Consider the following 59,997-nt stretch of genomic DNA (forward strand, 5'->3'; position numbering starts at 1 on the left):
TGACAAACCAAACTCTTTTTCTGTAATTTCTCTCAAACAGAACTTTATATTTAAGTAGTGACTTAGATTTGATGGCCTGCACATTCACCGTTTAGTGCAAAACGACTGATAGGCCAGGTAACATGTTTCTGTTATTGGATATCCAACAGGGAAATATTGACAGCAGTTGACATAAATAAGCTATCCAAGAGTAAGGAACCAACAATTGAGTTGGTTGAAGAATATTCAAATAAATTATAGCGCCTAAGATGGCTTTACAGCACATCTTACATAATAATAACATATCTTTCTTTTCACAGAAATAGATTTGCCCTTACACCTTTCACAGATGCAACAAAAATAAAGCAAAATACTTGAATATGTGCTTATAATTTGTTGTGCGAACCATAAATAAATAATTATGTAAAAAATATATAAGTAAATGGAATTTTTAGAGGCACTTGAAAAATGCGGTTATTTTTCCAAGAGGTCTGGCAGTTTGTCCTTATGTTTTACAGTAAGGCAGATATGTCTTCAATGTGTGCAGGACAAAGCTTTTCAAAGTAATCTGTTATATTTCATTTTGACCTGTCTGTTCGGTAATTGGGTTTTGTTGATTATTAGTGACAGGATATTATCTTTTTCACTAACTGCCAGTGGAATATTAGCCTAGTGGCAAAAAGATTTAGTTGATTTCAACCCCAAAATGGCTAACAGTATTTTGCCAAAGTCATTACTGCATACATTGGATATTACATTATGCTGGGTAATTATACAGTCATCCACATTTCTGAACGTAGAGCAGGCAAATCATAGGCAGGATGCATACAAATTAACATACTGATTGTGGCATTTTACTAACAATCCCAAACTTAACTGAAGGCCACAATATATTTTGATTACTAATTAAATATATAGCAAAAGAGAGATACAGGATTTGTGTGGCTCACAGCTATTAGTTGTGTACAGGTGCCTGGGACTCCATGGGAGACTGCCCTTATCAGTCTCCCATGGAGTAAGTCATGCAACTTTAGCCTGCTCTCTCCAATGCACTCACATTTACACTATGAAATCCTCAGTAATCTCTCACACTCTCACACACTCTCTCTCTCACACACACACACACTGCTACAGAGCTAAGTATCAAAATAACTGAGTACAAAAAAACGTCATTTTGCTTACTTAGACAAATTAATTAACACAGACCACTGTATCAATGCAGTGCTGCTAGTAGGACTTTTTTGGTCTTTTGCTCATTAGAATATAACTGGAGTTTCCGGAAACAAGTGTACCTGGATAAAGGTTAAATAATTGACCTTAGTTAGTTGTCTTTTCTGGTTATATGTGTGATGATAATGGCAGGAGAGGTTATGTAAAACATGTCACATAATGGCACTGTCTGATACTTCTAGATCAGATGTGACTATCCTGAGACGACAGACGTTACGCAAACAAAAATGCATTGATTCCATTACGCCACTTAATCTCAACCACACTGGAGTTATACAGCTCACCTCACTGAGACATTCCCATAGGGGACATACAGTGGGGAGAACAAGTATTTGATACACTGCTGATTTTGCAGGTTTTCCTACTTACAAAGCATGTAGAGGTCTGTAACGGTGAGAGACGGAATCTAAAACAAAAATCCAGAAAATCACATTGTATGATTTTTAAATAATTAATTAGCATTTTATTGCATGACATAAGTATTTGATCACCTACCAACCAGTAAGAATTCCGGCTCTCACAGACATGTTAGTTTTTCTTTGAGAAGCCCTCCTCTTCTCCACTCATTACCTGTATTAACGGCACCTGTTCGAACTCGTTACCTGTATGAAAGACACCTGTCCACACACTCAATCAAACAGACTCCAACCTCTCCACAATGGCCAAGACCAGAGAGCTGTGTAAGGACATCAGGGATAAAATTGTAGACCTGCACAAGGCTGGGATGGGCTACAGGACAATAGGCAAGCAGCTTGGTGAGAAGGCAACAACTGTTAGCACAATTATTAGAAAATGGAAGAAGTTCAAGATGACGGTCAATCTTCCTCAGTCTGGGGCTCCATGCAAGATCTCACCTCGTGGGGCATCAATGATCATGAGGAAGGTGAGGGATCAGCCCAGAACTACACGCCAGGACCTGGTCAATGACCTGAAGAGAGCTGGGACCACAGTCTCAAAGAAAACCATTAGTAACACACTACGCCGTCATGGATTAAAATCCTGCAGCACACACAAGGTCCCCCTGCTCAAGCCAGCGCATGTCCAGGCCCGTGTGAAGTTTGCCAATGACCATCTGGATGATCCAGAGGACGAATGGGAGAAGGTCATGTGGTCTGATGAGACAAAAATAGAGCTTTTTGGTCTAAACTCCACTTGCCGTGTTTGGAGGGAGAAGAAGGATGAGTACAACCTCAAGAACACCATCCCAACCATGAAGCATGGAGGTGGAAACATCTTTGGGGATGCTTTTCTGCAAAGGGGACAGGACAACTGCACTGTATTGAGGGGAGGATGGATGGGGCCATGTATCGCAAGATCTTGGCCAACAACCTCCTTCCCTCAGTAAGAGCATTGAAGATGGGTCTTGGCTGGGTCTTCCAGCATGACAACGACCCGAAACACACAGCCAGGGCAACTAAGGAATGGCTCCGTAAGAAGCATCTCAAGGTCCTGGAGTGGCCTAGCCAGTCTCCAGACCTGAACCCAATAGAAAATCTTTGGAGGGAGCTGAAAGTCTGTATTGCCCAGCTATAGCCCCGAAACCTGAAGGATCTGGAGAAGGTCTGTATGGAGGAGTGGGCCAAAATCCCTGCTGTAGTGTGTGCAAACCTGGTTAAGAACTACAGAAATGTATGATATCTGTAATTGCAAACAAAGGTTTCTGTACCAAATATTAAGTTCTGCTTTTCTGATGTATCAAATACTTATGTCATGCAATAAAATGCTAATTAATTACTTAAAAATCATACAATGTGATTTTCTGGATTTTTGTTTTAGATTCCGTCCCTCATAGTTGAAGAGTACCTATGATAAAAATGACAGACTTTGTAAGTGGGAAAACCTGCAAAATCAGCAGTGTATCAAATACTTGTTCTCCCCACTGTATGTATATAGATGTGTATTGAAAATATACAGTAAGCCTGTTCATTAGCAAAACCCAACCAACATTTGGGAACAAATACACACTCAAACTTTTGAAGTTTGATGTTTCTCTGCAAACAAGTCCAATGGTCCCATTAGGCGTTTTACTTGTGGGATATATATGTTTTGGTAAGTACCATCTAATGGACCCATTCTGACCACAAGCACAACCCGCTTGAGAAGAACAGAGAGACGCGATATAGAGTAGCAGCATGGAGACTCTAGCCCTGATGGTCTCCCCTGCAGGTGCTCGGCTCTCCAGACTCGGTCAGCTCTTGCAGCCAGTCAGCAATGAGTTGGACAATGCCCTCTGACTGACTGACTCACTGTAGCTCTGTCAAAATCCACACACACACACACAGATGAGAATAAAATGGTAATAAGTCTATATCCCAGTTGTCCAAGGGCTGACAAGGTCTGGTCATGGTGTGGCACTTGGTGTACCTGAGAAGTGACCCATCTGAGTGGCTGACAGAGACAAGGTAAGAGACCGTCTTGAGTATACAGACTCCAGTTTTGTCTCTTGTAGCCTCAGTAAACTCTGAAGAAAACTATTCTTATGGGTATCCATTTTCCTTTAATTCTTCTGCATAAATACACACAGCCCGCACTGATGAACAGCCTCACGTCAATGCATTTTGAATGCCATGGCAACGGGCAGCAACAACACTGGAGTATTGCATGCTAGTAGCAGGACTGCAGCCTGTCTCACTCTTAGTTCCGGGTTTCTTTCAGCCCTTGAGGTCCTTCTGGTCAAAGACGACGCGGTTGGCCAGGTAGATGGCGATGACGCCGAAGATGGCGGAGGAGGCCATGTAGGCGGTAACGGACTTGGTGAACTGAACGATCATGCCCATGAAGAGGGTGGGGAAGACCTGAGAGAGGAGGAATGTGCTGTCCAGGACGGCAAAGTCCAGTCCTACTCCACGCTCCTCATAGCCCTCTGGCTCTTCGTGGTCGGCGTTCATGATGCCGTGGGATGCTCCGTTCTGGCCATGTGGAGGCGGGCAGTCCTTGCTGAAGACAGCGTGCCCGTTGTGGTTCCCCAGTTCTTGGGCCAGTACAGCCTCCTCATCCACTACTGTCAAACAAGGTGTGGAGTCCCGCTTGATCCCGTTCTTCAGCACGTTTTTCTTTTTTGGCATGTAAACCTGAAATGCAAGGAGATATAGGTAAATCTGATACAGCCGGGCTGCGGGTTGTAATAGAGGTTCTAGTTTTTGTTTGTGAATCTGTCCTGAGTGTGTGTAAGGAGGGAGATAAAATATATGACTATGAGCACAGTGTTTGTGTTTTTTGCACTGGAATATGAATACAACACATTGCTAATAGACATGGGTATTAACTGGTTTTGACTGTCAGTTTTGGGGGCAATTGTAATGCAATGTTGAGTTGATCCAGATCCAAGCAGACAAATGACGGAAATAAATATACTGTATATATCTAAGGAAACATGTGTTGATGCAGGAAAGAACAGGTACGTCGTTAAGCATTTTAAATGAATTGCCTGAGTTAACATTGACAGCCACGCCTAGACGGGGCTTAACTGCTTCCGACTAATTTAAAATGTCAAACTGCGTATCGTTTTCGAGCCTCACAACCGTCCACAGTCATCGATGCTTGTTCGTTCCCACCCACGCCCAGCCCCTGATGAATCTGCCTGAGCCTGTTGACGTCCTCGCCGAGACAACGTCTTCAGACCTCCGTAGCCACGGTACCCGAAGGCAAAGAGCAACTGACAACTATGCATTTGCCTATTTTTCAAGTAGTCCACCTTACGGAGTTGATCGTTAATCTCTTGAATTTGGGGATCATTTAATAAGGACACAAGTATTTGGTTGTAATGTTGCATCCATTCAACACGATCAACCTTCCTTTGGGACAGCTACCGTGTTCAGGCCCCCACCTGAACTCCGCTCTAACAACGCTGTAGCCTAAACATCAGTTACAAGACAATACTCCAAAAAAGCGTAGTCGTGATTGAAGGTTGGATCAAATCCCTGCACACCCAGCAGCTCTCCAGACAGAGGGGTTGATATGTGTTTTATACAGTAGACTAACATAGCAGTTATTCTACTTGGTGCCTTGATCCAAAGCTCTATGGTAGGAGGTGGCAGAACCACGGGACCGGAGATCAGCCTTCTATTTATATTTAGATGGGCTAAATATAGATGACGTCAGTTTGTGGTAATTAGAGGGCAGATATTTTCGGGGTCCTGACACACTGGTCTAACGGAACGACTTGGTCAAAGACAACCCGTGCACTCATTTGATTCACGTCAAACACTGTCCATAGTTTACAATAAAACACAGCATCTCTTTAACGGAATACCCTGCTTTTATTTCAAACACTGTCCATAGTTTACAATAAAACACAGCATCTCTTTAACGGAATACCCTGCTTTTATTTCAAACACTGTCCATAGTTTACAATAAAACACAGCATCTCTTTAACGGAATACCCTGCTTTTATTTCAAACACTGTCCATAGTTTACAATAAAACACAGCATCTCTTTAACGGAATACCCTGCTTTTATTTCAAACACCATCTAAAAGTGTGATTAAATGATTAACTATGCAATTATTATGTTTAGCTTCAATTTATTATACAAATGTTATGAATTATTCCAATGTGGACTTTAACTGGCCTTGGGTTCAGTCTGCAAGACTGTTCAAGGTCCAAATGACCATGCACTGTAAATATTGGTTACTTTCTGAAAATATGTATATTTCAGTTACACACAGGAAATACTGTATGTATAAGTCAGTTTGGCTGAGTAATATGGTAACGTCACCAATCTGCATAGCCCCAGTTCGGCCCCCTTAAGTACTTCACTATTTCAAAAACGAGAACCTTCTTATAACTCTGAAGTCATAAATACAGACTATTGGTCAAGCTCCCTCTTACCACTGGGAGAGAAACAATCTTGATGACGTGCCTCTATGGTAATTAGCTATGAACATGTTTACTTCTTTACTGACATTCGTAATCTTTTTTTTTTAAACGTGATATTTATTTTCTAGCACCTTACCTCCATTTCCTTGTGGTAGTGGCAAGTGAGGGTGTAGGGAAGAGTTTGCAGCGTGGCGTAGGCAAAGCCTGTCAGGGCTGACATCAGCGTGACCAGGACCACATTGTCGGACGTACAGATGACCATGGCAGAGATGGTGAAGCTCACCATGCTGCTCACGTAGACCCGACGCGACCCGAACAGCCGGACGAGCCGGCTCATGAGCAGAGAGAAGACGGTGGAGGTGGCACACTGCAGGAAAAGGCCCAGGCTGCCGACCCGGATGCCTGCAGAACGCCACAGGAATCGTGGGAACAAATCCAGACAAAAGATTGTAATGTAAATGACGGGGCTAATATTCATGGTCACAATAATTCTACGTTATGTTGATTTTTAAAGTCGTCAGGCTGTTAGATCGCTAACCGTTTAAAGGTTCATTCACAAACACACACACACACAAAAGAATGAGGCCCAGCATGCTATACTATTAAACCACACACTGTTGTGGCTGTGATTGCAAAACTACTTACTTAAAATAACTGTTTCCCCGCCCCAGTGTCAGAGTAACTACGTCACCAAATACTGTCTTTAAAGATGGAGAACACTTAACGGTCGCTGAACCTATAATGTCACTGACATCCTGGATTTGCTCAAGCCATAAACACACCCAACTGGGTTGGGTCAGCAAACAGCTTGACTCAACTGTCTAGGAAACCTTTAACAGACCAAACGAACCATAAATAAGTCTGTAATAAGAGCTTTACGCTGCAGGTAGCCCGAGGCCTATATTTACTGAGGTGGTGGCCCTCGCTTTGGTCCCTCGGTTCAGCATACTTTTTTCTTCAAGACAATGCTTTGTTTGACTGAAATAAGAAAGGATTTTTTTGCTGAAGCAGCAATTGGCCGGAATCAAGCCCGGAACCGGAGCCGGAGAACATGTGCTCTGGACACAACGTGAGGGACAGCTGGAGCACCCCAGGCATCGGTTGGCACCATTTGAGCTTAACTTTACTTGCCTGGCTTAACGGACCAACAGAATAGTCCTACCATTAAAACCTAGTATATCCTGGCACTCCAGGAAGGCCAGAGAAAGTGTTCGACCTATTTTAAATAGTATATGATCCCAGGTCAGGTTCCAACCAGTGCCAGTGTCTCACAGTCCTCAGAGCAAAAAGTCCAGAAACCCAGTTTACACCCTGCTTGGTCAACATGAAATCACAGGGAGGTTCTCTGTTCCAAACAGTGACCTTAAGGAACCTACAACTGCTATTAAAAAATCAGCTGCCCAGGGCGACTGGTTTAAAGCATTTAAAGCAGTCTGATTCTACAGTTAGCTTAAAGTGCATAGGTCACTTGTCCAGCAACATGTCAGCTATTATCACATCAGGAAGGAAGTGGATTAACTAGCTGCCTGAAAGCAAAGGACCAAGCACATATTACAAACAGTGTGTGAGTGTAAAGCAATAACCAGCTTTTGAAGTTCAGGATATATAAGTAAACCCGGACTTAGGAAATGCCACACTGCAGTAAAAAAAAATGCTTTCCTTCAAGGTAACCAGATTGTTTTTTTAACAATAAATACTGTTATTTTTTAAATCAACATGACATCAGACTTCAGACTTTTGTGCTAGAATGTCCTATACTTGGATGGACATGCTCTTTGTGGACTGATTGTTTGACATTAATGCAGAGTGAGTGTGACATTCCTCCTGGTCCTGCAAACATGGGGGGTGGAGGGGGGAAAGCGGGGGGAGGACAGGAGGCCCTGCAGAACTCCGCTACGCATAGAAGAGGCCCGGAGACATGACATATGAAACAGTTCAGTTTGAGAGAGCAAGGTGCCTTTTTTCTAGGTCTGTCTCTCACAGGTCGCCACAATCTGAGGCCGTGTGCGCCATCAGCCGGATTCAAGACATTCTGAAGGTCAAAGACACTGACCGTGTCCTTTTCACTGTTCCCCTCGATCAAACTGGAAGGCGACCGTGTGCATGTCTCCGCGCGCAAGTAAGCTAATCACGTGCGACCTCAGAGACAACTGCCCTCACAGTGGCCAGATGGTTTGAGCCATAACAAATTACTGAAAATGCAAACTTTGGAAAGGTCATGGCCTTCATCAAATTTCACCCGAACTCAATAACCTACTATGCTCAGGACAATGGGACTGAACCCCCCCCCCCCCAACCCGCCTTGTAACTGGTTGCTTGACTGACAGGCTGCCCCCAGGTGGTGAGGGCAGGAAACAACACATCCATTCTCACCCTCAACACAGGGGCCCTTCAGGGGTGCGTGCTCAGTCCCCTCCTGTACTCCCTGTTCTCCCACGACCGTGCCAACACAACCGCACTAGGCCTGACCACTGATGATGATTAGACATGACAGTGCGGTGACGGAACCGCCATCCCTCCCTCAACGTCAGCAAGACCAAACAGCTGATGGTGGATCCCAGGGAAAAGAGGGGGCCCGTGCCCGGTCGACAGTGAGACGTGCAGACAGCTTAAATGTCCTCTGTGTCCACATCCGTAATAAATGAACAAGGTCCATGACCGCCCAGACAGCTGTGAGGAAAGCACGCCAGCACCTCTTCCCCCTCAGGAGGCTGAAACGATTTGACACGAGCCCCCAGAACCTCTACAGTCTACGGGTCGCTGGGTGCATCTTGACAGGCTGAATCAACACTTGCTACGGTAAATGCATTGCCCTTGGTCGCAGGGCGCTCCAGAGGGAGGTGTGAACAGCCAAATTAATCACCAGGCCAACTTCGCTGCCCCCCAGGACCTCTGATCCTCGTCTCATTATGGTCATCTAATCACCCCCAGCTTCCAACTGGCTCATCAATCTCCTTTCCGTCCCACTGTAACATAAAATAAAGTGCTAAAGGTACTAAATATATATCGACATGACTGTAAATTACTAAAATCTCATTGGCAAACATAATCTCTAACACACACATTCATTACAAACTCTGATGTTACTGTTTTTTATGTTTCCTGTTGTATCGTCACTTTGCCCCAACATAAATGTACACAATCCTCTGTTACCTCATACCCGTTCACCGCCACTTACTGCTGGTACTTCCTGTATATAGCCATGCTAATGAAATTCATCCGTGTTATCATTGCTGTTTTGCTGTTCTCCTTCTATGAACAAATTGTACTCGGCAATACTGGACAAAGCAGTTCCCTGTCACTTTATAGTCATTTAGAAATCATGTGACAAATACAACCTGATTTGATATGTGGCATCTGTGGACAAAGATCGAAGACAGCTAAACCTATAAACATTCATATAGGCAGGGTCTGGCTAATAAATCGTCAGTCGTGTTGCAGACATTGTCAACCCTCAACACAGACATAATACATTCGCTAACAGGCACATGTTTGTATCTCTTGATCTGTTTGACTCGAGGCTGAGGAAATGTGACACACATTCTCAGAAATATGACTGTTTGTAACCCAAAATATAGCAGACATCACTACGTCGACTTTGAAGAAACTTCAAAGTGAATGATGTGGTCGTGCCAGATACTTGTCAGAACATTTTCCTGATTCTAAATGCTCTCAACCACCTGAGCCATTAGAATTTGGACCCACCCGGGCCCCAGCAGTGTGGAGGGAAGTGACTGGCCAGCCGAGCCACCAGGGCAATGGAGTGTCCAGGTGTTGGGGGAGGTGTTGAGGAGGTGCAGACAGGCAAGATGGCTGGGACTGGGACCATCTGCACCCACATCTGTACGGTGGGACTGCATTATGGCTTTCTTTATAAACAAAAGTCACTCAATCCGTTGTGGCCTTTTGAGGACTTTGTCGTCTCCGGCTGACGAACAATCTAACAACAACCTTTTGGGGTCTCCATCAAAGACGACCAATCCCCATTACTGACGAAGCAACGGCCCGCCAAAGAATGTTCTCACGTGACAATTTCTAATAACGCCTGAACGACCCAGGAAGAGACATTCCGATGTTTCCCTGTCAAACGCAACCGGCACAACCACACACACCACATTCCACCAACTCACCATCGTCGTAGCGCTGCCTGGGGGCGGTGCCGGCCGGGGCGCTGGGCACTCCCCCGTACAGCCCCTCCCCAACAAAGTCTGTGTAGAAGAGCATGAACGACATGACGGCCATCCAGCTGCAGAGCTGTGACGCGCACAGCCTCGTCATCACCCGAGGCACGTGGCGGTAGCCGCGGTAGATGGCCGGCGTCATGGCTCGGCACGTCCTCAGCAGGCACAGCGGGGGAGCCCCCTTCAGGAGGCGCGGCCGGCACTTCAGCAGCTGGCAGCAGGAGCGCGGCACTGAGGCGCAGCGGCCGGCCTCCAGGAGAGGACCCGGCTTGAGGGCGGAGCCGACGGCACACGGCACCTCCTCCGACACCTTCATGGTGATCAGCACGCTGGTCACGAAGATGAGGATGAGGACGAAGAAGAGGCACTCCGCCTGGCCGCCCAGGTAGACGGACAGCAGGCCCCGCCTCCAGTCCAGCGCGGGCAGCAGGTATCCCACACAGCCGCCGAGACTGACCATGAAGGAGAACATGGCGAAGGCCTGGTTGCAGTCCTCCTCGTCGCGGTACAAGTCGGAGAGCAGGGCCTCCAGTGGCGTGAAGCACACCTGGCCGCAGAAGTCCAGCAGGCCCACGCCGATGATGAGGAAGGCCACCTGCAGGGTGCGTCCACCCCAGAAGAAGTAGGCCGCGAGCAGGTCGGCGTGGGGGATGATGAGGAGGGCCAGGAGAACTCCCAGGGACAGCAGCCAGATGAAGGGGCGGCGGCGGCCGTAGCTACTGCTGCATTGGTCACTGGCTGAGCCAATCAGAGGGATGAAGACGAGTCCTAACACTGGGCCGATACCTAGGGGGGAGCAGAGAGAGGGCATCAGGGGGCGCTCGGTCACCTGGTTGTCAGTAGCAAAGTTACAGGGGGACCCAAAGGTCTTCTAGGATTCTGTGTAAACCCATTTAGTGTAGTTAGCAGTACCAGATGTGTACACGCGAGACTTGGCCTAGGGTGGCCAGCTGATTGCTTCTGGGTTCACAATGGAAACCGTCGTGGAATGCTTGTTTTGAAAACATGGCTTAAGAAAAATTTCACCAGATTTGGATGAGAGATCCTTCTGACTACAGGCTTATATAGACTGGAGTGTATGCTGAATGGATAGGTGTTCTCCATCATTCCATTCCCACAGAATTACCTTATATGTATATACCCGGATAATAACCACAATACCGTCTTGATGCAAACCTTGATTTCTCATGTAAAAAAAAAAAGAAAAAGGTAATTTAATATTTATTGGGTAAAAATATAAAATAAGATAATGTAGAGTAAAGGGCCGACGGGAGCCTGTGTTCACGTCTGTGCCTGGCTGTCAGCCGCTGCAAAGGCCCATCATCCTCCTAACAACCCTCTGTCTACAGCCAGACTGGTGCAGCCTGAACTCTCACTTACTGCACACACAACCACTAAGTATGAGCTCTCCTCATCTCACCACACACCACATTCAATGCCAACCACAATGTCGTCTCAAATAGACTACACACCACAATATGCTGTCTATCTCATACAGTACACACACAAACACACACACACACACACATACACACACACACGCATAAACAATCGCCATGCACATCTCTAACAGGACACGGGTCCAAGCCCCTGCAGAGAGCTTGCCTCCTACTGACAGAGACATGAGAGTCGATTAAACAATTAAGAGAAGTGGCCATTAGATAAAGTAGTGGGCTGCATCTGAAAATCTGACACTACTGCTGGGAAAATGTCCAGGACACGTTATCCATCTTCATTCACAAAACACTACTAGACTGTTCTATTTAAAGGAGCTAGGGGGGAGGTGAATTAGGTTTTGTGACATTTCCAAACCGTGCTGGGAACGACGCAAATGAAAATTTTTATCCCGTTTGCATGCAGCTGTCTCGAGAATGGGAGGAGTGGATGTTAGCTATGGAGGACCAGAACTGCTGAAATAGAAAATAAATACATAAATGTCTCAATTAATGTCTTTGAACATAAAAATCTAAAAACATGCAATGATAATTGTATATTTAATAAAATAATTATATATATTTATACATTTATTTAATTCTGTGTTTATTTCCATATTTATTTATTTATGTATTTCTTTGTCCTTAAGCTAATGAGGAGATGGAACGTTCACAGTCAGCCATAGCAATCAAGCCCAGAGAGGGAGATAGAATCAGACTGTGAGGAGAGTGCTATTTTGGATCCTTGGCGCCTCCCTATGTTGTGAATGTGTTGAATATCGCCCAGTCACTATTCAGGAGAGGTCTCACGGACTAGTACTGTTTTGATTATGTCAGGCAAGTCTACTAAAACAAACTAAAAGCAAAGCCATGGATATTATTGTTTTAATTTAAATTAAGTAGGCGAATAAGTATGTTAAGGAATCTGATGAGCCCAGAATTAACTACATTACATAAAAGATTTATGCGCTAAACGTGTAATGTTTAGGAAGCCTGAAAGACATCCTCCAGTGCATAATAATTAAATGATCAAAAATGTTGATGAATACATTTATAATTTTTTGTCATTATCTTTATGTATAAATATATTTATTGATACATATATTTATTTAGCTATTTTTGAAATCGGCAGTTCTGGTCCTCCATAGCCAGTGTGTCATTTTGAGGTATCTCTCAATCTGAGCTGTACCTTCCACATTTGCCCCTCGGCAGGCCAGTCGACATCTGTTTGGTTACAGGATTATCTGAAACACGTGGCTTCACAATAAACTATGTGGATGCCACATTCAGGCAACAGTGTAATGCAAAAAGTCACACCACTGAACGACCAAAACCCTGCAGCACAGTGGCAATCTCGTCGTTCTGCTGTTGTTACTGTGCAACAAACCCAAAGCCACATTTAGCCAAATTAGAAACTCAACTATGGGCATCTAAAAATAGCCTGTACCAGTTTCAACAAATGTGGTCCTGCGCCAGCCAGTCACCACCCACAAGAGAAGGCATATTTACTTGGATCCATTACCTAATGGGCTGGGGGGGGGGGGGGGCAGTTTTATGTCCTGCCCCAGCAGGAGGACCCCCTCCGTCTGTCCCTCTGAGTCAACAGACCTTTGGGTTCGATGTGTCATAATTTCTGAAAATAATTACTGTCTCGTCTCATTTAGCCTAAAAATCCCCAGTTTGAAATCCGTCCCTCTTTCTAGAAGCTTCCCACGCCACACTTCTCCTAATTCAGGCCTGCTTTCAGTATGATTTTATGTTTAGAAACGGGCAATAGAAAAAGCAAGTGAGGGAGGAGTTCCCTTCTCAAATTTAACAATAATCTACCGCTCTTGGTCATGTGGTCAACAAGACAGCATAGGCCAGAAGTTTGCATCTTCCAGTTAGGTTTTAATGGAACAGCATTTATTTTTGATGCACAAACAACACAGTCTTTCTCATTAGTACACACGGTTAAGTGTGTCACTTCGGGCCAGACCCCTACTCCAGCAAGACAAGGTCACTCTTACTCCCCTAAAAAATTAAGACTCTGTGTCACGTCTAGTGAATGTCCTGTCAGAGGAAGGGTGTCAGTAACCAGAGCTGGCTCACCTAGCACCATGGTCATGTACTGCTCCTCCACCCCAGCCTCCAGCAGAAGAGGGGGGACGTACGTGATCCCAGCTGCCACGCAGATCTCCAGGCCACAGGTCAGGGAGTTCAGCAAGACGAGACGCCACTGAGACCTCCATCCAGGCATATTTACGGGGTCGCCTTTCCACGCTACACCGCTACCGGGGGATGCTGTTGGAAGAGGGAGAGGCAGATGGTGCCCTGCGGGGTGAGGCTCGGGGACGGTCTGGCCTCTGCCGGGGGAAAGCAGGGAGACCTCAGATAATCTGGATGATCCATCCTGGTCCCAACATTCTGGATCTGAAAGAGGAGAACAGACGAGAGTGTTGAGAAAAAAAAACACGGACTCCCTTTGAAAAGCATGAGGTCTGAGAGGTGCGACCAGCCCGGGGAGGGAGCCCGGGGAAGGGGGGGGGGCGTGGGTACGGGACGGGCCCACACACATGCTGAGTCAGATAAATCACTGTCAGACTGAAGCACCTGGCTGCAAGACGCCTCAGGCAACAACAGGGCTTGATTGCTGCTGACGCAGAGAGGCTCTCTCACAAAACAAAGGAAGATTCCAGCGCGTAGAGGCAGAGACAGTTAGACAGCCTCGACCAGACACAAAGGCAGTGACACGCCGACTCGACAAGCTTCAGAACAGCTTTAACAACAGAGAGACGAGTCGGCCCGATGTGGCAACGTGGCATACGCACGGCTCCCTCGTTCCCTCTGTGTTTTCTTAGGGCAGAGAGACGAGAAACAAGCATAACAAAAGTGGTAGTTGACAGGCAGTGAGAGAGACAGAGACATTCCAGAGGAGCTCTCTCTCTCTCACTCTGGCCTCAGGAGCAGCAATTGCAGCAGGTGGGGTCTGGCTTTATCTTTATTGGTGTTGAACTGTCAGATACAGGCCTGATAACACCAAGTCTCCTAGGATGGGTTACATCACATCCATAGATAACTGTCCTCAACACGTCTAATTGTCAGCTGTGTCAAAAGCAGCAATTATTAGAACTTCCTGACATTTAAAGTGTAGTTGATTTTTTAATTCTGCACGCTCAAATGGCCTTCGAGTCGGGGGGTACAGTCCCAATGGTCCCCGGGGCAAAATTGTAATTCACTGTCTGCCAAGAAAATATGACCTTCAGATCCACTCCAAAATATGACCTTCAGATCCACTCCAAAATACGACATTCAGATCCACTCCAAAATATGACCTATAGATCCACTCCAAAATATGACCTATAGATCCACTCCAAAATATGACCTTCAGATCCACTCCAAAAATGGACCTTCAGATCCACTCCAAAATACAACATTCAGATCCACTCCAAAATATGACCTATAGATCCACTCCAAAATATGACATTCAGATCCACTCCAAAATATGTTTCCCATTTCGATGAACGCTTCAATGACGCAAGTGAACAGTGCATCAAGAAATCCATAATTGACCGTCACAGTTCCTCAAACATCCACCCATTTACACACACGCAGACAGACAGACAGACACAGAACACAAAGCCCAACCCAGCTACATCTAATGGTACCATGCAATTCAGCTTCATCCCATGCAACTCAGTTTCATCCAATGCAACTCAGCCTCACCCCATGCAACTCAGCCTCATCCCATGCAATTTAGCTTCATCCCACACAACTCAGCTTCATCCAATGCAACTTAACTTCATCCCATGCAACTCAGCTTCATCCAATGCAATTTAGCCATATCCCATGGAACTCAGATTCATCCCATGCAACCCAGCCTCATCCTACACAGCACAGCTTTATCACATACCTAACAGAATACCAGTGTACGCCTTCCATCTCCAAGATATTTTCCTCCCACAATCTTATTTGAAAGACATATCCCCCTAATGACAAGAAGAGACAATTTCACGTTTTCCTGCCTGTCCTTCTCACACAAAAACCTCCTATTTTAATTAAATTTTTTGATTTAGATTTTCATCATAAGAATGTAGAACAGGAAGAGCATGACACAAGTAAGACATCACATCGAGGGGCTCAGTGTACAGAACATTGTTTATTTGTTAGTATTGACCAGACTATGCAACAAGTTGCTACTTCACTTCATGGTGATTCATCGTGAGATGAAACTGTGTCAGTCTAACCAAAACCGCAGCGAAGCCGTCTACTCATATTAGTCCTTTCACCTCAACACAGTTGGCTTGTAGGTGCTGAAAAGCAGCCATCCTCAGGGATGTTATCCGGTATTGATTCACAAGAGGCTGCTTGCCGGGACTTTGTGCTGCTCCGTTGTCGTGTGGTTTGCGTGCAGTTGACTCTAACTGTCAACTGTACACGTGATGCAATGACAGACATCGGAACAGAACACACCAAAGATAATAGTTTTCCTTATGCTGTCCTCCCGGTACAAATTGATTGGGGAAACCGAAGATTATATGATTTCCCCACAATGTAGGTTCCAAACTGCTTCAGAGTCAGACATTGTTTGTTCCCGCTGGGAAAAAAGACCCAGCCTTCTGCCAGTTGCCATCTGAGCAAGAGATGTGTAAGAACACTGAGAACAGTCGCAGACAAGGTGCTAAATTCAGATTTGGTGTGAAATTCCTCTGCCAGTGTGGTCCATCTGTTCATCCCTAGCAACTTAAATGGACATGCCGTTTTAATAACGGACTCAGTTTGTCACCGTTAGGTGCATGAAAAGAATAGGCTTCATATACATTGTGCAGAGTCTATGTCCTTTAGAAAATACTTTCAGCAAGTAAATTGTGAAACTGACTAAACAAATGCATTCAAGCAGCCAGGAAATACAATGTGTATGACTGCTATCACATCATGTTTTATTGAAATGTTACCAAACCCAGAGTTCAGCCCTGTCAATGAGCTCATATTCGCAGACTTGACTGGAGTGGCTGTAAACAGTGAGAGGCGTAGAAGCGGGACAAAGCAGATGCTTTAGCAGTGTGGAGCCAGCAGGGGCCCTTGGTCATCTCTACAGAGGATATAGGGGACCTTTGACACCCGTCAAGTCCCATTCCCACCAGTCCAGAACACCCTGAAAAAAGCCCCTCAGGGGACCAGCCAGAGCCTCCACAGCCTGCATGTCCACCCCCAACCCAACACTCACTTCTCCCCATGCTTGAAAAAGGCAATCCCCATCCCTTCACCCCAACCCAACACACTTCTCCCCATGCATGAATCAGCCAATCCCATTCCATCCATCCCAACACTTCAAGGCTCCCATCTCAACTTCAGTGCTGACCCGCATTCTAAGAATGATAAGAGGACATTTGACCCTTCTGCCTATTGCTTGTTTGTATTTCATGACTTGTGTCTCCCAATCCCATCCAAACCAAATGAGTCCCTGTAAGACATTCTCTCTGAAACCACTAGTCCCATATTACGGTCTGTATTGGTGTTTACTTGGTGTACCCTGCAGATAATTCATCAGAATGTTCGGATCCCTGAATGATTACATCTAAAGCCCCACATGTTTACTTTAAACTTGGCACTCATTGTAAATACTGTAACATCGACATGGCGTGGAGCAGAGCTTTCCAGTGGGGGGGGCCGACTCCTGCTTGTAAAAGCCTGGACTGGCAGCCCGGGCACACGCAGCAACCCACACAACAGCCATTTCGCACAGGTTTTCGATGACACCTCCAGCATCACAGTATATTTCAGTCATGCCCATCGATTGTGCGGCTTTAACCCCAGACATATTTAATTAGAGCCACAGCCCTCAGTCTTCTCCATTGATTGCTCACCCTGGCCCACGGCAGCCGGAGAGAGCAGGGAGGACGAGGAGGGAGGGGAGGAGGGAGGGGAGGCGGGAGAGGTGCTTTTGTCATTACGGCCCTGCTCTCCCTTTGGCCCATTAGCAGGCCCATTCAGGCCTAGGCCTCCCAAATCAGCCTTAATGGCTCTGAGGGGTATTATTAGAACACAAAACAGGCTTTGTGTACATTGTGCCAGTCTTAGTAACCTGATATAGTGAGGATAAGGCCCGCTGAATTGGAGCTTTTATTAACGCGGTGTTCCATACCAAATGGAATGGGGAAAAAAAGCAGCAACTGGAGAGTCTGTCTGTTAGCCTGAGAGCAGAGGAAGAGAATCGCTGAGACATGACATCAGAACCACAAGCGCCACCTCGGCAGTGGCTGAGGAAACCTCAAGAGAAGGCTCTGGTGGTGCTCTGGCTCCCGCTGAAAGGCTGATGTCCCGTAGTTCACTCTCCCTTTGGGTTCATGTTCAAGGACTGCTGGCAGATGACGGGAACAGAGCTGTGTCCCCAAAAGCGGACCGCCTGCGTAGCTTTAACCTCCAGTTGAAAATGAGCAGGCTGAGGAGGATCTCTGACTAAAAGGCCTGGTCTTCGGGCTTGGAACCTGAAGCCTCCATGTCATTAGAGAGAACTACCTGACCTCACCCCGTATGGACTCATAACCCCCCCACACATCTGTCCAGCATGACCCCTGACCTTTGGATTTGGCTGCCAATTATGTGACCAACAGAACAGCTTGAAGAACAAATTATGGTCAGAGCCTAGTAATGCCCAGTATCTTAATGTGAGGAATTAGCTCATGTATTTAGTGAACGTTACAAGGCTGGCTGTTGACTAGTAGACTGAAGGTCGTGTGTCTGGGAAGAAGATACATTGTGTTTTTAAAGTATTTCTTACTCTTTTCACTATCCATCTACATGATGAATTCCTCCAGCGATTCCCCCTCTGGTTGCTGGTTTACCTCTTTTGCCACTAAGCCCCTGAGCCGTGTATGCACCCTGCATTAAGTCACATCGTTCAGTTCAAGTAAAACCTTGTTTCCTGGGGCAAATAAAAATGCAAATGATGTTTGTTCCTTTGACCCTGCTCCCCTGCCGCCACCCCTCCACCCTGGGCCACAAGGAGAGGAACCAGGCTGGGACGACTGACCCGGGACCGAAGGAGAGGAACGCAGGCCGAGACGACTGACCCGGGACCGGAGGAGAGGAACCAGGCCGAGACGACTGACCCGGGACCGGAGGAGAGGAACCAGGCCGGGACGACTGACCCGGGTCCAGAGGAGAGGAACCAGGCCAAGACGACTGATCGGGACCGAAGGAGAGAAACACAGGCCGGGACGACTGACCCAGGACCGGAGGAGGGGGAACCAGGCCGAGACGACTGACCCGGGACCAGAGGAAAGAAACACAGGCCGGGACGACTGACCCGGGAGCGAAGGAGAGAAACACAGGCCGGGACGACTGACCCGGGACCGGAGGAGGGGGAACCAGCCCGGGACAACTGACCCGGGACCAAATGAGAGAAACCAGGCCGAGACGACTGACCCGGGACCGAAGGAGAAGAACCAGGCAGGGACGACTGACCCAGGACCGAAGGAGGAGGAACCAGGCCGGGGGAACTGACCCAGGACCGAAGGAGAGGAACCAGGCCGGGGCGACTGACCCAGGGCCAGGGGAGAGGAACCAGGCCGAGACGACTGACCCAGGACCGGAGGAGAGGAGGATCCTTTCAACACTCTGCACGCAAACCACACGACAACGGAGCAGCACAAAGTCCCGGCAAGCAGCCTCTTGTGAATCAATACCGGATAACATCCCTGAGGATGGCTGCTTTTCAGCACCTACAAGTGTTGAGGTGAAAGGACTTCGCTGCGGTTTTGGTTAGACTGACACAGTTTCATCTCACGATGAATCACCATGAAGTGAAGTAGCAACTTGTTGCATAGTCTGGTCAATACTAACAAATAAACAATGTTCTAAAATAATCTGTGGCGTAGTGGTCAACAAGAGTGGAAAATACCCTCGCTGATCATATTGGCTGGCATACTGTATCAGCAGAATTCCTTTCTTTTTTCACCGATATGGTTTTTCAAAGTTCACCCACCCACATTTTAGTCATTTAGCTGACACCCCTATCCAAAGTGACTTACAGTGGTGAGTACATACATCTCCGACCTGGTCTTATTTTTGCACTGCTACTCCACTGTATGCGATAAAGCCTTATGAAACGTGATGAGCCTGGTCTAGGCTGGCACCACGTAGTGAAAACCCAGCTGTTAACAGACAACCGGGAGACTGTCTACAGTCAGGGAACTGGTCGACACAACAAGAGGTAAACACAAGGACAGCATTTGCATCTTGGAATTCATTCTCGGGATTGTTCAGACCTGTTAGCACATAGAGTTAGGAAACGTTATAAAGAAATGATCACATGCATAGCGGGTTGGAGAATTTAGCAGGTACTTACATTGTAATGAAGATGAAAACAGCAGATGTTCAGGAGAATTGCATTGCCGAGATCACACAGTCTTATCCATTACCACACACCCACACATCCACATCCACATACACACACACACACACTAACCATTTAACATTTGTATGCACAGCTTATCAAAAGTCCACTGACACAGGGACAGCTACAAAGATCGCTCTTCTCACTAACAGTACCTGGGCACACTGTGAACCTATCTTTTGCTGTCTGCCTCGTCCTCTTTGAATTGACTCTTCTCTTTTTGGTCCCTCCCTCCAGTCCCTCTCCTTCTCTGTTCGAGCCTGTGATGTGGGAAAAACCCTGAGGAGTACAGGACTCATCTCCTCAAGAAGAAGATATATTACGCTGGCTCAAACGTCTTCCTAAAAATGACTTAGTACTCACCACACACACACTAGAACACAGGCATAGGCACGCAAACCCAGGTCTGAGTTCAGTAGATGAAAACAGGCTGTTCGGAAAAACCAACAGGCAATTAATATCACTTTCACTTAAAAACTGTAAACCGCCCCCACTCCTCGTCCCTTCGCCCAGTCTATGGCGCCACCTCCCCCCCGAAAGTTTGTGACCCAGTAAACCATCTATTAAGGATGGCCCTCTCACGCCCTCCCAGCTTTAAGTCAAAGTCGTGTGTACTCCCATTCCTGGGATCAGAGACTCAGTCACAGTCCCATTCATACTCTAAGTAACCCTCTACCCCCGTCCATCCCCCCTCCCGCCTATCTGGCAGTCATGCCCAGGCTACTACACAGAACCATTTAATTTGATAACTGACTGGAGAAGTGGGGCAGAAGTGGAGAGGAATCAGAGAGAGTAAGTCATTAGAGCATGCCTGTAGTTTAAGGAATCTCCTTTAATGCGGCGCAGAGCCCAGGGGCAGATCAATATGAAGACAGAGTGCAGCCAATGGCTGCTGAAAACACTTTGCCCACAGGAGTAGTTTGCATTGAATTAGATTAGCTTCGGAGAGCTCACAGCTTAGGGAATGATCTGAGTTTGCTAGAAGGCCATTTTCTGACTAACAAAAGCATTTTCTCATTGTTCTTTTCCATCAGTCTGTTGGGCTGAGACTAAAATTGTTCTGTTTTAGAAGCGTACACCGGCAAATTAAGATATCAGTGGGAATTACTATTTTTGATGAACATCACAAAACAACCTTATAAGAAAATGCAGCAAGCTAAATGTATAGTCGCCTTTGTCTATGTGTCTAAACAGACCCCTTTTGCTACTAATTAACAGAGTAAAAACAGAATGTGAATGCCCTTCAGTACGCCACTGAGACACAGACACATGGGTCTTCAACAAAGTAAGAATGATGGTGCTTGCTCAGTAAACTGACTTAAGTTGAACCACCAAGGGACTAGAGTTCCTCCCAGTCCCATTTCTAGATCCAGCTGGCCTCCTTACCCACAATATCCAAATAACTAAAATAGGAGCGCTTGGCAACTATACGCAGGCGTAACTTTAAGCCTACAGACATTCATTTAAAGACACAGCTCAGTATCTCAGGGCTGCACAGTCCGTAAATCAGATTTCTACTAGCAGCGGTCTTCCACGGAATACAAGACATTTCGTTTAATCAGAGCTGTTCACGGTTCATTACACAGCAGTCTTGGGTGAAGATATCAGCAGGCTACATTTTTTAATTTTATTTCATGAGTGCGTTTTAAGTACTCCACAAACCCTGCTCCAGGACTTCAAGTCATAACCAGGGTCCATAATCTAAGCTAAGCTAATTTAAGCTAATTACGACTCATCCACATTTGGATCACTGAAACCAAGATATCAGAAAAAGACCGAAGTGCAACTTGGTTTCAAAAGAGGAAGGACCCAGTAAACGTCAGTGTTACCAACCTTACCAATTAATAGGTGGATGAGAGATCAATCAGGCATTGTGTGTTCCAATAGCAAAGTAACCTTTAAGTAAATACGTGAGTCTGATGCTAAAACACATCTCTGCACAACCTCAAGCTTAAGCACAGATCCTGGTTTCCACCCTTACAGACTAACTGGCAAGTAACCCTAAAGAATTATTATTCTCTCTTTGCTCTGACCATTTAATTCACTACTTGGTAGAGGACATGAGACAATGATAACGATGGAGAACTGTTGGCCCCGGAGAGACAACACTCATCTACGGGATTTCTCTGAGAAGAGCCTCACTGCAGGGCGTTAGTTAAGCCGCTGGGGGGAAAAGGCTGTCATTATGATAACACACAGCCTATAACAGACAGCACTCATGGGCCTTACATAAGAGATCTCTCTGATGCGCTGGGGAACACTTAAACGTGTGATCGTCCTGGTTCTGTAGGACGTTTCTGGGCTTGGGGGTTATGAGGCACATGTTTAACCCGTCCAGCTGCAATGGTTAGGCTTGCTGGAAGTGCAGGGTCTCACTTACATCTGAAGGAGAGGGGGTCGGAGCCCCGCTGCGGCTCTGTGTTGGTGGTGCGACAACAGCAGCATGCCTCCAGCTGTTGTCAGACCGGAGAGAGCCTCAGAAACCCAATAATTAATGCCCAGCTCAAACACTAAAGTGCACAGACCAGATGGTAACGAGAGGTACGACAAAGGAAAGGAAGGGATCTTCTGACCTGCACTATTCTGACACATACTGTATCTACATGCACGGGCGCACGCGCACACACACACACACCTTTCTTTGTGTGTTGCTTAGCAGCTGAGTTCACATCGCACAACCACTCCTTCACAGACAAAGACATGAAATAAATTTTAAACACAAAATCAAAATATAAAAGAGCCTTTGAGACAAAACTTGCATGGTAAGCCCAACCGATAGCAGAGGCACAGCAGGGAAGTGGAAGTTGGCTGGGAAAGAAGACATGTCAATCGTCAGCTCCGACAGACAAAAGGCAGCCACAGAATGGCTAGCTAGAGCAACAAACTCAAACTTAAATCCTTTACTTTGATTAGTTTCTCATGAACACCTTCAAACCAGTGACGACACCAGGCATCAAAAGTAAATATCAAAAAGGTTACTGCTGGCATTGGCAGAAATCACTAAATCACTAAAACCTGGTTAAAGGCATAACAATTGCAAGACAGCGATCAGTTGCATTCAGTACCGGCCAAGAGTTTGGATAAACCTACTCATTCAAGGGTATTTTTACTATTTTACACTTTGTAGAATAATATTTAAGACATCAAAACTATCAAATAAAACCAGGCATGCCTAGTTCTGCCAGCCCGCAATTAGGAGGGGTGAATTTTACCCCTGGCTGGATTCGATCTTTGGTTTCCTATATGGCAGACTGTCTTAAACCACTACACTATTTAAACAGCGGGTGTTGTTGCACACAATATGTGTGCAGAGATGTGGTGTCTGTTTAGTTCTGCATTGTTAAAACAATTAGTCGAAACTCCACGGGTCTTGAAACTACACTGAACAAAATTATAAACACAACACTTTTGTTTTTGCCCCCATTTATCATCAGCTGAACTCAAAGATCTAAGACTTTCTCTACGTATACAAAAGGCCTGTATGTTCCTTGTCGGTGCAGTTCGTCCATCGCAACATAACTGTAAACAGTTTCATTTTAGGCTTACTATAACATAGCTACTGAAGCTGTGCATACTCTTTGCATTCTCTCAACAAGCTCCTTGTTAAAACACACAGCAAGGGTGACCAAGAAGGAGATCGATGGTGCTGGCCTCCAGAATCATCTGACCTCACCTCCTTTGAGATGGTTTGGGATGAGCTGGACCACAGAGTGAAGGAAAAACAGCCAGCAAGTGCTCATCATATGTGGGAATTCCTTCAAGACTGTTGGAAAAGCATTCCAGGTGACTACCTCATGAAACTGGTTGCAAGTGTCCAAAGATTGTGCAAAGCTGCCATCAAGGCATAGGGGGCTACTTTGAAGAATCTAAAATATAATTGTATTTCGATTTTGTTTTAACAATTTTTCAATAACTACATGATTCCATGTACATTATTTCATAGTTTTGATGTCTTCACTATTATTCTATGATGTGTAAAATAGTAGAAATAAAGAAATACCCTTAATCGAGTAGGCCAATCTTTTGACTGCTACTATGTAAATACAATTCTCAAGTTTTAATAGTTTTTGCCGTTTGTTCCAGTCACCGGCAATAGACCTGAAAGGAATGATGGCCAAATGAGGTGAAGACTTTAGTGGTAATCAGGTAGCGGTATCTGCCAGAGCACAGCTTTCTATTAGGGTAGTAGATTTTGAGAAGTGAGCTGAGGTAGAGGGGAGATTTGCTTAAGAGGGTTGATAAGCTGGTACCAGCGAGATCTGGAATCATGTGTACAGTGAGGGTAAAGGTCACAGCGATGAGTTCGATTGGGGAACTGATGGGGGCTGAGGTGGCTCTGGAACATAAACAAATTGTCGTTCCGAAAATACCTCAGATACTACGTAGGTATCAAAATACTTTTAACTACTTCCACAAACGTATTTCCAGTCTAGGTATATGAGAGTGTGAGAAGAAGCAGAATCCATTTGTCCTAGAAGTTAACCGCTCATTCATCCAGTTCTGACAAGGATTCCGTGTCAAATACTGAAGGAAAACCGGCCAGGAACTCTTCATTAGGTCTACGACCTTGGTCAAGCAAATGGTTGTATGCGTTTTAAGCTCTGGTCATTAACGATATTGTGCAGCTGTGCAAGGGTGGATTAAGAGAGATGTCTGTCTGACAATTCAATTGTGATTATAATAAATAATTTGTGTTGGAATAATACACATTTCTCTCAGTCAAGTCACAAAAAGTTCAGGGGCCTCATTTATCAATATTGCATAGAAACCATACAAAATGTTTACTAATGAACAGTTTCATGCATACTGGTAGGAGATCCAGTTAGAAAAATCTAATGACGCGGTCAAACTACATTAAATGTGGTACTCTTTTGAGGAACGTTGCATGAAATCACAGTGTAATTGGAAAATTATTAATACTTTTTCTGACACATTTTTTTCCACATTAACTAGTCTACATTAAAGAGCTGGTGCCCTTATTACACCACTTGGCACAATGCGTAGGTTTGGCCCTGACTTCTCAAGTTCACGTTCACGTTTACATTAACACTTCAAACACGCAGATTTGCGTGTGCTTGATGAATGAGGGCTTAGCTGTGGCCGTGTATGCTTTCCTGGTATGTTTGCATGTATTTTGAATGGCAAACACGTTGTCATTTCACTGTCCAGACATTTACTGACCTGTCATGGGATTTGGGCGCTGAACCCATAAGCCCGATGTCTGAAATCGTTTCTGACAATACAAAGATCAGGCTGAAACAAGCATCAAAGCAGACACACACATTGACTTAAATCACGGGCTCGATCCTTTCAGAGAGTATGTGGGTCTCACATATCAAAGGTTTCTCCCTCTCCCTCAAACACTGGCCTAGCATCCCATTCAGCATGCAACATGAAAGAGAACATGTTGATGTCTCTCATACAATCCAATGTCCCACCGACGAGGCAATACTTCAAAGGATAGTGGCTATATTGCTAACCTGTTCGTTAGTTGGGAGCTTCCAGGCAGATTTAGAGCTAGCCTAGCAGCAGTGACATCTATAGTTGTTAACAAAGCCTCCTAGTTCACAAACTATGTTGGACCTGGTGCTTTGTGTATTGTAAACATCTGGCTACATCCTTATCACCATGGGAAAATACTGGAGAACAAGCTTCTGTGTTATCTTAGCTGCGGGGCCTGGACGCAGTCTGTCTCACCATGTCAGCCATTAGCTTGCTGTGGGGTTTGATGAGAACAGTATCCAACTTAAGATGGAAAATTAGCCAAGCAATGTTCTCCGCTAAATAGAACATTTCTAATATTTTTTACGGAATGGGGTATTTTGTTAAGTTAAATCAAGAAGAGGAAGGGTGTATCAGACTGCGAGGAGGAGTGGAGAACAGTTGTGTTTGTTGTTGAGTCCTTCTCAACCAGAAGCGAGCAGGGCTGTATGAGTAACACAATTATACTACTCAGTGAGCATTGGGGGACTGGGAGAGAAGTCTAAAAGCTACGCACATGTAAATATATAACATTAGTGAAGAACCATATAGCACTCACCACTGTGTAATGAATAAACTGCTGTCTAGCTACTTAACCAATAAAAATGTATATTAATTATGTTTTGGCGTTGTTATTTTTAACACCCATGCATATACAAGCTGAGGGACAACAAGGATGGACTAAATAATTGGTTTTCTCTGTCAGTCGAATTGAAAGCAAATAAAATGTTCCCATGAAAAAATATGGATTATTTTGCTTTATTTGCATTTGTAAAGGTCATGGTTAACTTTCTGTTACTACAAGTTCCATTCAAAAGAAGATGTTGGATCAACACATAATTAAATTTAAACTACAAAGTAATAAAAAAGTGTTGGAGCCAGAGCATTAGCTCAACTGCTGCCAATTGAGTTATTTAAGGTTTGAAAAGGTTTCAGAAAAACGGGAAGGGACTCTGCTATTCCACGCTTTATGGTCAAGCTGGTTCCACCATTGGGGTCCAAGGATGGAGAGGGGTTTTGACTGGGCAAGTACGAATCAGAACGAAGAGGTGGCAGAACGAATTCTTAATCACGTGGCTTGTCCTATGGACGTCAAAGTCAGGACAACATGTACAGTATGCGCCATCTTAGCTTTAAAACAGATGAGCACAATTAGAAAAACTGAAATGTCTACAATGTGGCCACCTCGCATGCCTCATTGTAAAGAATTTTGTAAATGTCCTTACACTAGCTGTCTGAACCAGAATATTACAGTCAGAATAAAAAAGTGCAGCGAAAACAAGAAGTTGTGCACAGAACCCTCAGATAGGACCCAAAGGTGACATTCTGAGATGGGTTAGGTGCCATCCCACACATTACAGAAGCTGCAGCTATATACCACTCTACTGATCCTACCTGGCTGCACCAGACTAAAAGAGAAGCTGTGTGGACTCTGATCCTGAGGCTTTGAGAGAGCAGATAATGCTTTTGTGCTACTCAACTCCTCACATCAAACGGTCCTGCAGGAGTCTTCACAGAACCAGATGAACCATCTAGGAGTTATGGTCATTGCATTCCAGGAACCAGAGGATTCCTGAGTCACACTGCATGTGGTGTGACCATATTGATTAGTAAGCATTTAAGGATTGTTATTCTTTATATTATTTGTTTAGGTTATATCAATACACTACATTACAGGAAATTGGTAAGATATCAATAAATTACTAGGACAGTGGTAGGCAACTAAATTCAGCCAGGGGGCAATTATGTTGGAGCAAATGCAAATGACAATAGCTAAGCCCTAAATGAACAAACATTTCCTACCTTGATTACACTGAGGCCCAATAACATTCGGCCTCTATGTCTCCTGTTCTATTTTTGGGAATAGGTCATTCCTACTATGCTGTGCAACTTCTGTCTCCAGGAAAATATTGTTTTATTTAATGAAGGCGTTTTTTTTATGAGGCAGGTCACCTCATAAAAAAAACGTTGATGTTGAAAAGTAATAATATGCTTTTTAAACATTTTCAGTGAATGTGGGTGAATAGTCTCAAGATGTCACTGATCAATTTCTATGAGAGGCATAAAATAATATCACATGTCTTCCTGCATTATTTTGTAGACTTACGAAAATGATTTCCCATGAATGTTGAATGTATTTCTTATTATATTTTACCCGTTTGTGTCCCAGAAATCACGTTGCACCCTGCTAGGTTGTGTCAGTTCTCCTTTAATCAAAAAACCCAAGCCACAATGACTTCACATTCTGGGAGTAACATTTTTTACTGCACACAACCAGTTATTTGAAGAAAAAATATAGAATAAGCAACATCTGATGTCTATGAAAATCTAGATGAATACCTAAATTGTTAGCAGAGTAATGTGCCTGTCCTAAACGGGGCGGAGAAAAATCTCATGGTCTCGTGTAAACAATCAGCCAATATTTATTAGGATTGTCAGAGTTTGAACAATATGTTTTCTGACATCAATTCTGACATCATAAAAGAATCATTTAAAATATTAAAAACAAGAATTTTAAGGTCCAAATGGCACCACATAGTAGGAATGAACCGACTACTTGAGAACAGGTATTTCCTAAATCAGCTATCAACCTTGGGGTATAACCAGTCAATGTGCCCAAAGAATAAAGTAAAACAATGTTCTGTTGATTACAGAAATGAACTCACGCAATGTAACCTAAGGGCTTAGCTCACACAGAGCCTACATTTAAGCAAGCAGCCCAATTCCAATGAATTTTATCATAACTGGTCTTTTCACCAATCAGATTAGCTCTGAAAAAAACTCATAATAAATAGTGGAAATAAAATCAGAATTGGTCAGCCTGTGTAAACACAGCAAGAGACAGAAGGATATCTGGACATAGCTGCTTCAAATCATTAATAGTTTATAGTTTATCCAAATATGTAAGGTCTTGTGTGGATGGAAAATCAACAAAGGAAACCACATATTATGAATCCAAAGTAGTATTAGATAAAACAATGCGAAATAGTGATACTGAAGGTACAAATTGTGCAGGAAAAAGACACTGGAAAAAGACTCGCAGAACAACAATTCAATGATAATACTCAGTTCCATCAAGAGGGAGAGTGCATCTAAGAAGCCAGCGTAAGCTGCCTACAGAGTTCTCACATCTCACAGCCATTATGGAGGTTATGGAGGGAGCATTGTTTGTGGTATGACATGATACCAGTGTAGCATACAATGCTTTAAATTAGAGAAAGAGCTTTGAGGGGCGAATAGCCCCTAAGCCCATCATAACAAGTTTTCCTCAGCTGCTCTCAGTGACAGGCATTAAGTTGATTTCAATCACACTGGTCATGGTAAACTTCTCAGAGGAACCACACAGCAACTCTGCTACACTTTGGTTAACAACATGGAATAGCAGGAGATATAGCGTAGGCCCTTCCCATATGTTTATTAAAGTTTTTGAGTCGCTTTAAGTAGCTTGCCAGAAGGCGTGTGATTATCCTGCTTTCCAGAGCATTAAGTAGCAGCACAGCTGGTCTCGCAGGAGCATTTGAGGTGACGTTGCCAGGATGGAGCAGATGCGTCCCTAAGGGGAAACGGGCATTGATAACATAATAAAACAACCTTAGTCCAGTTCAACTCTTGATGAGGTGAAGGCTGAAAAAATTGTTTGAGATTATATTGCTGGCGTTATAATTTTACTGCAGTACTAGCTGAGAGCAGAGCAGAACAGAAGAGAGATGAATTTGGGTAATAGAACTGAATTACATACTGAAGAAGCTTTGTATTACAGCCACACATACAATAAAAGCCCCTCTGTCATTAGTTGAAGCAGTTTAACCTGTTGATCCTCTTGATAAGTGCTGTGAGTTTGGGCATTTAGCTCCTGTTAAAAGCGAAGCACCAGAAAAAAACTTGGAAACCTCTAGCTGTAATTGCCATTTATATACATGTAATATGACCACCTCTGTTTACAGCAGGAGCGTCGTGGAAAATGTAAGTTGTCCAGTTCCTGTTATTTTGTTCTGTAGCCAGGGCTGTTTAGATAGAACCGTAGAAAATATTGACCAACATGTGACTCACTCGTCTAGCAATGGGAGCAGTTCTCTCAAATCTAAAAGGTGTCACTCCACTGTGTTGAAACGATAGGGCTTGGCATCAACAGGTGTATTGAATATCTAGGGACCACATTTAAATACTGTTTATCATAAGGATCGATCTCCTTATAAAACTTATAGAAATGGCATTTATCCCATTTGCAATGTTTTCTGGGTCATGATAACGGGGAAATACTGGTAACAGCACTGCTATGCCTGAGCAGTTTTTCACTTTGCCAATTAGAGAAATTAAAAAACAAAAGATGTTACATGATTTCAAACCACTAAATGCCTTGAACCTCACATCCATGTGTCAAACCCGTAGGTATCTAGGAAACAGCGCCAAATGTTTACAGCGAAAAGAAAATTATTTCTAGGAGAAATAAAAGCACTAATGACACTGCAACAGAAACGCAGTTGTGACAGCCTGACACTTACACTTGGTACTCTACAATATAAATTCACAGGGAAACAAAGACGACCAGCTTCAGTTCCTCAGAAAAGAGGTCGTAATTACATTCGCTAATTTCCACCGAAATATGAATCTCAATGATTTGTTCGATAGACAAGACTAACTGCGAGAGGAATTCAAAGCAATCCATTGTTTTTCTAAATAAAACCCAATAAATCATGACGTGGGTGCCTGGTGCGGAAGTTATACACATACACCGACTAAGTTTTACATGTTAGTAGTTCAATTATAGCGAGCAGCGGCATTCCATTTGGAATCACACGCAAAGTGTTGCATATCTCAACTAACCCGGTAAAGAATGGCACATTATTAGGTAAAATAGCGAAATACCGTACCTTACTGGCGAAACTACGATAAGTTCCTGAAGCAACTTATCCACTATTTGATGTTATGTCGTTGCCCAACTTGTAGTAGTGTGACGTTGAGGGATTCATGCAGTGGGGGAAGAGAGGGAGATCATGGGAGGATGTAGGTGACTGTTCAAGGAATGCGTCGAGGCTCAATAGTAGATTATTCTGGACTTCTGTTAAGGCGATATTTTCCCCCTCCCCTTTATTTAAGGTCTATATGATAACAGTGTAGGCTACCAGCAATGCGCTGAATCGTAACCAGGACATTTAAATCACTTTATTCTAAATGTAAAATGTGCTGAACTTGGCATAAAAATAATATCAAAAATAATAGGTTATTAGGTAGGCTATAACTTTTTGATTAGGAGTTAATATTGTAATTACCGTGAGCGATACGAGCCTAATGTAGCAGGCGTTGAAAGCAAGCCCATAAATGTAAGGAGTTGGGCGATTACCGGACTACCGATATTAACCCTCAAACAACCAACCATATCTACATACAAGAATTACCAATTGAAGAACCTTGGATAAAGCACCTATATTAGTAAATTATCAATACTTAATAAGACCTTATACTAAAATGTATTTCACAATGTTGCAGCTTTTTTATTTTGGGTTGATATTATTTTATTTGAAGTATTATTATATTAAAATATAAAAATAAACAGAAGGACTGCAGTTTAAAGGAGAAGTGCGCCAACATTTAATAATTACACTTGTAGATTTTTGGCCACTGGTTGTAAAAGTAGCGCTGTTAAGCCAAAACGGGTCCCCAAAAATGTAGTTGCAGGTCATTTTTGTCCACATAGGTCCCCGTGTCATCAAAACCCCTCACTTTTAAACTTGAAATTTCATGGCTACCTGAGGAATGATAATGATGTTATGTATAGATTGTGCACATATAAACTACGTATTACATATCCAGTTGAAAATGGGAAAATAAATGTTTTTTGAAAACTCTTTAAGATCTTGGACAATAAAAACATAAAAAAGTGATCCTGAGAAACCCGGCCCCCGCATAAGCGGAAGAAGATGGATGGATGGATCCTGAGAAATATATACCAACAAATGGTTACTTATCTTAAGAAACCTATAGCCAACGGGTTTGGGGCTATGGCATCATGCTTCAAACTGCATGACAACATCCTTTAAGCTACTGTAATCTGAATAAATAGCACCCAAAAGGCAATAAATTGCACACAAACAATATTTTATGATACTACAGAAATCTATGGTATGTGCCGTTATGCACTTATATAATTGTGCCTGAAAGATGTTTTGGATTAAACTGCTTGCTAAATAACTAAACATTTAAATGTATGATCAATATACAGTACAGCTCTGACCTTCAGGTGAAGGTAGGATAACAAATCAATCAATCATATTTATTTATAAAGCCCTTTTTACATCAGCAGTTGTCACAAAGTGTTTATACAAAACACCCAGCCTGAAACCCCAAGGAGCAAGCAACAACAATATTGAAGCACAGTGCTTCCCCTGTGCTTTAAAAACTCCCCATGAGGGGCCGAAATTTAGGAAGAAACCTAGAGAGGTACCAGGCTCAGTGGGGTGACCAGTCCTCTTCTGGTTGTGCCGTGTGAACATTTTAAGAGTACAAGCTGTAATAATTGGTAAATGCATTTGGGTTGTGTACAGTCTATAGAACCTTATCCAGGTCAGAAGCATGACTAGATGGACAAGGACAGGGACAATCTGGCGGGAGGGTGGGGGGGGGCTATCAGATTGGCAGCTGGAATCGTCATGTTATCGTCCTGATCTGCAACACAGCCAGGACTTTGGACAGTGGCAGCAATGAGTATTTAGAGCCTGGTACTCAGGAGGTGTGGGCCAAGACCTCATGTCCTCCTAAGTTTGAACGGAGCAGGAGACAAGAAGATTTAGAGAGTGCATTCCTTAAGTTTACAAGGTTTCACAGTGGAGAAGGAGAACTGACTCTACTCTCCCCAGCACATTAATATAGCAGCGTAAAATGTAAAATTCTACAGGGAATACTCCAAAACAGCGCTATGGATACCGTAAGTCGTTTTTTTCTCTTCTACAGTTCTACCAAGTATTCATACCAGACAAGAGCTATTTTGACTGCAACTGAGAACTATATCCAGTCATAACCATAGACAAGGAAACAAGTTCTTTACCTAGCTGTAACATAACTTATCTGTGGATGTCTGTCTGGACCAGTCAACGTAACAGACCACTCTTCACACTCTGGTGGTATGGAGACATTGTAATTATGTCTCAAGAGAAACCTAGGTTTAAATAAACATATATTGATCAAAATACTCTGATAATTACTTTGATAAAAACCTTAAAAAAATAATTTGGGGGGCATGGCTCAGGTTAGAACCACAAAAATATATTTGTGTATACAGAAAACCTTGGTAGATAGTTATAGGCTAGCCTTTATTTATCATTAATGAAGTCAAAGCAGGAAGAGATGAATAGCCCTGTGGTCCCCTCCATGCTCTGTGTAATGAATTCATTTCCAGGCCCCTGGGCCTAAAGACCATTCCCTAGAGGTCGATTACAAGCTGGTGAGGTCGGAAACATTCCTTCAAAATTGAATTCCCTATATAATCCATTAGGTCCTGGCTGCCATGCATGACTTTCATAATGTCAATCACCCACATTGGCAAAGTAATAGAAAACAAAACAATGTTGTAAGATTCTCGTAGCTAATAGACAAGTCTCTTCTGCATAATGTGGATGTAATGCATTGTGTTATTTTGCTGGGGTAGAATCTTTAGTGCAGCTCATACATGTGCAGTAATTCCATGGTAATAAGAATGTATCAACACAATTCAAAGGTATTTATTTCACTTGTGAACCATAACCACAAAACTCAAGCGCTATAAAATAACAAATCAATGAGCGACTTACAAGCAAATACACATAGGGGTTATAACTGAGCCATCCATGTAGAGCATAGGGTCAAATTTCCCATCAGTCACAACCAAGTTCATTTTTTTCTTGATGTTTAAGTCATACCCTGGAAATAACTGTTGTTTTAATCACATAATGCCCTGCACTTTAAGGTCTACCCAACAGTGCGTCAAAACAAGACAAGTCTTAACCCCAAAGCCCCATATAAGACTAGGTGTTTATCTGAAACCAGGAACCCGATCGGCCCATCAGCCACCTTGGATGTCAGTTGCAGGGATTTGCTGTCCATGTCAGAGTGTGTGGCTCTAGAGCTCAGGCTGCCAGGACTCACACAAAACCCCAGGATGTGGGCACAGACACGGGGCTGGGCTGGGGCGTGACACTGCTGAGTCGGCAGCATGGTTCCTCTGCCCCAGGGGAACCCAACACTTAAGGCCACAAAGACCCGTGCCAAGAATGCAAGTTACCAATTTCCCTGGCGTTCTCACTACTGCAGTGAGGTATGGACATGGCGGATGGTCTCAACACAACAAAAGATTTGGGAGTTCTTCGAAAAATGTCAACAGTGATCTGTTTTTCAGTCAATATTAGACACTGTTCTGATTAGTGCATCTTAATACTGTTACTGATCAACATGGCAGTCAAATATCTGACAAGAAGAATGACTTCTTAAGACTTAATCCAAGCTGACCTGGAGGAAGCCAAGCCGATCCCGGATTACTAGAGCAGTAAATAAAACTGGAGTAGGCTCCTGTGATTCACATAAGCAGTAAAAATATAAAATAAAATCAGAAATATTATTTCACAGAGATGACATTCACATTAGTTCAGTAAAGCAGGTTTGTGACAGCTTGTACTCCTCCTTAAAACGGTCTCAACACGCCTCACATTTAAAGTGAAAACATTCAGCACGCGTTTGGATGCAAACAGGGTAAATCACGAGTTCACTGGGATGCCACACAGAACACGGTTGAACGGCTCAACAGCCAATTGCCTGCGTTTCATAACACACACAGTCAGAAAAACAGGATTTATCATTGATTTTGGGGTCTTTGTCTCTGAGAACAGTGCCCTCTGCTGTTACTGGGCTGGCGAGGAACGATGACAAGGTCCTCACTATAATTCACTGCAATGCAGTATATACACCACACTGCATACTGCTTGTCTCAGCGAGAAACACGGTCCTTTAGGGGAAAATGGGCCAATATTGTGTTGCTTTGCCCCAAGAATATGTCAATTACACAGGGATCACTGAAATACGTGTGGAAGGAAGCTCCATAGTCATCCATCACACTTATCTCTGTGAAATGCATTTATTCGAATATATTATCTGGAGCTGAATAATCATCCCCCGAAGGCCCTTTGGTTGGGGTATATATATATATATATATATATATATTATATAATACAAAGCAAGGAATTCCATTAATTTGACTGGAGTGCATTAACAGTATGATAGTATATTAATTCCTTTGGTTGGTTTCTTGACCACATACTACATTACAGTAATGTGATGAAGCCATAAAGCCTGCCTGTTAAACCACAGCATGGTCACAAGATGCCAAGACACTTGAACTGGTCCCAGGTGTCCCTCAGTGTTTGGAGGTGAGCGTGAGAGTGGAGGAGACGCGGAAGATCTGAGGTAGCATGTTGCTCAGCTGGTAGAACATCTCCTCTGAGATACTCTGTCATGAAAACATAAGAAGAAAATGGCAGATTAATGCATTGAAAACAGTGCGGATGTACAGACACAGAGACAGTCGTGAAGGATCTCTATGATGGGGACATTTTCGAATATACTAATTCATAAAATGTTTTGCTTGTTTGGGTAAAACATCAACAAAAAGTGTTAACAAAAGCCTACTAGTTCCACAGCACCTTTGGCCTAATGTCCCATGTCCTGTGGGACCTGCCAATATGCTGGAATTACGTGCACCCTGACAGCCGTGGGTTTATGGAGACTTGTTTGGTCTCAACACTAACAGGCATTCAAAGAAAGATTAAAGGACAATTGCACTATTTTACAAATGTATGTTAGGTGGTTCCTCACAATTAAGGTAGTAAAACAGTAATTCATGGTTCAAAGCAGACTTAAATTTTTATTGCCAAATTAACTTTAAGTAGTATCAAACCAAATATGTTTTAATATACATATATTATAAACATATTAATATTATTATTAATAATAACAATAATACACATATGCATACAGTATATGTATTCAGTTTTTCATTCCAAAATATTTTTTTTTTGCTTTCTCATCATGAGTATCTGTAGATTGACGGCAAAAAAATAAGAATATATAAAAACAATTATTAATTAAATCTATAAAACAACACAATGCGGAGAAAGTAAAGGGGTCCGAAAAACATTCCGGAGGCACTCTAGATAACCAATGTTGACCAGAAACAAAAGGGCAATGTTTTCAAGCCCATTGTATTGTAATTCCACCATCACACAGTGACATTGTTTACGGAGACAACGGTCCACGTGTTTCACACCGAGCTTCCAGAATCCTGGTTTGTGTCGGGAACTGAACAAAGACCAACTCTGTGGCGTATTCCAAGATTATGCGAGAACAGGTGAGCCTTTGTGAATCTGAATGCACAGCACTACTATTGTTGGATGCTGGTTGGACAGGACAAGCAATAGGGCCTGACTCCAGTGTGTTCACCTTCCTGTTCTGAAGCACACCACAGGAACACACTCCCTCAACGGTTTGCTTAATCTTCAGATAGGGTTCATTCTGGGGCTTCACCTAATCGTCTTTGGTATGCAACACCATGAACTCTATATATCAACCTGCTATATGAGTGGGATCAGAGAAACAAGCCCTGAATACCGACTGGTTGCTTTGATGTTCTTCTCATCTCTGACCTGACAGACATATGTATGTACAATCTGGGATTTTACATTCAGATGCGATAAAGCATGCAATGCTGTTAAATATATATATAATAAATATATAATAATATATACTTCACCCTGACTGGTGCTCTTACCTGTGGAACTAGAAACTGGACGGTCCTGGAGATTCCCCCGTCCCACGACGCCATTTCCATCATGAAACCTGCAGACAGAAATATCTCCAGTTAAGCAAGAGGCCCTAGAGGTGATACCAGGAAGGACCATGGTCCTGGGGTGTCCAACACTCTTACCTTTGACACATTTAAAGACCAGCTCAGCCCGCTTCAGGCACCATGGGATGGTCATCTCCTGCATGAGGGGGAGGATTACTGGGGTCAGTCAGGCCACTAGGAGGAGGACCACGGTGAACCTCTTATACACAACTGTCACCTCACTTTACCTTCAGTTTTAACAGCAGCTTTTAATAAATAACCACCTGTGGATGTACCGGTCATTGCCTAAATACCAAATATTCTGGTAATTATGCCACTGACTGTATATAGACCTGAGCTGGGCTAAAGTAACATTCCCACAGCTGGAATAAGTAGAAACCAAGACTCATGACAAAAAACTTTTTGGAATGAAGGGACATATAACAGAGTCTAGTAATTGCACCTTGGAATTGGGAATACTACACGGAGAGCATTGGATTTTGGAATAATATACGGTAAGCATTGGATTTGCGAATACTATACGGTAAGCATTGGATTTGGGAATACTATACGGTAAGCATTGGATTTGGGAATACTACACAGAAATCATTGGATTTGGGAATACTATACGGAGAGCATTAGATTTGGGAATACTATACGGAGAGCATTAGATTTGGGAATACTATACGGTAAGCATTAGATTTGGGAATACTATACGGTAAGCATTGGATTTGGGAATACTATACGGTAAGCATTGGATTTGGGAATACTATACGGTAAGCATTGGATTTGGGAATACTATACGGTAAGCATTGGATTTGGGAATACTATACGGTAAGCATTGGATTTGGGAATACTATACGGTAAGCATTGTATAAACAGGCTGTTGATTTGACTTGAGAGAAGAAGTTTAATCAGGCACATGGGCTCATCATCACAGTCAGGTAGCCTACATCAGGTAGCAGATTGATGAGAAATCTGCTCTTCAGTTCTCTGTGCCTTTGTGTAGACTCAAGAGGGCTGCCATCTCTCAGTGATAGAGGTGTTCCTTCACCCAGCTCCATGTTAAACCAGCGCTCTGCACTCTGCCTGAATAAACACAACAGTTCCCGCCTCCGCTAAGGAGAGTTCACAACCAGATCTGAATAGGCCAGAGCACGGCTGAGGTTGCACTGAGCAAACACGCACTGACACGTGAAAGAGGAAGCAGGAAGCAGAGACCTTCAAAGACCTTCCTACTGATTAGTTTATAGAGCTTGCAACCACTATGACGGCACATTTAGCTGAAGGCCCACTGTCTATAAACACCACCACCGCTGACAACCCTGTCTGATAGAATATATATCTATATTGGTGTTCATTATAAAACTGTAGTGTCAATGTTAACTGTGACCTGAACAAAGGTCTCACAGAGACCAATTACAGAAAAAGTGTACACCGATCAGCCATAACATTATGACCACCTGCCTAATATTGTGTAGGTCCCCCTTTTGCCGCCAAAACAGCCCTGACCCGTCGAGGCATGGACTCCACTAGACCTCTGAAGGTGTGCTGTGGTATCTGGCACCAAGACGTTAGCAGCAGATCCTTCAAGTCCTGTAAGTTGCAAGTTGGGGCCTCCAGGGATCGGACTTGTTTGTCCAGCACATCCCACAGATGCGCGATTGGATTGAGATCTGGGGAATTCGGAGGCCAACACCTCTGACCCAGTCCTCTAGCCATCACAATTTGGCCCTGGTCAGATCCTTACATTTGCCAATTTTTTCTGCTTCTAACACATCAACTTTGAGGACAGAATGTTCACTTCCTGCCTAATACATCCCACCACTGACAGGTGCCATGATGACGAGATTATCTGTGTTATTCACTTCACCTGTCAGTGGTCAGAATGTTATGGCTGATCGGTGCTCATGTACTCTTTCACATACTAATGCATTCAACTGTACAAGCGTGGCATAAATGACCTGGCGCTTCTCCACAAACCAGGCTGTTCCTCACCTCCGACATGTCGTGGACCAGGAGCAGGGGGAGGGTGATGGTGGTGATGTCGTGAGTGCAGCAGACCTTCAAGATGTTGCGGAGACCCATGATGGCCGGGTCCCGGGCCGTAATGTTGCCCGAGCGCACGTTATCATCCACACACAGGTGAAAAACGATGTGGACCTCAGACAGGTTGGAGTGGCGGGAGATGTAGAATTCACCTGGAGAGAGTGAAGGAAAAAATATCATTTCAAATATAAAATTTTATTTGTAGCACAAATTAGTGACTAGGGTCGCTTTTACAATACGGAGCCGTTTTTGTCCCCAGAAAAATATCAGTTCTCGTTTAGTGTAAAAAAAAATTATGAGGTAGTTGCCCTCCTTAAAAACACAAAAATATTGATGTTGAAAAGGAATTCTATGCTTTCTGAACACGGTAAAACAATAGCTCAAAGGTAACTGCTTCATCACTGTTAGGCTATATTATACACACATTTCATAACTTTAAAATAAGTTTGATAGAGAACCTTGAATCCGGGTTAAGTGTTATCATCATACTAACTCAAATGTTCACTCACATAACTACTGCCAACATAGTCTCAAAATATCCTAGAAATGTCCACCCTGTTAGGAATAAGCCCTAACGGGATGGAACTAGACCCTAATAAGTTTGAAATCGTGTTAGAAATACACCACTTATTCCATATGTATTGCTTTTTACTTAATGTATTGATGTTTTATGTAGGTTTAGACATACATTTTATGTTTAATTACAATTATTGGTATTGCTTTCTGCCCAGTTATGCTTCATTCCACCATGTTGGGTAGGAATTTTCAAATCATAGTTTAATAGTACCATCAAATGTTATGCATTTTTTGTTGAAACTTGTAGAGATTGGGTCATTCTACCAAACATACAGAAATTTAACCATATTCTGTCATTATTCACACTTATTACTTAAGTAGTAATATCTCATTGTCCCGTGTGAACGATATACCAACATGTATTACTAATAAAGTGTCAATCCCTTTTTCTGACAAATATTGAAAACTGTCTGATGGCATATAAGAAACATTTAAAATATTTAAACAACAAAACAAATGCAATAACACAATTATTATAATAATAATTTTGAGGTCCAAATGGCACTTCTCAGATTCATTTAGGGGGAAATCCTTTCGTTCACTTAAGCCAACATTTCACTTCCCTTGAAATCAATTCACATAGGGACTGATTTAGACAAAACATAAACACACAAAATATGACTTGTTTTAAATACTCAAGTCTATGTTAAGTCAACTTATTCTAAGTCTAAATCTGGCCAAAGTTTAGGATTTCTAGGCAAAACCCACAGACTCAGTCAACATCACCTGGTAATATGTTGGAGGGATTCCTCTCCAAATTTTTGTTCTTATCTTCATTATTACTTCCATTCCGAAGAGCCTCTGTTAACATTAAAACAGGAGATGAGTTAAACAAAGATGACCTTTCAGGAACAGAATTACAATAGCAACAGAGGTCAGGTCATAGTAGCTTCCATATAAGGCCTGACAGCCAGGGGGAATGCTTACACAGCAAGCTCCCTGACAGCTCTCCACTCAGCCAATCAGCAGGCACTGTGGCCAGGATCTTCATACAGGATTTCCAACAGCACACATTGGCCATGATGTCAAAGTACTGTAGCCGTGTCCTTCCTTCCTGACAGTATTCCCCAGCACACGTGTTCAACATGCCCCTGCTCACATGCTGAAGGGGCATTATTTCACTGGGATCTATATTGTTTAACCTCAACCGTGTTTTTGTAGTGGCATCACCACTCTCTGTGTCTGTCCCTCTCTGTTACAGAGAACACATCTGAGTCTTCACATGGGAGTCTGTCCCTCTCTGTTACAGAGAACACATCTGAGTCTTCACATGGGAGTCTGTCCCTCTCTGTTACAGAGAACACATCTGAGTCTTCACATGGGAGTCTGTCCCTCTCTGTTACAGAGAACACATCTGAGTCTTCACATGGGAGTCTGTCCCTCTCTGTTACAGAGAACACATCTGAGTATTCACTCAGATACACAGTATAATGAAACAGAAAACATCATTAGTAGAGTGTCTGTCTGTTGGTGTGTGTGATGGACCAATCGGCTGGTCTCTGTATCTGTTGGTGTGTGTGTGATGGACCGACCCGGCTGGTCCCTGTGTCTGTTGGTGTGTGTGTGATGGACCGACCCGGCTGGTCCCAGTGTCTGTTGGTGTGTATGTGATGGACCGACCCAGCTGGTCCCTGTGTCTGTTGGTGTGTGTGTGATGGACCGACCCGGCTGGTCCCTGTGTCTGTTGGTGTGTGATGGACCGACCCAGCTGGTCCCTGTGTCTGTTGGTGTTTGTGTGATGGACCGACCCGGCTGGTCCCAGTGTCTGTTGGTGTGTGTGTGATGGACCGACCCTGCTGGTCCCTGTGTCTGTTGGTGTGTGTGTGATGGACCGACCCGGCTGGTCCCTGTGTCTGTTGGTGTTTGTGTGATGGACCGACCCGGCTGGTCCCTGTGTCTGTTGGTGTGGGTGATGGACCGACCCGGCTGGTCTCTGGTCCTGCTGGTCCTCTGAGCCCGGGCGTACAGCACCACCTGCTGGACCACCTCCAGCTGCTCCTCCAGCCGAGGGAAGTGGAAGTCGGTACACTCCTTAGCGACGGTGGCAAAGTCTGGGGAATGATGACAAGGACTCATTACAATGGCAATGGGGGTTCAGGGGTCAACGTATGTTTCCAAAGCGACAAAACGTTTCGCAAGCTAACATCTGCCTCAAAGACGGCGTCAAGCAAAAGCAAAAGCCTGTCAAATGTGGACAACGAGAAAGACATAACTTATTCCCTGCACTGGCCGAAGCATTTTATCTTCACGTAACTAACAGGGGCCCCCCTGTTTCCTGTGGACCCCTAGACCTTTGGCCCCTGACCCCTCACCCCTTTTGATGCCACTGTAGGAGTTGACCCGGTTGTCCACCAGCAGCACCAGGCCGCACAGAGACGAGGAGTAGAGCGACAGAGCCGTCTGCAGTCGCCGCAGCTTGGTCCCGCTGCTGCCATGGCGACGGTGCTTGCAGAAGTCCAGCACGTCCGCCCGCACCAGCCGCAGGTTGTGCATGGTCTTCAGCTGCGCCCCTGGGCAACAACACAGCCAGAAGACGTTAGGAACCGACGCCGAAACACACACCCGTCCACGCATACGCGTGCACATCTGCGACGGCCATCAGGGTGTATTCCTGTAATGGCGGCCACGGCAGCAGTATTTAAACGGGCTCAGGGACAGACAGTGGGGTACCTAAATGGATGGTGAAGCTCTCCTCCAGCTGTTGCTGCTGGTCGTACAGCCTCGCTTCTGGGTCAGACTCACCGGGCCGCTGGCTGGGCTGCACTTTGATCTCCTCACTGAGAAGCACAACATCCCACAAAAAAAAACTGTTGGGACAGAGCTGCATGAAGAGATGAGGTATTATTATTTAATACTAGTATTTATTTATTATCGTAACTTTGCCGGATGTAAGTATTTATTTTCATTTACCCGGTTTCGAATCACCGTGAGACTTGAATGTGTTAGTGGACTGCATAAATGCAAACATCCTGCTAAATTGTTTCCCCTGAGTTTTTATAGTCCTGACACAGGAAAAGGGACGCACACATGCACACACACAAACACACACACACACACACACACACACACACACACACAGGGCTGGTTCTAGGCATAAGCGGTCATTTAGGGGGCCCTGGCCACTAGTGGGCCCCTAACCGCTAGGAAACCCTGAACCGCGATGGAGCACCGACTGCTATGGGAGAGGGGGCCCCAAATAAAATGTTGCTTTAGGTCCCCAAAAGGCTAGAGCCAGCACTGCACACCCATATACACACACTTACTTAATACTGCTGTTATTTGGGTTCTGCATGTCCTGATGGAGCTTTATTACCCACTCCTGATACTCCTGCTTCTGGATATGAGTCACCTGCTTCAGTTCATTGGCCCACTTATTCTCCAGCACCTGATCAGACAGAAGAATCACCAGTCATGTTTTTATGCTACTGTGTAGCTTTGTGCATAGGGCAATGTGAAGCTTGTAGGTCATTTCAGTTAAGGTTAATTCCATTTGAAATTCCATTGAATTGAACTCTGGCGTTTGGTTTTTAATTAAAACCACAAAACAATGCTATTTGAATTAACATTTTAAGTGTACTCCCTGAACAGACTGGAATTTGTATAGAATTTAATAGAAGCTAAAAAGGCCAGCAAGAATGGCTTGTTGTCTTACCTGCTGGGCATCAAAGTTTTGAGAAGCAACTGCATTTACATCCTGGTCAGTCATGGTCTTTCCCAGTTCCTGCATTACTTTGTCTATCTCTGCTGCCTGTCTGGGTGTTGAAAACAGAACAATGGGAAATGCTTTATTGGTTATACGACACCACCTTCAATAGCAACGACTTAACGGGTTATTTTGGTAATACAAACCTCTCTTGTAACTTCTTCAGCTCCATGTCCCTCTCACTTATGAGCTCCGAGATGCTGACAAAGTAGTTGTGTTCCAGGTTGAGAAGGGTGTCGGAGGCTGGGGAGTGGATGAGCTCGTGGTAAACATCTGCAAAGTCCTCATCCCAGCTGTGCTCCTCTGGACGAGCATGCTCCAGCGTAGTCTGAATAGTAAAATCAAAAACTGGATGACGGCACTCAGGTGTGGGATGAACTTTTGAGATTCAAGGAAAATCACAGGAAGCCAAATATCAGTAGATCAGAGGCACCTGCAGGATGTATTGGCCTATAGTGCTCTTGTAGCATAAGTTCAATAACAAAATCATAAATTACAATACATATAGGTTCAAAAAATAATGAAGTAACTTTGTCTACTGTTAAATAGTCATGGCCACGGTTGCCATAAAATGGAGCTGACAAATATTTAAGGAATCTAGTTAGTGCAGCAGAATGTGACACAGTCCTGTTGTATGAAAGACTCTGTCAAGAATCTGTGTCACATCTGAACGGCGCCAGAGGTTTCTCCTTAAATCTAATATTGGGAAAGCTAAGTGTGAACTCATATTAGTCCCTTATTCAACACAAGTTCAAACTCTAAAGATTAATCTTTGAATAGTTTCTCCAATAATTATGCAACAAACATAAGACACTGAAATACCTTTTGGCATCCCTTGAAATAAACTGGACAGCCTCCATGAGTATTTCTGTGCTAGTGCCATGAAATGTTAATGGTTATTCTATATACACGCCTGCAGGGCGCCAAGAGCTTCACTGGGGCCGGCCTAATTGGAAGTCCAGAACTTTGACGTGCATGAAATAGATGATCTTGATGACCTTCTTAAAATAAGGAATAGAGAAGATCTTCTGTTTCAAAGGGATTCTTGCAGGACAAGCCTCAGCTTTGATCGATTTCAACTGAAGTCTAGTAATATTTCTCATCAGACAGATGTTTGAATGATTAATAATACCGTTCAGACTTTCAGATGTATAACGGAGGTCTTGTGAAGAATTGCAATACTCTCTGCAGTGTATAAAACCAATGAGCTACAAATCCAAGTCAAACTTGGCAACTACTGACAACTTTTGGCAATTCTTTGTAATTTGATACATTAACCTCTCTGTGAATTACTGAATTAACATCAAGGCATACAGAGCACTTCATAAATATTTGGACATTGACCCATCTCAAACCTTCATCGGAGCAAGAAAATGTACGTTTTGGTTGTCTGGGGTCATTTAAAACGCAAATGCACAGATTATAATGTTGCAGACAATGGCTAAACGTCAACGTAAGATACGGTATGCATATACTTCCCTAGCACGTCTTTGTGGAACAATGGCGTAATAATGTAGGTTGAAAATGCGCTGGCATACAGGTGCTGGTCATGAAATTCGAATATCATCAAAAAGTTGAAGTGATTTATTTCAGTAATTCCATTAAAAAAGTGAAACTTGTATAATGTATACATTCATTCCACACAGACTGATATATTTCAAGTGTTAATTTCTTTTCATTTTGATGATTATAACTGACAACTAATGAAAAACCCAAATTCAGTATCTCAGAAAATTACAATATTGTGAAAAGGTTCATTTTTGAAGACACCTGGTGCCACACTCCAATCAGCGAATTAACCCAAAACACCTGCAAAGGCCTTTAAATGGTCTCTCAGTCTAGTTCTGTAGGCAACACAATCATGGGGAAGACTGCTGACTTGACAGCTGTCCAAAAGATGACCATTGACACCTTGTACAAGGAGGGCAAGACACAAAAAGTCATAGCTAAAGAGGCTGGCTGTTCACAGAGCTGTGTCCAAGCACATTAATAGAGAGGCGAAGGGAAGGAAAAGATGTGGTAGAAAAAAAGTGTACAAGCAAAAAGGATAACCGCACCCTGGAGAGGATTGTGAAACAAAACCCATTCAAAAATGTGGGGGAGATTCACAAAGAGTGGACTGCAGCTGGAGTCAGTACTTCAAGAACCACCACACACAGACATATGCAAGACATGGGTTTCAGCTGTCGCATTCCTTGTGTCAAGCCACTCTTGAATAAAACACAGGGTCAGAAGCATCTCGCCTGAGCTAAAGACAAAAAGGACTGGACTGCTCCTGAGTGGTCCAAAGTTATGTTCTCTGATGAAAGTAAATTTAGCATTTCCTTTGGAAATCAAGGTCCCAGAGTCAAGAGGAAGAGAGGAGAGGCACAGAATCCACGTTGCTTGAAGTCCAGTGTAAAGTTTCCACAGTCAGTGATGGTTTGGGGTGCCATGTCATCTGCTGGTGTTGGTCCACTGTGTTTTCTGAGGTCTAAGGTCAACGCAGCCGTCTACCAGGAAGTTTTAGAGCACTTCATGCTTCCTGCTGCTGACCAACTTTATGGAGATGCAGATTTCATTTTCCAACAGGACTTGGCACCTGCACACAGTGCCAAAGCTACCAGTACCTGGTTTAAGGACCATGGTATCCCTGTTCTTAATTGGCCAGCAAACTCGCCTGACTTAAACCCTATAGAAAATCTATGGGGTATTGTGAAGAGGAAGATGCTATACGCCAGACCCAACAATGCAGAAGAGCTGAAGGCCACTATCAGAGCAACCTGGGCTCTCATAACACCTGAGCAGTGCCACAGTCTGATCGACTCCATGCCACGCGGCATTGCTGCAGTTATTCAGGCAAAAGGAGCCCCAACTAAGTATTGAGTGCTGTACATGCTCATACTTTTCATGTTCATACTTTTCAGTTGGCCAACATTTCTAAAAATAATTTATTTGTATTGGTCTTAAGTAATATTCTAATTTTCTGAGATACTGAATTTGGGATTTTCATTAGTTGTCAGTTATAATCAACACAATTAAAATAAATAAACATTTGAAATATATCAGTCTGTGTGTAATGAATGAATATAATATACAAGTTTCACTTTTTGAATGGAATTACTGAAATAAATCAACTTTTTGATGATATTCAAATTTTATGACCAGCACCTGTAGATCTTATGTTTGAATTGTGTTTTTACCTCGGAGTAGGCCTTGGCCCACGTGTTTGTAAGCTGGTTGATATCCACCGCTCCGGTGGTTATTCTCTGTAGGGCTGACTCTGCTTCTCGGTCGTAGTCCTGGATGGTCTCGCTCTCAATAAAAGTGGACAGTGCACTCTTCAGTTCTAAACCAGGACACATCGAAGTATTAGTACCGAAACAGGCGGAGTGTGCTCGCATTGAAGCACGTACAACCAATTAACGTTGTTTTGGCTTTTATTTGATTTATTTTTCTTATGGAAATGTTACCCTTCTCAACAAAACAAGGCATTCGGTGCAGCAGCATAAGTCGTCCGTGAAGGTCATTGACATTCTCTTGGACAGGGAACTGCAGAGGTACTTTGAGGACACAGTCATTCTTCCCCGCCCTGAACTTAAACTCAAACTCTTTCTCAGTAGTGATGTTCACCTTTCCCTTGTTTTTCTTCATTTTGTCAGCTGAAACAGATTGAAGAGGTTTTAAACCAATTAAATGTGGTCACCAACCAGAAAAGATACAAAACCTGCCAGAAAAAGATACATAGTAAAGAAAACAACATAGGCCCCATTTACCCTTTGTATAACGCTAATATGAAGAATTCTGAACATGGGTCTTACATTGCAAGCAAGCAAGTTTATTTATATAGCACAATGTATACATAGGAGCAATTCAATGTGCTTTACAAAGAAAAAAAAAATACAACAGAAAAAATAAATAATAAAAACAATGAAACAACATAATAGAACACAGAATAAGAAAATGTTTTTGAATAAAACCAAAATAAAAACAACTGAATCCATAGTAGATTCCATGAGGACGATATAAAAGTTGTAAGGCTAACAGGGTGAGTAAGTTTAGGTGCTCAGTCAGGCGCGTGAAAAGAGTCTTAAAAAAAGTGTTTTAACCTGGATTTAAAAATGTATAAGTTCGGGACAGACACGTCTAAGATCTGCTGGTAGTTTATTCCAGTTGTGTGCAGCATAACTGCTAAATGCAGCTTTGCTGTGTTTAGTTTAGACTCTGGGCTTAACTAGCTGACCTGAGATCATTGATCTAAGAGCACTGCTCGGATTTTACTATTCAAACATATCAGAAATTCATTCGGGGCCCAAACCATTCAGTGATTTATAGACTAAAAGCTCCACTTTAAAATCTATTCTGTAACTGACTGGAAGCCAGTGCAAAGATTTAAGAACCGGAGTGATGTGCTCTGTTCTCTTGGTTCGGGTTAACATTCTAGCAACAACATTCTGAATGAGCTGCAGCTGTTTTACTGTCTTTTTGGGGAGTCCAGTTAAGAGGCCATTACAGTAGTCAACCCTACTAGAGAGAAAAGCATGGATGAGCTTCTCTTGGTCTTTTTGGGACACCAAGCCTTTGATTCTGGGTATATTTTTAAGATGATAGAATGCTGTTTGGGTGACCGCTTTGATGTGACTGTTAAACATGAGATCTGAGTCACAACACCAAGATGCAACACTTGGTTCCTGTGCAGATTGGTGTGTGGTACCAAATTCTATTTGACAAGATTTAGATCAGATTAGATTCAACTTTGTCATTGAACAAGTATAGTACAATGAAATGCAGTTAGCATCTAACCAGAAGTGCAAATAGAAGAGGGCAGGACATTTAGAAGTATTAAGTATAGTGTATGTTACAAGTGGAATGTGTAGTTGTGCCATAAGGTAAATGCAAGTACAAATGGCAAATCTAACTGTGCAACTGAGGCAAATTGAAAGAGTAAGGTGGCATGTGCAACAGAAATGCGGGGATAGCAGCAATGAGGTTCCCGAGGTAGACATGTACTGGTAACAACTGAAAAATGCAAGTACAATGGCAATTCTAAATGTGCAGTGCAGGCAAATTGAAGGTGCAATTTAGGGTTTCACATAGAACAGGAATTCATCTGTAACGACTTACAAAGCAAACAATCCCAAGATACTGTATGTTTTAATATTTCCAGGCTTGGCTTTCCCAGTGATTTTACCCTAACACCCACGGTCCCACTTAAACACAAGAGTGTGAGACATGTACACCTAAATTTAAAACAAAACATCCATGTAAAAATGAATGGAGGTGTAGCTGGTGCTGCTGGAGAGGTACACTGCTGAACCCTCTCTGGCAGGGCTACTATGACTTGCATTTAATGCCTTTGACCCAAAACACTGTCTGTATGTGATGTGCAGTACTTTAAGTTATAGAAGGAAATCCAGTAGTGTCAACTAGCACCAAATAACATGCTTCAACTGTAAGAAGTCTTACAAGAAATTGTCTTGTAGGGCAAGCTGCAGAAGAAAACACTTTTGCAAAAAGGAAACAAGCAGAAGAGATTGCAGTACACGAAAGACCAAGAAGCCTGCATCGGACTACAATCCCAGGTGTTAGTCGTGACACCTCTCATCCCTGAAATAAACCATGGCATCAATACAACAAATATGAGAACTATTGCTAGACAAGCACTAGCTACTACAATTTAACACTACGTGGCAGTAGATGAGTGTTCATGCACCTGCAGAACTCAGACACTATATGAATCATGCTTGCTTCTAAAACGCACAACTAGTAAGAAAGGTTATGGTCAACACAAAACCTTTGAAACCCTATCCTGCTAATTATAACACAGGCATGAACGGTCGCTGTAGTCAAGCTGGTTTGTTGTGTTCCTGAACTTGACCTAGCTACAAAGCTTAAACGCTAGATATCTAAATCTACATTCACTGACAAACACCTTGTCTAGCTCGTTTAATTGCCCATAACGTTCTAGACATGCTCCCCCTTAAATACGAGCGACTGTTATTGTAAAACAATCTGTAGGTCAATGTTTTTCCGCAATGCTACGTTTGTGCACAGCAGACACTTAAGTTTACCACATTGTTACCGCAGGCATCACAACAGCTGGCTTAGCGTTTTTCACCAGTACTGACACCCTTACACGAACCAACCCCAAAAGCAGAACAGTTTCTGGGGTGTCGGTGACGCCCGAAACTGACACTAAAACACTGCTTGTTACCTCGACATGTAAATTGATTGAAATCTTCGCAGAAATGAGTCGACAGTGTACTGTACACCGCTGTCGTTAATGATCCAGTACCGCTCGTTCATTTCCAGGATTGGAACCATAGTGACTGTGCCACTATAATTTCATCAGATTTTCATCAGATCATTCGGATCGTCTACTGAAATTACAGTCATTTGACTATGCGACTAAAATGTTACTTTTGTTAGCTAGCTTAAGCTACCAGTGCAGTGCCACCAATTATGGTAGCTGACATTGCACTGGTTGCTCCCTACGCTAGTGGTTTATTGCAATAGCAACATTAAGGTGGCTAAGTATTCTGCAATCGTGATACGTTTGTAAAGAAGCTGGCAGAAGTTTAGTTTTACCTGTACATTACCATTAGTATTTTGTAGATGGAGCTAATAGTGCTGGTATAATTCCTTGTTTGGATGATCAGCTGACTTTCGTATTACGACGCACAGATGAGCTAGTTGTTGTTTGGAAATGTAATGTTCATCGAAAAAAAATAGGAAGAAAATTGTCAAGTAGCCATAGGACCAGTGGGTTTCAATTATCAAATTCATAATAAAATTTAAAAATTCACAGTATATGTTTCAAAACAATGCCAATATATAAGATGTAAGAAAATGACGAATCCCTTATTTTGAAACCCAATTTGGCAGATGCAGTTTGTAGCGGAGTAAATGGTAAATGGTAAATGGTAAAGTAAACTGGTATTTGTAGTTAGTCCTTTAGCCCAGTCGTTCAGTATTCATTTTATTTTGTGTTTTGGGCACTGTTAGCAAATTTGAGTAAAAACAGGCTTGTTAAAACTAGAGTAGTGGTTCAAGCTGGCTGAATTTTGAAAGGCTAACGTCACTTAGCTATGGCTCGACCAACAAGGTCTGTCGTTAAGGCTAATCAAGCCTCATTTTACGGTAGCATATTGGCAGTAAATAGCTGTACATGCTATACAACACGTGTTGTTTAAGTGTGTTTAATTGTTTTCGGTTGCAACAGTGCCAAAACCCAAATGTCTTACACGAAATTGATGGAGCTTGATGATTGTAAGTCATAATGTGAAAAAAGACTCAAGTGTGTAAACATTTTCAAGGATTGTCAAAGTTTCAGTACCCAGATTTTTGAATATTCTGTTTGTTCAATCAGATGAAGAAACTGCCGGACCTCCCAGCAAGAAGTCATTGTTTTTTGTCAAAGATCCACATAAAGACAGTGAGAAAAGTCAAACTTTATTAAGCGTATATTTTGGTCAGGATTCCAATTACATGTAGGCATATCATTTTAATAGAAAAACAATATCTAAATGTTCTGTAAGTGTCACACAGATGATCATCAAACACTGGCAGCCAAGTTAAACGCTAATATTTGATATGTGAAAACATTTTATACGTGCAATATCTACTTGGGTGAAACATAACTTGAACAGCAGGCAAAATTATAGACAATCACAGTTGTATGTCTGTATGTTATTTTTTTCAGATTTTCTTGAAAGAGAAAGCTAATTCACAAAGATGGTTCTCTCTCTTTGCTCCAAATGTCTGTGGTTGTCTTAGAAGAAGCGTTGGATTACCCATTGGATTATTTTCAGTGACAGTTTTATAAAGCATTTTATTAATCATTACTTAAAAAAATATAGTAACAGTAAAATCTGTCAGACAGCAAAATATGCTTTTAATCAGTGTTTTTCAAACTCCGACCATGGCTTTGAATACATTGCTCAACAGTAAACATTGCCTAAAGTCTCTTTGTTGTAATACATTCATCTCTCCTAGGCCTTTGTAAGGTCAGGGGGGATCCAATGTCATCCCACCCAATCAGAGAGCAGAGACAGGCAGCTGCCTCAGAACAACAGAGTTTTGTTTTAAATGCGGATGGGATCAGCCAGACGGAGAGGCCTGGAGAGGATATCGACTACCAGCCTAAATGCACACCAGGTAGCCACCATCTGTCACCATTTAGAACAGGGGTTGGGAACAGGAAATTCGGTACTGATGAATCCTGGGAATATATTGTGGTCCCAGGAAATGGGGGATAGAACACATTTCACAACGCTTTTATAACAATTACCTGCACTACCTGATTGCCAGTAAATATAATTGTCTAGAACACATCGATCTGACTCCTAAATTGAATAAGAAACAACATTTGCTTCCTTTATCTTAACATGATTATGTAAGTAATGTCCGCTAGGTAAATGCAGTTGAAATAAAGAGAGGTTTCTGTTTTCTTCCAACAAATGTAGTTAGCTTTAAAGGGTTTAATGATACAAAATATTATGAACTCATTCTAGAAAAGATAAGAATCTTCTGGGAAAGCACATACCCATTTACACCAGTGGTTCCCAAAATGCAGGGGTTCCTAGTCTTAACACCAGTGGTTCCTAACCTTTTTCAGTCAGTATACCACCAGCTGAATGTTGCTCTGTCCAGAGTACACTCAAATTCCCCCTCATGGGTATGTCAGTGAGCATATGGTTTGTGAGCCTTCTCATGTATCCTCTGTGGATAGACCACGGGGTTCCTCATATGCCTTGTTGGGAAACACTCCCTTACACCAAATGAACAGCACCAGGCACTAAATAAGACTCTGGGTTAAAAGAAAAATATGTCCATATGAGGATGTTCTTTTCTACACAGAAGATTATACACAATTGCTGGATGATCTTCCTTCACATGTCTTTCTTAAAAGGAGCACATTAAAAGCCACCTCAGGTGCTTCTCTGATTCATGTTATGAAGTTCCACGAATAAGTAATGTTGGTCCAAATATTTTGAATGTAATTTATATTTAGTCAGTCTGATGTTACTCTTGTGGTCTCCCGTAAGCCACATCAAAGCCTGTGTTAAGTCAGAGGACGCTTCCTGTCACTCATTGGTTACCCAGACCATCCCCTCTCAGCCCAACAGGGGGCAGACCTCCAAAGAGGAATCCATCAGGTAGGTGTTTTTAAGGAGAGGTATGTATGTGGGTTATAGTGGCTTAAAGCTGCATTCCGGTATTGTTTTGTTCTTCTTTTATTTTTACTAATTTTGGGCAACATTTTCAGAGATCCATGGTGGCTCGACAGCGCCACTTTTACAACAAACAAAATGCAGCCGATAATTCATACTCTGTGTTTCTTAGCACTAGAACAAAGTGAAAGAAGTCCTATGTCTTCACCAGATTCCACCATGAAGTCCCCAGGACCAGGATTGCGACTGGGACTGTCACGCTTGGCAAAGGTCAAACCCCTGCACCCCACTACTACTGGTAACTGACTCTTGCCAAGTTAAAAATTTAACAGCATCTTTTTCTTTTTTCATGCTGCTACTTTTAGTTTATGCCTTATAACATGCACTTTCTGTATTGTCCGTAGTTGTACATAATTTTTTTGCAGGATTTAAACATTGGTTGGTAACTTTGTTGCCGATATGTTTTTATTGAACAAACTGACAGGAAGTAAAATACATTTTACCAAAACTGGGATCCTCCCCCCTCCTCCATCACCCCCAAGAGAATTGGTCAGATGTTTGAAAAAATTTAATAAACGCAATATACTTTCATAGTTTTTATGTCTCCACTATTATTCTACAATGTGAAAAATTGCAAAAATAAAGAAATACCCTTGAAGAAGTTGGTGTGTTTGACTGGTACTGTATATACGTCTAAATTACCCCAGACAGCAGCATGTCCACTCAGTTCTGGTGCCACTTAATAGCCTAGTCATTGGTAGTCATGTCATTTTGTGTTTATCCCTTTTATTGCTATTTGTGAGAATATGTAACATTTTATTGCTATTTGTGAGAATAAGTTACATTTGGATAATGGATAGTATGGAAGCATATTACTACTGGTCTGCAGCTGTTGTTAACATACATGTAACACATGAAATTGTATTCAGATTTAAGATTAAATTATTCCCTTATTCCTACACTATTTTAACTTGTCCATATGGGATTTACTAGGCCAGTTGTAAAGTGCAAAAGAGAACCTCTTTGAAAGGTGTTTTTGTTGTCTTCAAGATAAGTATTTGGGTTTTATATTGTGAGGTATGCCTTGGCCTACTATGTTAGGCTATAGCCTAAGCTTAATGTTTTCTCAATACTTCTATGGAAACCTGAACTGTGTACTGATCCCACTTTGGTATCGAGTGGTAACAGAGGACTCAATAAACGGGTTTAACAGCCCTGTTTGTGCAGCAGGTGTTTGTGCTAGAAGTGGTACTGTACAAGCACTTTAGAAGAGCTCGGTTTGGAGTCGTAGAGCTTAAGCCGATTTTTATTTCACAATCCAGAGAAGACCCTCCATTAAAGATGCATGCTCTATCCATTACAATCCCGAGAAGACCCTCCATTAAAGATGCATGCTCTATCCATTACAGGTATTTTTACTGAATTGCTTACACATCAAATTTTTTTGATAAATCACACAAATAGAACCAAACAAATAAAATCTAGGCTACTGTCATCCCATAATAGGGGTATATGTATCCAGTGCACCATGGGAATATTTAATGTATTACAGTGACTTTTTTACTGAATTTAACCAGACAGGGTAGATCTTATTAGGTGGCACCTTTAAGGGTTTTGATTTTTTCATATTATTCAATTAGCATATTGTATTGTAGGCTAATTACCTTTGAACAGCGGGCTTGTTATATGCTACCTTTGTAGATAATAATAACACTAGATAACAATAAGCCTATATAATGTTAGAGTTCACAGTACAGATGTTAATTATCATTATTTGTGTCACATTCCATCTTAATTCCAGGTCTCCTTCTTTACTTGGAGTTCAGGCATGACCATAATAGTACAGCAAAATCTGTTAGATTAAATGTAAAGTAACCTCAAACAAACAATGACTGTGCCTAATAAATTCACGTGGAGGTTAGTAAAGTTTAGGATGGGCAGAAGGCAATCCAAATGTTTTGTAATGTGTTGGACTAAATTCCGTGCCAGATGTAAATATTCCATATTTTTATAACTGTGGGCATAATTTCATATTTTTGCATGCCTTGTAACAAAACAAAAACACACTATGATGTGGAAATATTTATGGTGTATTCTAACAGCTATGGGCAGCAGGTGTTGACAAAATATCATAGTCTACACATTAAACTATAAGTATAATATATTACGTGAAATAATGAGCCCATTTACTGAGGGTTGAAGTAATTGAATCATGTTTTTAGTTTTAAGCAGGTCTTTGCCACTTGGTGTCAGTAGCTTCACATTGGTTTACAGTAGATCCAGGCCTTTCATCAAGTGGCAACTGTTGGGACAACATTATTGAAGTAATAAGGCGCAAGAAGGCTTGGCATATGGCTAATGTGCCACCTAAGAACTGTTCTGAAGGCCTGGACATAGAGCTCAGTCGTGGGATGATTATACATCACATGCCTTATTGTAATTAGGAACTGGTTACCAACACAATCAGAGCAGTAAATTGTGATGTGTTGTCATAGCCATGGTATATGGTCTCATATACCACGGCTATCAGCGTATTAGCGTTCGGAATACAAAGCTTGAAAAAGCATGGGCATTTTCTTTTTGACCATGCAACACAAATCTGACTCAAGGTTATGACTTTGTTTATCACAGGAATGTAATGAAGAAGCTAGAAAAGCTGATAAGGGAAAGGAATAGTGAAACCCTTCTGAAAAAGGTAAGACCAAAACCACCTCAGATTCTGGCCATTAGCAGACATTTCTGACTGCCACAACTATATTTCAGTTCTGTATGGTCTTTGCCTGGCTACGCAAACCCCTTACAAATGTTTGGTGCACCCACAGAAGTCTATATCAAGTTATGATTTCAGCTTGAGTTGTTAGACGTGGGCCTTGTATCTGTTTAAAGCACCCCAAATCACTGGTGTTTCACCTGTTTCCAACACTCCCATTAGCTTAACCAAAAAAATACACATGGCTTTGTGGACTTGGAAAGAACTTGACTACATTTTGTCAGAAAAACAAGAATATGCCTTGAGATTGTTTTTGTTCATCTTAATTTGTTTATCCCATTTTCCATGACAAGCAGTCCTTTAGATAAGGGGAGTATATGAAAGCACTCTGGTGCGTGTATCAGTCAATTTAGCCAACACTGAATAAAAAAGTAGCATTATTGTGTTTGCTCAGTGGCTTGATTTATTCAGAAGCACACTTTTTTCCCTGGGGTCTTTGGAGTCTTGGCCCCTTAAGCTGGAATCCAGGCCAGCGTGGCTGGGCAGGGTGGCTTCCAGTCCATGTGACTGGGCCTGTCTTTGAGCATCGAGCTGTTTACTAGTTAGAAGAAAGCACCGTTCCCCTGAACCTGTGCGATGAGTTTCAGATTAATGTTATTTCAATGGTGGTATTCTAATTATGAAAAAAAAAAATGGTAAAATCTGAAGTAAAATGTGATAGAAGTCTACGCCTACATTTCATGTATTTGTTACACTAGTAAACTAGCTGATCAGGCTTTGAAGACAAACTGGATTCATGTATCTGTTTTTTATGTCCAAGTCAATGGGGAAAGATAAAGTAGACCGTTTTATGCCCCCTTACCTGGATACAAAATGATGGGACCTGAATTTAACTATCACAAATGTTGTTTACTGAAATGCAATCCAGTGTATGTGAAATGCCATACTCTCAGTAAGTACAGGAATCTTATCTTAGTTATTATTTAGTCAGTAATTCCAAATATTCCTCATATTTACATAGCATTTTTTGTTTGCTGAAATGCAATGTGGAAATGTATTAAATGTAAGGCTATGTTGATGGTAAATGTAGCATCACCACCTTTTCACATATCAGTTATTCTATTTTGTTCATATTCTGTTTAAATAACAGATTTGCATTCTCAAAATCCACTAAATAGCAGCAAAATTGCACAATTCAAGATTTGTTTCTTTAAAGAATAAATGATATGCAAGAATGTACTTTTATTCTCATCGCATCTAAACAGTCTTACCTGCAGACAGGAATGATTATAAATCTATTTGAAGTGAGACAGATGAGCTAGTCTTTCAGGCTACCTTGGACTGGGTCTATTATTAACTACGTCAGTGTGAAATGAAGCTGAAAACAAGGTAGTCATGGAAGCACGAAACAGGGAAATGATAAAAGGTAGCTAGTGAAGTAGGTTTTCCACAGAGACAATAGCTCTTTTTTTATGTTTAGAAGTGGTTGAGAGTTCCTTGATCATTCTTTCTGTCACTGCAGAAATTACTTAGTCCTGTAGGTTTGAAATAATGGGGAGAATAGCAAATGTTCTTGGAGCTACAAATAAATATAAATCCACTGAGTCTAAAGACACAGCAGAAATTGTCAAAAGTGTGACATCGCTATGTTGGTATATACTGTACATACTATAGTCTGTGGCTCCAATGTTCTTTATTTAATCAACCCAAACTTTAGTGTGACAATTAGTTCTCATGTGAGAAGTATACTACATCAGGTCATAAGACCTTATGTCAGTTGGACACACTTTTAGAGGAAACACACTTAGTCTGTGACTCTGGCCTATCTGCCATTACATTTTTGTCATTTAGCAGACGGCTCTGAGATTCTGCATACTGCAGGGGAATTCAGGATGGTTATCACCTAACTGGAGAGAATGTGCTCTAAACTGGATACGTGCTACCAGTGGCCAATAGCTAAGACCTCTAGACATCTTTATCTAAGAATTGTACAAATACCAGAATCACTAACAAAACTCCTTTCTTTCCAATTTTCACTTGTATCTCCTTGAAGCCTCTGTGACCTAGACTAAACAAACTGTATGTTGTGAACTTCAGGGCAGCCATTCGGAAACTGGCTTGTATACAATGCCAGTGCACAAAGACCCACAACAAAACCTGGACCGCTGAGCAACTGAAAAAAGTCACATGGTTCTGACGAGTCATCTTTCACTACATCCAGACAGGTTTACGTTTGGAAAAAGCCAAGGGATGCCCACAATGCCTGCTGCCAATGGGATTTGGAACGGTGTGGGCAGCCATCTCATGGGTATCATTGGGTCTAATGATTGCTCAACGTGGTTTTATAACAGCCAAGAAATATCACCTATGTGAGGCCAATTCTACCGGACAATATGGTGCATCCACTGTTTCCTCATGATCGTCCAATATTCCAGGAAGACATTGCCCCAATACACATTGCTAAACAAATTTAGAGTGGTTTTATGAACACTGGGCTGATGTCAAATGCCTTCCATCGCCTCCCCAGTCACAACTTAATTGAACCTTTATGGGAACTTCAGGGAGTGCAAAATGCGAAGTAGATTTCCACCTCCTTCAAGAAATGGACGGTTTTCTTCTTGAATGGTGCAATATCCCACTACACACATTTTGGGACTTATATGACAGTATTCCAAGAAGTATTGGAGCCGTTCTGAAGTCAAAGTGTGGCCCTACTTCTTATCATGTCCTTGATGTTAATATATCGCCGGGTGTTTCTGTTATTTTGTCCACTCCTTGTAAGAGATCTATGGTCCTTGGGGTGACAGTCAGTCTTCCCAGAGCCTGTGAGACTCCCACGGTATTAGTTATCATGGACTCTGTCAGCCTTTATTTACAGAACGTTTACCCGACGGACAAAACCAGCCTTGATTCTTCTTGTCCTTTACCTGAGAGTAATGTTCAAAATTAACTGTTGCCAAGGAAACGGATGGATCTGTTTAGATTTCTTTTGCAGAGGACGGTTGTCTTTCAGTCTCCTTTATCTGGCGGTGATGTTGTCAGCTGGTCTCTGTAGACAGCCTTGGGAGCTCACTGCATGATCACAAGACACAGTCCTCAGTGAGACACTGTTTCTAACCGGTTTCTACCTTCTTTGTTGTGGCAAAACATTTAGCTGACCATAGTTAGAACAGCGCAGTCGGACACACCTCAGCCAGCAGCCACTGGGGACAGGGCCACAGTTTAAAGTACCGTCCATTATTCTGATGAACTCTGTCCCTGATAAGGTTTCTCATCGTAGCTTTGTCCTCGGCTGACACCAGACACTCTGAATTAAAGCAGGCATTTGAGAGAGACCTCACCTCTGCTGGATTACAGGGCTGTCACTTCAAATGCATGGCAGTAGCCCAGAGCCCTTCTGGGTCTAACATCAGGCTAAAAGGAGTCAAGTCACATTAATTATTTGACATTCGTAAGTGAGGATCCTAAACATTCACTATCCCAGCACAAGTCAGAATTACACATGCAGTGGGGAGAACAAGTATTTGATACACTGCCGATTTTGCAGGTTTTCCTACTTACAAAGTATGTAGAGGTCTGTCATTTTTTATCATAGGTACACTTCAACTGTGAGAGACTGAATCTTAAACAAAAATCCAGAAAATCACATTTTATTGCATGACATAAGTATTTGATCACCTACCAACCAGTAAGAATTCTGGCTCTCACAGACCTGTTAGTTTTTCTTTAAGAAGCTCTCCTGTTCTCCACTCATTACCTGTATTAACTGCACCTGTTTGAACTCGTTACCTGTATAAAAGACACCTGTCCACACAATCAAACAGACTCCAACCTCTCCACAATGGCATGACCAGAGAGCTGTGTAAGGACATCAGGGATAAAATTGTAGACCTGCACAAGGCTGGGATGGGCTACAGGACAATAGGCAAGCAGCTTGGTGAGAAGGCAACAACTGTTGGCGCAATTATTCTAAAATGGAACAAGTTCAAGATGGCGGTCAGTCTCCCTCGGTCTGGGGCTCCATGCAAGATCTCACCTAGTGGGGCATCAATGATCATGAGGAAGGTGAGTGATCAGCCCAGAACTACACGCCAGGACCTGGTCAATGACCTGAAGAGAGCTGGGACCACAGTCTCAAAGAAAACCATTAGTAACACACTATGTCGCCATGGATTAAAATCCTGCAGTGCACGCAAGGACCCCCTGCTCAAGCCAGCGCATGTCCAGGCCCGTCTGAAGTTTGCCAGTGACCATCTGGATGATCCAGAGGAGGAATGGGAGAAGGTCATGTGATCTGATGAGTCAAAAATAGAGCTTTTTGGTCTATACTCCACTCGCCATGTTTGGAGGAAGAAGGATGAGTACAACCCCAAGAACACAATCCCAACCATGAAGCATGGAGGTGGAAACATCATTCTTTGGGGATGCTTTTCTGCAAAGGGGACAGGACGACTGCACCATATTGAGGGGAGGATGGATGGTGCAACTTATTGCGAGATCTTGGCCAACAACCTCCTTCCCTCAGTAAGAGCATGACAATGACCCGAAACACACAGCCAGGGCAACTAAGGAATGGCTCCGTAAGAAGCATCTCAAGATCCTGGAGTGGCCGAGCCAGTCTCCAGACCTGAACCCAATAGAAAATCTTTGGAGGGAGCTGAAAGTCCGTATTGCCCAGCGACAGCCCCAAAACCTGAAGGATCTTTAGAAGGTTTGTATGGAGGAGTGGGCCAAAATCCCTGCTGCAGTGTGTGCAAACCTGGTCAAGAACTACAGGAAACGTATGATCTCTGTAATGGCAAACAAAGGTTTCTGTATCAAATATTAAGTTCTGCTTTTCTGATGTATCAAATACTTATGTCATGCAATAAAATGCAAATTAATTACTTAAAAATCATACAATGAGATTTTCTGGATTTTTAGATTCCATCCCTCGCAGTTGAAGAGTACCTATGATAAAAATGACAGACTTCTACAAGCTTTGTATGTGGGAAAACCTGCAAAATTGGCAGTGCATCAAATACTTGTTCTCCCCACTGTATATTGTGTACTGTACCCGCCCAGAACTCAGTCCAAAGAACTGCTACTCATTCAACGCACTTGCTTATTCAATCATTTTTCAACTATTTTCTTTCCACTGAATTCTTTCCACTCAATATTATTGCAGTTGGATTGTACCAATCGGAGGGCCTGCGGAGGCTTGTATGCTGGCTCGCAAGGGGCCCAAGGACACCAAGGATGGCCGACTTGTCACAGCCCATCACGTGATTGAGCCCACTTAGCACGTATGCAGCTCCAGGCTTCCGACACTTCCCCAATGCACTCAGGAAGCAGCGTGTTCTTTTCTGCGAGGGGTGGAGCTGATCTGTCCTACTGCTCCACAGCAGCTGTGACGGCGACCGTGACGGCCGTAGGACAGGTCGTTGTCCGGGAAGCTTGTTCCCATGGCATGGTCACTGGGGT

The 59,997-nt window shown here is 42.9% G+C and overlaps 3 protein-coding genes across 16 annotated transcripts; 1 reads left to right on the forward strand and 2 right to left on the reverse strand.

The window, feature by feature from the left end:
* Nucleotides 1–3,051: 3,051 nt before the first annotated feature.
* LOC105018230 (solute carrier family 45 member 3) lies at nucleotides 3,052–30,632 on the reverse strand. 5 transcript variants are annotated; one of them, XM_020056604.3, is made up of 6 exons: nucleotides 20,173–20,471; nucleotides 19,970–20,030; nucleotides 13,732–14,052; nucleotides 10,157–10,993; nucleotides 6,163–6,428; nucleotides 3,052–4,280 (listed from the first exon to the last, which is right to left on the reverse strand). In XM_020056604.3, exons 3-6 carry the CDS (start codon nucleotides 13,877–13,879, stop codon nucleotides 3,861–3,863), a joined length of 1,671 nt encoding a protein of 556 aa, XP_019912163.2. In that variant the 5' UTR covers nucleotides 13,880–14,052; nucleotides 19,970–20,030; nucleotides 20,173–20,471; the 3' UTR covers nucleotides 3,052–3,860. The 5 variants fall into 5 exon arrangements, with proteins under 5 accessions (XP_019912163.2, XP_019912164.2, XP_010881801.2 ...); XM_020056605.3 differs by lacking the exons at nucleotides 19,970–20,030; nucleotides 20,173–20,471 and adding exons at nucleotides 15,533–15,608; nucleotides 19,653–19,768; XM_010883499.4 differs by lacking the exons at nucleotides 19,970–20,030; nucleotides 20,173–20,471 and adding an exon at nucleotides 30,370–30,632.
* A 2,559-nt stretch (nucleotides 30,633–33,191) lies between these two features.
* On the reverse strand, nucleotides 33,192–49,342 carry c19h12orf4 (chromosome 19 C12orf4 homolog). 4 transcript variants are annotated; one of them, XM_010883503.5, is made up of 14 exons: nucleotides 49,251–49,342; nucleotides 46,125–46,313; nucleotides 45,855–46,000; nucleotides 42,819–43,000; nucleotides 42,622–42,721; nucleotides 42,233–42,354; nucleotides 41,640–41,746; nucleotides 41,282–41,479; nucleotides 40,850–41,020; nucleotides 39,696–39,770; nucleotides 38,343–38,545; nucleotides 36,444–36,501; nucleotides 36,288–36,355; nucleotides 33,192–34,970 (listed from the first exon to the last, which is right to left on the reverse strand). In XM_010883503.5, the coding sequence occupies exons 2-14, from the start codon at nucleotides 46,303–46,305 to the stop codon at nucleotides 34,878–34,880; spliced, it is 1,704 nt and encodes a 567-aa protein (XP_010881805.1). In that variant the 5' UTR covers nucleotides 46,306–46,313; nucleotides 49,251–49,342; the 3' UTR covers nucleotides 33,192–34,877. The 4 variants fall into 4 exon arrangements, 3 of the variants coding, with proteins under 3 accessions (XP_010881805.1, XP_010881808.1, XP_010881806.1); XM_010883506.5 differs by having other exon boundaries at nucleotides 34,864–34,970; nucleotides 40,892–41,020; XM_010883504.5 differs by having other exon boundaries at nucleotides 34,864–34,970; nucleotides 49,240–49,336.
* A 224-nt stretch (nucleotides 49,343–49,566) lies between these two features.
* Nucleotides 49,567–52,471, forward strand: LOC105018232 (RAD51-associated protein 1). Of its 7 annotated transcripts, none has more exons than XM_020056672.2 (7): nucleotides 49,567–49,756; nucleotides 49,874–49,920; nucleotides 50,021–50,086; nucleotides 50,647–50,808; nucleotides 51,699–51,809; nucleotides 51,997–52,122; nucleotides 52,250–52,471. In XM_020056672.2, exons 1-7 carry the CDS (start codon nucleotides 49,740–49,742, stop codon nucleotides 52,294–52,296), a joined length of 576 nt encoding a protein of 191 aa, XP_019912231.1. In that variant the 5' UTR covers nucleotides 49,567–49,739; the 3' UTR covers nucleotides 52,297–52,471. The 7 variants fall into 7 exon arrangements, with proteins under 7 accessions (XP_019912231.1, XP_019912229.1, XP_019912230.1 ...); XM_020056670.2 differs by having other exon boundaries at nucleotides 52,309–52,471; XM_020056671.2 differs by having other exon boundaries at nucleotides 52,036–52,122; nucleotides 52,309–52,471.
* The last annotated feature ends 7,526 nt before the right edge of the window (nucleotides 52,472–59,997 follow it).

The sequence above is a fragment of the Esox lucius genome, chromosome 19, assembly GCF_011004845.1.
Source record: "Esox lucius isolate fEsoLuc1 chromosome 19, fEsoLuc1.pri, whole genome shotgun sequence".
NCBI classification, from domain to species: Eukaryota; Metazoa; Chordata; class Actinopteri; order Esociformes; family Esocidae; genus Esox; species Esox lucius.

Bases quoted from the DNA above. Each gene is read 5' to 3' on its own strand.
- c19h12orf4 (XM_010883503.5), bottom strand. From the start codon at position 46,305: ATGAAGAAAAACAAGGGAAAGGTGAACATCACTACTGAGAAAGAGTTT. The intron at 41,480-41,639 runs GTACCCCACTGT...GTTGTTGCCCAG, and splicing joins GAGCTTCACCATCCATTTAG to GGGCGCAGCTGAAGACCATG. The intron at 39,771-40,849 runs GTCGGTCCATCA...TAATGTTAACAG, and splicing joins CAGACACAGGGACCAGCCGG to AGGCTCTTCGGAATGGAAGT.
- LOC105018232 (XM_020056670.2), top strand. The intron at 49,921-50,020 runs GTAAGTCATAAT...TTGTTCAATCAG, and splicing joins ATTGATGGAGCTTGATGATT to ATGAAGAAACTGCCGGACCT. The intron at 52,123-52,308 runs GTAACTGACTCT...ACAAACTGACAG, and splicing joins CCTGCACCCCACTACTACTG to GAAGTAAAATACATTTTACC.
- LOC105018230 (XM_010883499.4), bottom strand. From the start codon at position 13,879: ATGCCTGGATGGAGGTCTCAGTGGCGTCTCGTCTTGCTGAACTCCCTG. The intron at 6,429-10,156 runs GTGAGTTGGTGG...GGCGTTCTGCAG, and splicing joins CAGGCAGCGCTACGACGATG to GCATCCGGGTCGGCAGCCTG. The intron at 4,281-6,162 runs GTAAGGTGCTAG...CTTGCATTTCAG, and splicing joins ACTACCACAAGGAAATGGAG to GTTTACATGCCAAAAAAGAA.